At 42.8% G+C, this 72,089-nt stretch overlaps 1 protein-coding gene across 1 annotated transcript; it reads left to right on the top strand.

Moving 5' to 3' along the window:
* Positions 1–34,599: 34,599 nt before the first annotated feature.
* On the top strand, positions 34,600–63,816 carry LOC114907954 (zinc finger protein 551-like). The gene is given in 5 exon segments (XM_029244104.1): positions 34,600–34,844; positions 51,099–51,189; positions 56,883–57,207; positions 59,527–59,653; positions 60,923–63,816. Coding segments are annotated over 3 exon segments (1,581 nt in total). The 5' UTR covers positions 34,600–34,844; positions 51,099–51,189; positions 56,883–57,174; the 3' UTR covers positions 62,344–63,816.
* Positions 63,817–72,089: the final 8,273 nt, after the last annotated feature.

The raw sequence follows: 72,089 nt of genomic DNA, 5'->3' as shown, positions 1-72,089 counted from the left end.
CATTCTCCATGAACATCAGAGAATTCACACTAACAAAAGGCCTTATGAATGCACTGAAAGTGGGGAGTCCTTTAGGGCAAATTCTTATCTCATTGAACACTGTAGAGGTCATACTGGAGAAAAGACTTATAAATGCAGTGAATGTGGGAAGTCTTTTTCGTGTAGGTCCGGCCTCCATTATCATCAGAGAGTTCACACAGGATTGAGGCCATATGAGGGTAGTGAACGTGGGAAATCTTTTCCCCAGAGCTCTGCAGTCCTTCACCATCAGTGTTCACAGAGGTGAAAGGCCTCAAGTGTCTGGTGAATGTGGGTAAATCCTTTACCTCTAGTTCCACCCTTTATTCATATCAGAGAGTTCACAGGAAAAGCCCTATTCGTGCCAAGAATTTGGGAAATCCTTTCCTAAAGAACTTTCCTGGGGCTTCCCTGGTGGTGCAGTGGTTGAGAGTCTGCCTGCCATGCAGGGGACACGGGTTCGTACCCTGGTCAGGGAAGATCCCACATGCCATGGAGATGCTAGGCCCGTGAGCCATGGCCACTGAGCCAATGCGTCCGGAGCCTGTGCTCCGCAACGGGAGAGGCCACAACAGTGAGAGGCCCGTGTACCGCAAAAAAAAAAAAAAAAAAAAAAAAAAGTTCCTCATTATACATGGTAGAATTTACACTGGAGAAAGGCCTTGAACATGCAAAGAAATGTGCAATTTTCTAGTTCAGGGTAATGACGTTGGAAGAAACTGAGGAGCCACCCATCTGAATTCAATCTCATATATCCAGTTTTCCACAGGGGGAGATACCCCTTAAGTTTCAGTTACGTGGGAAGCATGTGTGACTATATTGCCCTTTGTAATCTGTCCAGGGCTTTTCCCAGATTTATGTCACTGCCCATTTCTGTGGCCATTTTACCTCTATCACCTGGCAGGTCCACACCATGGGCATCAGTCACCAGCCCAGTGTGCTCAGGGAAACTGACCTCTGTTCTTCCAAGTGTTGGAGCAAACGAGGAGTAGTGGCCCAGTCCCTTCGGGGTTGGTGTTCCCCTCTCTCTGACTACGTGTACAAAAGCCTGAAGGAATGTTGGCCCCGAGAACGTCATATGAATTCAGCTGACAATGTGCAGAGAAGGACAACATTTTCCAGGGACATGTTCTCAAATGCTCAGTTTTTCCGTCTAGCAAGTCACCAGCCCAAACTGTGTGCCACACATTGTTTTGGTTTGTATAATATGGATGCCTTACTGTTTAAGGCCTACTTTGTTTTTGGAGTTCTTTGTACTGCTAGAGGTTTTTTATAAGGAGATTTGGGCTCCACAGGCATGGGCCTCAGGGAGGATAATATGATGGCAAAAATTGGCTTGCCATTTTTGGTCAAATTTGCATTGGTGCCAATGAAGTTGTAGGAGAGAGGGCAGGGCTTTTTGGTCCTCATTTGAAGCCTGGATGCTGTGAGTTTTAGGAGACTCAGACATCACCCTCAAGAGGAGTAAGATGTGACCATCTCAAGTTCTTGGAGCAGCATGAATTTTTTCCCCTGTTCACAGGCGATATCACAAGAGATGTCAGCACTGTTGAGAGGAATCTCCTCCCTTGGTTTTGCAAAGAGCATGTGCCCTGATGTCCACAATTCCATGGGTGACAGTCACTGGTTGTAAGACTATAGGGGTCAGGGGAAACTGAAACTGATACAGAAACTGGGTTAGTAGGGAGCAGAGGAGACAGCAGCCAGCTCATTGGAATGTGCCCCTTCTAAAAGTGCATCCACCGATGTCTTTGTGACGATGACCTATGTGCAGGATCAGCGTGTACACAAATCTCAGGACCTTCAGGCATGTTTATCTTGTGTAGCTGAGGTCATTGTCAGAGAAGACAATTGGAAAGTTTTGTGGATTTTTGTAACCTCCCTGCAATGTTCGCCTCAAGGCCGTTGCTGCACAGGCAGAAAAAAGAAAAGTAGAGGAAAGTAGTCCAGGGATGTGGCTCTTGTGAGCCAGCCAACATTCCTGTTGACTGAAGTGGAAATGTCCTTTATTACTCGCCAGTGTTTGCTGCCACTGAGGCAAGACTGACACCCAGAGGGCATGACAAAAAGATAGTGGAGTCACTATAGGGCTGTCAAATCTATTTTCCAAAAAAGTGGGGCATACAGATTTTGTTTATCTTAAAGTGTTTTTTTTTAAGTTTTATTTAAGTGTAATTTACATGTAGTAAAGTACACACGTTTAAAGTGAAGTATTTGGTAAATATTGACATACACATGATACCTGTGAAAACATTATCACAGTCATGGTAATGACCATATCTGTCACCATGTATTTGCCTGATGTCCTTTTGCAGTCTCTGTGTCCCTGCCCTTTACAGCCCTCCAAGCCCCCATTGATTTATTTTCCATTATAATAGATACCTTTATGTTTTCTATAATTTATATGATGGAATCCTTAAATGTTTACTCTCTTTTTTCTGGTTTCTTTTATATTTTATAATTATTTTGTTATATGATGTTGTATTTGTTATACAGATGTTATGTGAGTAGTTCATCCCTCTCTTTTATGTTCTTTTTTGGTTCAGTACTCTTATCTTTAGATATACTGCTATTTATCCATTCACTTGTTTATGTACATTTTGGGTATTTCCAGATTTTGACTGTAGAAAATAAACTGGTGCAAACATTTGTGTACAGTTCTTAATATGGATATTTGTTTCATTTATCTTTTGTTCAAAAAATTAGATTGCAGTGTCTGAATCATGAGGTAGGTGACTATTTAGCTTTTGAAGAAACTAACAAATTCTGACTAAATAATTGTGTTTTTTACATTTTTACCAGCACTGTATGAGGGTTCCATTTTCTCCATATCCTAGCGAATACTTGTTTGGTCAGTCGTTTTTAATTTTAACCCTTTTAATAAGTTTGTTACTCTGTCTCACTGTTGTTTTCATTGTATTTCCATAAGAATTCATGATTAGCATTTTTTCGGATGTTTGATCCCTTTTGTCATTTGCTCTCTTTTGTAAAATATCCATTTTTATCTTCTATTTTATGAACTTTGGCTATATTCTTTCTCTTTTTTTTGACAAGTAGGACATTGAAACAACAAAGATGTGTATTGGAGTGTCATCCATTTTCACTTGTTGAATAATGTGACTGTTTTATGGAAGAAAAGCTTTCAGTACTGGAAGGGCATGCCCTGAGTTTTTTCAGTTTTTTTGTTATGCACGGTGTAATGGACACATGTTACCATACACTTTTAAGATTAATTTGCCCTGGGAATTCCCTGATGGTCTAGTGGTTAGGACTCTGCTAGGGCCTGGGTTCAATCCCTGGTCTGGGAACTAAGATCCCACAAGCCACTCAGTGCAGCCAAGGGGAAAAGAAGAAAAATATTAATCTACCCTAATATGTTGTCCATCACTTTCTGAAGTCCAGACAGTGAATAATGACGTTGCTTTGTAGTGTTTGTCCGTTTTCCTGCTCCTTTATGGGGGTTGGTAGGTTGGAGCAGGACTCTTAGACTAAATGACATCAGGATGAACAGTACATTCTTTGAGTCTCCAAAGCCCGATATGGAGGGAGATAGAAGGGCAGGGATCAGACTCTCCAAGCCTGGGTCAGGCAACCTGGGTTTGTAGCCCAGATGTTGGATTCACATCCTGGATCCTGTTGCCTTGACTCACAGATAAATGAGTCGCCTACCTTCTCTCCTCCCCCAACCCTCTGTAAACAGGGATAAGGAGCGTCTTGTTCCCTGGCCTTTAGATGAGCTGCAGAGCCAAGGCTCCCATTCCCCGTGAGGTGGGTACGCCTGTGGTGACACACCGAGCCCAGCCACCCTGCGCTCCTCCTGACTAGCGGCCCAAGCTGATGCCGTGGAGCCACCCTCAGGAGGCCAGTGCTGCAGGGCACTGAGGTCTCACGTGGGTTTCCCACCAGAGAATCTTTAGGTGACTTGTTGGAACTCCTTCAGGTTCAGTTCCTGAGGGATGTACAGGCAATGATGGCATTTAACTTGTTCTTTGTGAGGAGCAATAAAAGGAAGAGAATGGCACTTCCCTGGATGTCCAGTGGTTAAGACTTCGTGCTTCCACTGTAGGGCGCACGGGTTTGATCCCTGGTCAGGGAACTAAGATCCCACCTGCAGTGTGATGCGGCCAAAAAAAAAAGAGACCAAAGAGCCAGACCACTCAATATAAGTAGGTGGCAGTTTTAATGGGCAAGGGAACTTATGAGGCTTGTCTTGGGTCTTATCTTGGCTACAAGATGTGTGGTTTTCCCCATACACCCACAAAATCTTTCTTTTTATTCTTCCTTTCCTTCCTTCCTTCCTTCCTTTTCTTTCATGCATGCTGTGCCAGGTCTTAGTTGTGGCATGCAGGATCTAGTTCCCTGACCAGGGATCGAACCTGACACTGTGCATTGGGAACGCAGAGTCTTAGCCACTGGACCACCAGGGAAGTCCCCACCCACCAAATCTTAAAAGTTAGTATGGACGCCCTAACTGGATTCAGCCACATACACTGTCTAGATAGTCTCAACACCACATTTCTGTCTGAAGGCTGTATCCTTGGAGCAGCTTCTGGAAGTGGAGAAGGCAAGTAAATGCACATTACAAGGACAGCAGAGTGACTGAGGGGCCTCCTGTTGCCCAGGTCCAGCCTGGGGATCACCCAGCAGTCACGTCTTCTCAATGACCTCCTCCGACACTACCCACCACCCCGTGACCGGCTCTGCAATCTCCCGAGCTCCCCTCTTCCGCAGCTTGCCCACATCCGTCGGCCATGGCTTTCTGTTGCATGGAGGTGGCTCATTTGGCAGATACCTGGCTGTGCTGAAGGCAGATACCTAATCAGCAGTAGAGGCACAGGCAAGAAGAAAGAGACTGACAGTGTTTCCAAACTCAGTGTCATGTTTTTCCACCAAGAACTCGTGAAAGTTGGCCTCTGTCATCGTGTGACTTCAATATGACGTTAGCCGACTCCTGGGGTATGAACATGCCACATTCTGTAGTTAATGGTGCACGTGCCTCCTTGAGTGGTAGTAGTAATGTCCATGGCCTTCCTACTTTGGAGGACAGCTTTTCTGTTTAGAGATATTTGAGTTTTCAATAAAGACAGGCTTTTTTGGCTGTCATTTGAGGCTGTCTGGGTGGATTTTCTAAGAGCTGCTATGTGTGCTTAAACACCTTCCAGGCCGATGGAGGCGGATCACACCAGTGGGAAACAGAATGTACCTACCTAGAATTGTGGAGAGGGAGGTTGGCAACTGTTCCTGTGGGGTGGATTCTCCCCTATGCCCAGGGAAAACCCAGGGTACAGCAACCTGCCACCCAGGTGGAAGCCATGGCCAAAGATTAGTGCCACACAACCATCAGGTCCCATTTAGGGCCACCCAGTGAATACTTGGCCAGTGCAACAAGTCAGTGACAAACTAGTTGCTGTACTTCAATATGATGGAGTGACTGCACAGTTCCAGTGATATCCATGCCCTATCCCTGGCCTCATTAGGTTGGTTCTGTTTAGATTTTTCTGTTCCAGCATAGGGCTGTCTGGGTGCTCAGATGTCCATAACCTGGGGTAAGTCACATAAACCCCTCCCATTCTGCACACAGCCACCCATGGCTCTAATAATGTGTTGTTGTTTTAAATGATACTTGCAGTCGGTTTGACAGGCTGCCTGTGTAGTTTGACAGAAAAAGAATACTCTTACCCATTGTTATGGGTCGTGTATGCCAAAGTCCAGGTCTCTGGATCAGTATTGATAATGTCAGATTGTTGACCTGAAACAAATAGACTGTCAGATATTTCTTCAATAAAGATGGGATTAGGGACTTCCCTGGTGGTCCAGTGGTTAAGAATCCGCCTGCCAATGCAGGGGACACAGGTTCGATTCTGGTCGGGGAACTAATATCCCACATGCCACGGGGCAACTAAACCCGCGCACTCTGGAGCCCCCCACACCACAATTAGAGAAGCCCTCATGCTGCAGTGAAGATCCTGCATGCCACAACTGAGACCTGACGCAGCCAAATAACTAAATTAAAAAAAATAAAGATGGGCTTATTTGGGATCAGCAGAGAGTTACAAATCAGGGTCCATAACTATGGCAAGGCACATGCTATTTCCTGCATGGCAAGGGCAGGGGAACACTTTTTTTAAAAAATTATTTTATTTATTTTTGGCTGCATTGTGTCTTTGTTGTTTTGTTGCACATTGTGTGTGGGTTTTCTCTAGTTGCGGCGAGCGGGGGCTACTCTTTATTGCAGTGCGCGGGCTTCTCATTGCAGTGGCTTCTCTTGTTGTGGAGCACGGGCTCTAGGCACACAGGCTTCAGTGGTTGTGGCACCTGGGCTCAGTAGTTGTGGCTTGCGGGCTCTAGAGTGCAGGCTCAGTAGTTGTGGCGCACGGGCTTAGTAGCTCCGCAGCATGTGGGATCTTCTTGGACCAGGGCTCAAACCCGTGTCCCCTGCATTGGCAGGCGGATTCTTAGCCACTGAGCCACGAGGGTAGCCCCGGAACACTTTTATAGACAGGAAAAGGGTGTTGGGAGGGCTGTAGTAAACAAAGAGTCCATGGCTTTTCATTGGCTGAGTCTTTGCCAGGAGAGGAGTCTTTCTTCTTCCTGTTGGACATTGCAGGGCATGACAGCTCCCCTTTCTGGTCTCCAAACTGTATTTAATTAAGGCTTCCGTTTATTGTTTTACATTTACCTGTTTTTTTATAAGTTAAGTTTTTTATTGGAGTATAGCTTCTTTACAATGTTGTGTTCATTTCTGCTGTACAGCAAAGTGAATCAGCCATACATATGCATATAACCACTCTGTTCTAGACTCCATTCCCATATAGGTCATTATAGAGCACCAAATAGAGTTCCCTGTGCTATACAGTAGGTTCTTATTAGTTAACTTTTATATATAGTAGTGTGTACACATCAATCCAAATTTCCCAGTTTATCCTCCCCCACCAGCCCTTTCCCCTTTTGTAACCATAAGTTTGTTTTCTACATCTGTGACTCAATTTCTGTTTTGTAAATAGGTTCATTTGTACCATTTTCTTAGATCCCACATATAAGTGATATCATGATATTTGTCTTTCTCTGTCTGACTTACTGCACTCAGTATGACAATCTCTAGTTCCATCCATGTTGCTTCAAATGGCATTTTTTTCATTCTTTTTTATGGCTGAGTAATATTCCATGGTATATATGTACCACATCTTCTTTATCCATCACCTGTTAGTGATTTAATCTGCTGCTTTAATACTCCATTTTTCCTTTCTACCAACCCTGCTGCTTGCGGGTTACAGGGGAGATAGAATCTCCACTCAATGCCAAGTTCTTTTGCTCAGTCTTGCACATCACGACCTTTGAGATGTGACCCCTGATCACCATCTGTTGGATTAGAGTATGCATGCATATGACTCAGCCCCTCCAATTCCCTGCTAGTGGGCAACTGGTTTCCCTGGCACCAGGAGGCAGCTTGGGTTAAACCCGACACAGTGTCCACACAAACCAAGGTGTATTTAGAACCTTCACTCGCACGGAGGAGGCCAGTGTTATCATTTGCCAGCCACTCCCTTGTCGGCAACTCCATAGACGGCCCCAGACTCCTTTGACAGTTGCCTTGGACGTTGTTTAGAACACTCTGAGAAAGCCCTTCCTTTTTCCTTTCTGTTTCCTCCTGGTTGTCAAGAGAAAGCCTCTGTGTGATGCTGAGTCTCTTATGCACCCCCCTCCCGTTACTAATTTCCCTTTTCAGCAGAGGCAGCAGGCCTAACAAGACCCGTGAGCTCCCTGAGATGGTGGAGCATTATTTTGATTTCATGAGTATTTTCACGGTGAACTTCATTTGTGAGAAGTCAGGCTTGTGTCCCTAATTAACAGAGAAGAAAATATGCTTCCTAGAATACAATCTAAAAAAAAAAGAATACAATCTATTTAAGACGGTGTACATCAGTTTAAAGAGAATAAAATTAGTAACGATTATCACAGTTAAGGTCTCCTTTTCCTTTCAGCTGTCATACTGTAAACAATGACCTTTCTGTGATCTATTTAGTACCACATTAATGCTTTTTGGTGGTGATTTCACTGTTGAAAATGGCGCTTAAGGGTAGTGTTTATGTGCTGTGTGGTGTTCCTAACCTAAGCACAAGGCTGTGATGTGCCTTAGAAAGAAAATAGGTGTTAGATCAGCTTTGTTGAGTCATGAGTTACAGAACTGTTGGCTGTGAGTTCAGTGTTCATATGACAACAATACATAGCAAGGTGTCTTTGGATAGGAACACTCATGAAACAATATTATATATTGATCAGTTGGCAAACAAGCTGTGACCCAAGGTTCTTGGGAACCCAAATTTGTATTTCCTCTAAAAGCAATGGTTTTCGATGCAGAAATCAGTAGTGCAAGCTCTTAATTAGTGCAACAAAAAGACTGCTTTTGAGAACATAACTTCCGTGAATAATGGTGGTTTTATAAAACATAGCTACCATGATAATGAGAAGTAACTGTGCTTTTTCTTTGGCCTCACCACGTGGCGTGCGGGATCTTAGTTCCCCGACCAGCAATCGAACCTGCGCCCCCCGCAGTGAAAGCATGGAGTCCTAACCACTGGACCACCAGGCAAGTCCCTGACTGCACTTTAATACTGTTTTTTTTTTTTTCTTGGCCACACTGCTCAGGTGGTAGGAACCTTAGTTCCCTGACCAGGGATTGAACCTGGGGCCACAGCAGTGAAAGCGTGGAGTCCTAACCACTGGACTGCCAAGGGATTCCTGCTAATACACTTATTTTTAAAGCACAGGTGATTCTCACCATTTCTTATTCCTAATCGTTATATTGTGTTTTACCATTATGTATGTTCCTGAGGTTTTGACTCCCGAATCAGGGAACAAAATACCAAATTGTGTTTCTGCACATCTCTTTCCAATTCCATGTTGTGTGATGTTGTGACAGCTTGAGATGGGCCCTGGAGGGAGTATTTACATGAGGGATATTGACAAACACTACCAACCCGGTCTTGTTCTATTGATGTTTAGACTTTAGAAAGTGATGAACAATATGTTAATAGAGCAGATTACACTAAAGTGTACGATGTCTATGGCTGTTACGTTATGAATAGAACAAAACATTGAGGATATAGTCTTCAGTTCTCAAAAACAATTGTTATTAAAAAAAATTGTTATAGACTTGTGCCCCATGGCCCAATATATAGTTGAAGGTTTAACCCTAATCCAACTGTATCTGGAGTTAGGGCATTCAAAGAAGTAATTAAGGTTAAATGAGATCATTAGGGTGGGGCTCTAACACAACATAATTACCGTTTTTATAATGAAAGGGAAAGACACTAGGGAGGCAGTCACACAGAGAAAAGCCACGTAAGGACACAGCAAGATGGTGGTCATCTGCAAGCCAAGGAGAGAGGCCTCAGGAGAAACCATCCTCTGTGGCGCCTTGAACTCCGTCTTCTAGCTTCCAGACCCAGAGCCAGTTTCCTCTGTGCGTAGATGCACAGAGAGAGCGCTCTCTGCTGTCTCTTCCTCTTCTTATAAGGACACTAGTCCTGTCAGATCAGGGCTTATTTACCCTGAACTACCTCCTTAAAAGCCCTATCGCCAAATATAGTCAAATTGGGCATTAGGCCTTCAAATAAGAATGGTGGCAGGGGAGAGGAGAGAGATAATTCAGTCTATAACACAGTACATACTAAGGTAAAGGCCTTTACCCCATGTGAACATTCTGATGTCTTAGGGGGAATTCCCTGGCCGTCGGTTGTTAGGACTCTGGGCTTCCATTTTAGGGGTCACGGGTTCAATCCCTGGTCAGGGATCTAAGATCCCGCATGCCGTGTGGCACGGTTAAAAGAAAAAAAATTGACGTCTTAGGAAACTGGAGTTGGAAGCAAAGGATTTGCTACAATCCCTGCACTCATAGGGTCTTTCTCCAGTGTGAACCCTAGTGTTTAAAACAGATTTAGGCTCTGTTGGGACTTCCCTGGTGGTCTAGTGGGTAAGACTCCGCGCTGCCCATGCAGGGGGCCGGGTTCAATCCCTGGTCGGGAAACTAGATCCCACATGCATGCCACAACTATTTGGCGCAGCCAAATAAGTAAATATTTTATTTTAATTTTTTAAAATAAATTTATTTATTGATATATGGCCGCGTTGGATCTTTGTTGTTGCGCGTGGGCTTTCTCTAGTTGCAGTGAGCGGGGGCTGCTTTTCGTTGTGGTGTGCAGGCTTCTCATTGTGGTGGCTTCTTTTGTTGCAGAGCATGGGCTCTAGGCACACGGGCTTCAGTAGTTGTGGCATGCGGGCTCAGCAGTTTTGGCTTGCCGGCTCTAGAGCACAGGCTCAGTAGTTGTGGCTCACAGGCTTAGTTGCTCCATGGCATGTGGGATCTTCCAAGACCAGGGCTCGAACCTGTGTCCCCCGCATTGGCAGGCGGATTCCTAACCACTGTGACACCAGGGAAGTCCCTAAATAAATATTTTTTTAAATAATAAAATAAAACAGATTTAGGCTGTATACGCAAGAAGGGCGAATGCCTTTCATATGAATTTCAAACTTTCTGTGCCTCAGAGGGGACAGTTTGATGGTGGAAAATAGGTTCCCAGTTTTGGACAAGAATAGGTTGCTGTTCATGGGCCTCTTGGGAAAGAGGGCTGGGCTTTGTGGTCCTCTTTTGGGGCCTGGATGCCATGAGTTTTAGAAGACTCAGAGGAGGGGTCAGTGTGACAATCTCAAGTGCTTCTGGGAGCAGCATGAATTTCCCCGCTTGTTCACAGGGCCTAACAACACTGATGAGGGGAATGTCTTCTTCAGGTCTTGCCAAGAGCCGTGTCCCCTGACGTCCAGAGTTTAGCAGGTGATGTTCACTGGTTCTACGATCACAGGGTCATGGGCAACCATAATTGGTACATCAACAGGGGAATAATAGGGAGTGAAGGAAACTGCAGCCCGTTAGATATAATGAGGAAGATGTGGGTGAAGGTTTTCAAAAGATACAAATGTCCAGTTAGAAAATAAATAATTCCTGGGCTTGTAATATACAGCCTTGTGGCTAGAGTTAGTAACACTATATGACCCAAATGTAAGACTGGAAACCAGAAAACTCCTAGAAGAGAACATAGGTGGAATACTTTGACATAAATCATAGCAATATTTTTTTTTGGATTTGCTTCTAAAGCAAAGGAAATTTAAAATAAATAAATAAATAAACAAGTGGGGCCTAACTAAACTTAAAAACTTTTGCACGGCAAGGGAAACCATTGACAAAACAAAAAGAAAACCTACTGAATGGAAGAACATATTTGCAAATGATATGACCATTAAGGGGTTAATATCTGAAATATATAAACAGCTCATACATCCATTTCAACATCAAAAAAAGCAAACAGACCGATTAAAAAATGGGCAGAGGACCTGAATATGCATTTTTCCAAAGAAGACATACAGATGGCCAGGAGGCACATGAGAAGATGCTCAACATCACTAATTATTAGACAAATACAAATCAAAACAACAATGAGGTATCACCTCACACAGGTCAGAATGGCCATCATCAAAAAGTCTATAAATAATAAAGGCTAGAGAGGGTGTAGAGAAAAGGGAACCCTCCTATACTGTTGGTGGGAATGCAAATTGGTGCAGTGTGGAGGTTCCTTAAAAAACTAAAAATAGCACTACAAGATGACCCAGTAATTCTACCCGTGGGTATTTATCCAAAAAAAGAAGACACTCATTCAAAAAGATACATGCATCCCTTTGTTCATTGCAGCACTATTTACAATAGCCAAGATATGGAAGCAGCCTAAGTGCCCATCAACAGATGAATGGATAAAGAAGGTGTGGTGCATATATACAATGGAATACTACTCAGCCACAAAAAAGAGTGAAATAATGCCATTTGCAACAATATGGATGGACTTAGAGGGTATTATGCCAAGACAAAGAAAGACAATATGTATGATACCACTTATATGTGGAATCTAAAATATAAAACTCAGGAATTCCATGGCAGTCCGATGGTTGGGACTTGGTGCTTCCAATGCCAGGGGACCCTTCTTCAATCCCTGGTTGGGGACTAAGACCCCACAAGCCATGTTGTGGAGCCAATAAATAAATAAATAAAATATAAAACTCACCCTCCTCTTGTTTTCCAGAGATAATCTCTAGTCCCCATGCAGACAACATCATTGTTCTTACAGGTGAAATGATAATCGCTACTCATCAAGGCAGTGATTGTGGAATCCAAAACCTTAACCTCAGTATTCAGACATCCACTTTCCATATCTGCACATATGTTATCACTGCAGCTACCATTCTGGCAGCAAATGTAAATTTGGGAAGTGACCACTTTTCCCAGGTAAGTGTCACATTCTTGGAAGGATAGATCCTATCTCAGAAAATTAAATAATAAAATGCTGTATCGAAAAACAATTCAGATTTTTGGATTTGGAACATAAATACTGACAAAGAGAGGCAGAAGGGATGTATTCTGAGGGTCCCGGAGGCATGGCCCCACCTCATCCATTTGCTTTAGGGCTGCCTAGTATCTCTCCTCCATGTTTCCTCTCATAACCTGTCTGTACTTTTCTGCCTCTTTTCACTGACTAAACACTGAACCTCATAACATCTATTTATAATAGCTTAATCCCACATGAAGTGAAGAGCAAGACTGTTTTACTTGTAATTTTTTGTGGACATGCAGTGTCTTTTTAGTAATAGTTAGCTGTGCATATTTTAGTCTTTTGGGTGGATGATTTTCAAATGGATCCTTAGGAGAATTTTAGTAACATGTCTGAAGAATGCAAGAGCAAAAACTTCCTGCCCCATTTTGTGAAAGGAAGAATACACCTAAACATGTGAACAAAAGAATGTAAGTTAAAATAGTAAGGTAAGCAGGGATGGAAAGAATCTCTAAATGTTACCATGTATGAAAACATATTTTATATGTGCATAGTATCTTCATTACTATTAATATTATGCTCCCTTCTCTCTAAAAAGATTTCTGGTGACCCTGAATCAATATTGATTTTTAATGTGTCATCTAGAAATCATGAGATGACTTATTCTAACAAACTTTATTATGATCACTCTCACTCCCTAATGGGTATCTTCCTAATCCTTCTTGTGGAAATCAAAATTTTCTCGAGTCCCTTAGAAAATAAAGCACAAATGTCCTAAGGAATCTGTTGTAGCCAATGAATTAATTTATGTTTTATGCATCTCGACTGCAATTTTTTTTATCTCCTAGGGATAATAAGGACAATATTCACTCAGATTAGACCAAATACACAAAGCAACTAATTTCAGGCCTTGAACGGTGGATAGCATAGGGCTGTAACCTTGAGGGCTGTAATGAGAGGTCAGGTGCAGAGAGCCAGTGAATCCTAGCTTTCTCCTCCAGCAGAGGCATCCTCATCACTGGCCTCAGAGGCTGAGTCTCCACTCCTTCCTCCAGAGTTTGATACCCTCTGTGGCACCTGAACTCCAATGTCAGGACAACCTCAGAGACCAGTCCAGGACAGAACACAGCCAGGATGATAGGGCTTTTGTTGCTGCCTCCTGGACTTTATGGTGGGCTAGAAGGCCAAATGCAGCCCCGACTTGCATGACCAGATGGATCTGGATCCCAGGTCTTGGGACAGCTTCCTTATGCCCTGGACTTAATACCAGCAATACCTTGTACTGGGATTTGGCCTGGGGGACCTGGAATGCTGAAGAACTGGCCTAGGATGGTGCCAGGTGTCTCAACAGAGCTTCCCATAGCCTAGAAGAGGGACATTGCAGGGAGCAAGGGGAGATCAGTTCTGGCCTGGTTCCTGCCCTCCTGTAGCAGCCATGGAACATGCGGACAATGAAATGCAAAATAGGGAATTTGAGGTCTACTAAGTGTGGCAACAAGGAGGCATCAAGTGTGAAATGAGGAAGTAGGCTTAGGATGTCTGAGATATATTGCTAAGTGAGAAAAGGAAAGTACAGATCTGTATACAAAATACGTATGACTTTATTTTTCCTGAGCCAACAACTTTTATAGGAAAATATCTGAACACAGACCCACACAGAATGACACACATAAATGCAGACACAATTCTAAAATGATAATACTATAGTGCAAACCTCAGCTATTCCATTTATTTTTGCAATCCTCTTTACTCTGAATGTCCTCTTTAACTCTTCCTCCAACTGGTATTTGGTCAATTTGGTTTTCAAGAATGAAGAAGGATCACAGTTTGGAGACAGACTCTTCAGAGTGACCATTCTTGTCGGGTACTGAGCTTAATTCCATGTCTTCTCAGACATCCCTGCTAAAACACCTCGGAGATCTTAACTTTTTTCACCATTCATGGATGTTTCACCAGAACTATTTCTGCTACCATCTTTTAATCACTACTTAATTGTTATTAATTGCTTTCTATAATTTGCATTTTACAGCTGCTTTTCTGAGATAATTTCAATTCCACGTGGAGGTCAGTCCCAGTAATGACTAGAAAAATCATCATTATTTTCCAGCAAAAAGATGAAATCATCTGTTTAAGATATTCCCAATATTTCAGTTAAACAAAAGTCAGCTGAGTAAATTTGAAGATCTAATTGGCTTTATTAGGTGATTCATGTATTGGGTAGCATTCTATCTAGCAACTAGAAGGATGCTCTAAGGGGCTGCACAAAATGGAAGGTTTTTATAGGCAGAAGTGGAGTGGGGCAAGGATGTTGCCAAAAAGAAAAGGATTATTTTAAGGCTGAAATATCTTTGGTGGGGAAAGGAATGGTACAGGTTTTGTCATGCTCATTGCCTCTTCTTCCTCAGGGGGAAGATAGAGAGGGCCCACAGATTACCTCATTGGTGCTGGCCAAGAAATTCCAAACTGGTTGATTATGATTACATTTTTCAGAAAGGTTGAAATTGCAATTAGGTTAGGTATTAAGTCTAGTTTTGGAATTATGGTCTTTAGCACAAGTGATGTCATTTTGGGCCTGTGGTTTTTCTCTTTAACAAGGTGTTGAGAGCATGTTTTGCTATATGTTCCACATTTGTTTCCTTATTCTCTGTTTGAGATTGATTTCATATTCCTGAAGGAATTGAATATGTGTCAGGATATGGATTAAGAGGTATTCAGTAGATAAGTGTTTCATAATTGGATACAATTATTAATTATAATGGAGGAGAAATGTTTTATGCAGGAATCATTGATGGAGATCCATCTTTCCACTCCTGCTTCAGGCTGGTGAACATCCCTCTTCTATCCTCCATGTTCTGGCCCTATCTAGAGTTGTTTTTCTCTTGTCCCTGACCAAATGTACATGGACTGTCAAAAAATGAATCTAAAGCTTGAGAGTGCATACCTTTGAACTACAAAACAATAATGTTTATTAGCTTCAGCTTCCAGTGGAGTCATTTCGTTTCTTAATTACTGTATGGAATGATACATGCCTTTAGATTTGTGACCACTGAGAGCATCTCAAATGATATTTTTAGATTCTGGGAACATGCTGGGCTGCTTCACTGAGTCTGAAATAATGTCTCCAAATGAAACTGAGTCCCCCTCAAACGGAGTTCCCTTACAAAGTTTATGATTAATCTCTCTATACAAAACCTTATTCCCTTTCTTATCCCCTATAACCTCAATCCTGGGCTAACTGAACACTAATCAACCAGAATCAGATGACTAAAATTGCTGTTGTCAATAACATCACCGTAGGCACTAAAAATGCTCTTATAGATATCATTAACATACAAACTCAGGTTGTTTATCTAGAGCAAGATTAGCTAACAGACCCCGGAGCCATGGACGACGTGGCCAGAGAATTATAAACCAGAGACATCCTGATTCCCATATCCACGATTAAGAAGTGTCACAGCGCTTCCCTTGTGGCGCAGTGGTTGAGAGTCCGCCTGCCAATGCAAGGGACATGGGTTCATGCCCTGGTCCAGGAGGATCCCACATGCCGCGGAGCGGCTGGGCCCGTGAGCCATGGCCGCTGGGCCTGCGCGCCCGGAGCCTGTGCTCCGCAACGGGAGAGGCCACACAGTGAGAGGCCCGCGTACCGCAAAAAAAAAAAAAGAAGTGTCACAAGATAATTAATCCTGGCCTCTTCTTCTTCCCCTTTAAAAAATACCCCTAACTCAGGGGCCTCCCTGGTGGTCCAGTGGTAAAGACTGTGCGCTTCCAATGCAGGTGAGCTAACAATGCAGGGGGTGCAAGTTCGGTCCCTGGTGGGGGAAGTAAAATCCCACATGCCGGGTGGCATGGCCAAAAAAAAAAAGACCAAACAAACAAAAACGCCACCCCTAACTCAAAGACCGCATGGGAGTGGATCTGAGACCTGTCTTCCACTCCATTCCTTGGTGCCCTGCAGTAAATGCTGTTCTTTCCTTAACCACAACCAGGTGGCAGTAGATTGGCTTTGTGAAGCCAGCGGACTAAGTTCCGTTTGGTAACACAAACAGCAGCACTCCCACAGATTTTAGTATGGTCCTTTTATGAAGAACAAAATCTGTCCTTAGAACTGGAGCCACTGTCTTCCTGTTTTCCAGCACCGCTCATTGTGGAGTTTAGCCTTTTCTCCTGAAAAGCCTGGTAGGTTCGTTCATCTATGTGAACTACATTACCCAGAATGCTCAACGGAAAAGGGCAGTATGAGTAACCAATGAGTTCTCAGGAAATAGGCAGTTTCCGTTTGAGGCGCAACTTGTAGGGGCGGGACCTTCGGCCTCCTCCTCAAGGTGACCATTTTACTGCCCATTTTAACTGCTATGGGTCAGTTCCGGAGATCCGTGTTAGAAAAGGGGTGACGGAACCGGGAAGGTCCGAGTAGAGGCATAGTCCCCATTGCACAGAGGCGGGTCTGAGGCTCGGCGACGCCGCCCGTGGGCCCCGCGCCAGGCCCGGGAGAGGGTCCGCCGTGCCCTGGTCCCACTTCTCCCGCAGCTCCCGGCGCCGCTCCGCTCACAGAGTCCGATGGCGGCGGCGGCGGCTCTTAGGCACCAGTCTCAGGTAAACGGTAGTCCTTCGGGCCCTCACCCCATCAGGCACTAAAGCCCCGAATGCTGGGCACCTGCCCATGTGCCCGCAGGCCAGGCCGCGGTGTCCAGGACGGTGAGGCGGTCGTGGGTGGGGCTCTGTTTCCAACAGTGTGATGGCGCGTGGGAGAGAGTGACAGGTGGAGGGACCCGCAGGTGCAAAGACTTGGAGGTCGGATTGAGACGGGAGGATTCGGGAAACCTGGGGTCCATCTGATGTCTGCAGGACACAAAGAAGGTGAAGCGGAGTCATACCCGGACTGTCAGGCTGAGGGTTGTATCTTCATTGTGAGGACCTAAGAAGGCATGGAGAATTTTGAACAAAAGGGGAACAGGATTTACATTAACGTTTTAAATGTTTCCCAGGGCCCTTCAAAGGAAAAACAGATTTGAGGGGAGTGATGAGGACATGGAAGCACTAGGAGGTTGAATCTTTGTTCAAGTCCATACTGCTCGTAAAGGGTGATACAGAGCACCGAGTAACAGGGGTCAGACGACCAACCTGAAGTCGTCTGGCTCCAAGGCCAGGCAAGGAAGAATACAGGGTGGCATGAGCTTCAACGTTTCTAACCCACAGTTACATTCTTATAAGGCCTGTCTCTTCCCACAGAGTCCGAAGGCTGCAGAAGTACTTATGGAAACAAAACAGGTATGGTAGTGGGTGTCTTAGTACCTTACTGGCTCCAACCCTCACTCGGATGCTTTCTGGTTTGTGGTGTCCTGGGACTCTTATGTGCCATTTTCCCAGTCCTTGGGTCTGGGGACCCTAGAGAAACCCCAAGCCCAGGGTTCTAAGTCTATATCAGGGGTGATATGGAGGTGTTCCCATTTCTGGCGACTAGTGTAAACTAGTGTGGAAGGTTAACCCAGGAGCTGCTACCAGGTTATACAAATACTTAGTGTTAAAACTGAGCTGGGAGTGTTAAGGAACCACAGGTCTCCCTTTCTGGTATGAACAAAGGAAAGGAATATAGGATGACTGCCTGAGAAATGGGGCATCTATTTTGGAGGTATTGGGAGGTTTGGATCAGAGGAGGGAGGTGATATTACCAAGGTCTAAAAAGGCTCCATCTGACTGGAAAGTGGAGAACAGACTGTGGGAGTGAGGGAGGAGCAAGGTGGAGGCTACTGACATAGTCTAGGTGAGGTTTACTGGCCCAGGGCTGTGGTTTAGGAGATGTGATTGGAGTCTGGATGCATGTTCTAAAAAGGGGCAACTAGGTTTTATAGTATGGATGATGAGAGAGTGAAACAGAGAACTCAGGGATAACCCCAGGGTGTTTGGTCTTGGCAGCTGTAGGGATGGAAGCTCCAACTGAGATGAGGAAGTTGGTAGTAGGAGTAATAATCACTGGGGGTATCAGGAGCTTTGTTTTAACCATGTTAAGAGTCTGAGGTATTTCAGAGACCAGTAAGTGGAGGCATCAGATTGTCAGCTGGACTCACAAGTTGGGAAATCAAAAGAGGGGTTCAAGTTGGAGACATTCAAAAAGTGGTAGGTACTATGTGGACCCAAGTAAGTGACCTGTGGTCACAGGAGGTATAATCTTCATGTTACGGTCCTAAAGCTGTTCAGGAAGCAGGAAGTGGAGGATAGAGACTGACTACTTATTCTCTTGCTTGAGTACCTGAGTGATGGTTTTGGGTTTCTTAAGTGCAATTGAGGGAGGTATGTGGCCATAAAGGTAGGGTGTATCAGACATGAGAGCCTGGCAAGTGGCCAAGGCTTCCAAGAGAAGAGTAGATATGAGATGGATGTCAAGGCATAGGAGTGTTTGAGGCAAGATGACATGCAGACCAGAGCTATTTCTTATTCACCACACTATGGACTCACCAAGATTCTGTGAGGACTTTGCTGGGGCCTGGAATGTTTCAATTAGCCTGGTGGATATGGTCAGGGCAAGTATGGTCATTTGTGATAATTAATAGGACTGGGGTGGTTGGTAAATGGAACTGGGCTTTGAATGAGGGTTAGATGGACAGAGAAGGCTGTCATAGCCAAGGGACAGCAAGAGCAGCACAGAAATGCAAGAGGGCCATGGGCATCCAACGTCGACAGGTGGTTCTGTGTGGCTTAGTCTTAGGCAAGGAATAGCCATACAGGGAGGGAGGCCTTCATAGAAGGATTAGATGTTTCCACCCCCAGTGGGAGCCATGGGAGGTCTAAGCTAATATTGAATCTTGTTTGAATTTGCCAGGCAACTCTGGGTGCTTTCTGCAAAGTTGTATTTTTAAGGCCTAAAATAAAGGCCCATTATCATATGCTGCCTTGACATCTAATAAAACCTAGAGTGGCTCAAATGGCCTGAGTGTAAGTTCCCCTCTCGAATTGGTGATCTTGGATAGGGTCTCCCATTTTATCAAGGGGACCAGAGCAGTTCCTTCTCTTAAGAAAAACTCAACTCACATTGGCGGAAATTCCCTGATGGTACAGTGGTTAGGACTCAGCACTCTCACTGCCAGGGCATGGGTTCAATCCTTGGCCGGGGACCTAAGATCCTGCAAGCTGTGTGGCAGGCCCCCCCAAAAAGAAAGATCAAATTAGCTTTATTCAACAATTCATGCTTTGGGTAGCATCCCATCTGGCAAATAGAAAGGAGCTCCACTGAGCTGTAGAAAAGGAAAGGTTTTTAAATGTGGAAAGGGTGTGGAAAAGGGAAATTATTAGCAAAGAATGCATTGTCTCAGGCAAGGTTGCCCTCCAGTGGGGAATGAAAGGGGTCTATTGGGCGGATTACCTCACTAGTTCTGACCAGGAAATTCCAGGCTGATTACTTAAAGGTTACTTTCCTGGAGGTTGAAACCGCAGTTAGGTTACGTATTGAATATTAAGTCTTGGTTTGCTTATGTGGGGTTTAGCACAGTGACTCTGTTTTCACCTTCCATCTCCTTTTTAACATTGCTAATCTTTTTTGAAGTGGGTTTCAGTTCTCTACTGGCCTGCAGAGTTATTCAGACAAGCCATTTGCATCATCCTCTAGGAACCAGGTTGTACCCCGACCTCTTGATCCTAAAAAACTTCCACCGCACAACCCCTGGTGGGGTTTTTTCTTTTTTCCAGCGTACAACATTCATGTGGCCCTGTATGGTATGTGATGTCCTCCTCTCCCAGGCTATATCTGTAATTAATAAACTGTTGTTGATCTCATCTGTCCAGTGTCAGGTGTCGTGTCTTCTGCATCGCCATAACCCTAGGACAGGAATTCCAGTGGGGTAAAGAGGAGGTGATTAAAACAAAAATAACATATAGAGAGGCCAGGGAGATGCCTGTGCTCTGGGGCAGTGAGGCGTGGTGGCCATGGGCATGTGGCTGTGGTGTTGAGGGATGTGCAAGTCATGTGAACTTGGAGAGGGAGTGTGTCTGATGGCCCCAGGGCTCTGGTGTTGAGACTTCTGTGTCTTTGGTTGTATTGGGAATAGCTTGACAGGAGTGGGTGGATGCATCTTCCCCAGGCCCACAGCTTAGACATCTGTTTCTCCATCTGCCACTTGTTGCTGATTGTTGGACTTCATGACCAGTGAGCCCATAAGGAGACAACAACACAAGTTGCACCAGGGCCTGGTTTGTCCCCTGAGTTGGGGGGCTTAGGAGAAGGATGGGCATGGGGTAGATGTGTATGGGATGCATTGTGGGTACTCAGAGAAAAGTTGTTTATGGTTTTATCTGTTCACCACCATGAAAAGGCACTGTGACCTTGTAAGATGTGGTTGTGTACTTCTCCTGAGAGAAGTGGAGTCTCCTTTATGAGGTTCAGAGACACCTGTACTGTGATGTGATGCTGGAGAACCTTAAACTTAAAACCTCCCTGGGTAAGGTCCTCACACCCACCTCTGTACTGTGAGGTATTCCCTGCTCTCTCTTTTTTTCCTAGAGACTGATCTGCCCTTCCTACATCAGAACCACAGAAATTGCTTCCTTCCACAAGTCCTTAAGTAGGTGCTGTGGTTGGTTGGGATAAGGTGTGTGCACTGCCCTCTTCTCTCCTTGAAAAGCCGCAACACCTTCCCTGCAGCCTCACAAAGAATGATTCAGGGTCAGGCATCTACTGGTCACTATAATTGATCTTTTTTTGGTTTTTTTTGCGGTATGCGGGTCTCTCACTATCGTGGCCTCTCCCGTTGAGAAGCACAGGCTCTGGACGCGCAGGCCCAGCGGCCATGGCTCACGGGCCCAGCTGCTCTGCGGCATGTGGGGTCCTCCAGGACCAGGGCACCAACCACTGTCCCCTGCATAGGCAGGCGGACTCTCAACCACTGCACCACCAGGGAAGCCCAATAGATCCTATTTTGCTTGCCTTCTCCCTGGCCTGGTAACTGTCCAGATCTAAGGCACCCCTGTACCCCAGATCCTATTTCTTTCCTCTAGCTGACATTTCCTCATGCCTGCTTATGCCAGGAATTGCCATCACTGACGTGGTTACTAATTACGTGGACCATGATCTTTTCTTGCAAGACTCTCCAAAGTTTTCTGTAATAGTTTTCTTTCCTGTGGCCTGTTGTGTGCTGACTTGTTCTGGCCTAGTACTGGCTGCACTTTTGTAATGTCTTTAAATACTTGCATCACGTGGTTGCCATGTATATTTGCTCATCTTGGGAGTAGGTTAGAGAGCCTTCAGTGGTTCACAAATGGCTATTAATCCAGCCACAACAAGATGCGTCAGGAGGCTGCTGGTTTTGAGTGGCACCTTGGGGAGGGCATGACGTCAGGGCTGTGTTCAAATTATAGGAGAAACTCAACTGTGTTTGATTAGTATTTTGTGCCAGTTCTAGTGGCCACACCTCATTTCTGGTGTTCCTTCCCCATTCTTGACACTTCGCTGACTTGTCAACTCTACTTGTCACTTCTACTTTTACCTCCCATGCAGGAGTAATCCTCATCTCTCTGGACTGTTACCTGCTTTTCTTACTGCTCCGTCTGCAGTGTTCTCCAACATTGACCTTTACATATTGTGTCATGGGTGAGGTGTGCATATATCTTTAAATAGTCCTTGAACACAGGCTACTCTATTGCAGTTGGATATTCTTGGTCCTGGACTTACCCTTCTATTTAGTGGTCATGTGTCACCAGCAAATAAGAGTGGTCATGTGTCACCAGCAAATAAGAGCCTGCTGGAAGTTATTTGCAGAGAAACCAGTTGTAGGCCCTGCTGTCCTCCAGATATCCCATCCCACAGTTGTATCCTTCACCTTGTGAGACCTTCCCCATTCTGTGCTCTTTATTCCCTAGTACAGCAAAGTAGCCTGATCCTCAAAATGCATCACCTCCCTTGTCCTGCAAACAATCCCATGGACTTGTCCTGAGTTTGTTAAACACACTCTTGTGTTCTGGTGGCCCCCTCCAGCCACATACTGTGTTATCTACCATCATCTACAAGAATGCATTATAAAAATATACATGGCTCTGCAGTGTGAAGAGGCAACATGAGGTTTGCAGAAGGCAGCTGGAAGAGCAGAAGACAGAAATACAACTGCCCTATAAATTTTAGGTTTCATAACTATCAAAACACACATCCCTTCTTCTGGGTTCCACTAAATAATATGAAGTACAAAGAGAGAGAGAGAGAAAATGACATCTAAGACCTGTCTTGACTTCAGCTCAGTAACATTTCCTCTTCATTTTGCCAGGAGTAAATCCATATGGAGAAGATTCCAAGTCTGGGAAGCCACTCTAGATGGCTTATCATTCTCCTGTGTTCCCTTTTCATGGAAGTTTAGTACAAGGTCACTGCATACATTTAGTAAATTATCTGTGGCCAGGTATGTTCTTGGATCAGAAAGATAGAGAACAAACACATGGGGTAAAGCCAAAGAGAGTAATATAGCAAACAAAGGAGAGAGAAGTGGGAGAGAGAGGAAATGAGCTATGATTTATGGTAGAAATTACACATAAATGTCAGGAAGTGGCACAATTCTGAAAATGAGAGACTGTTAGAGTTATATATATGGTTTTTGAACATGAAAAGCATTAATGTATAATATTTTAAGTCAATTACTTCCTCAAGGTGTAGAGAATTAGAAGCAGTTCATTAGCAAGAATAGGGAGGAAGCTATATAGAGCGAAACTACAATCTATATTCATGAAAATCCAGATTCTTAGACAGATGGGACAGTATAATGTCTTCAACAACGAAAATTAAGAACTGACATAACTGCAAGTCAGGAACTGAAGGAAAGTACATTTTCTAACACAATTGAAGTGAGATGGACTTCAAAGGAGGATAATCAAAATAGAATTCTAATAGAGGTTTATTTTGCTAAGCCAACAAACTCTTCCTGGGCCATGATATTAGGAGAATTGATAGGAGCAGTGTTTGGAAGCAGTGTGAATTCACAAAGAGAAGAAAGTTCATTCAAAAACAGCAGTAATAGGAACGACCTGACACTGCTGTGTTCCATGATGGGGTGTTACTCTCTGAATCCCAGTCCATGTGGGCTGTAAACCTGGCACTCCCCCTTCCATCAGGACAACTGAGGTTCTTTTACTGTACAGAAGACATGGCAGGGCTATGCACTGGGGATCTCAATGTATGTGACTAGAATCCTCTTGCACCTTCTTTCTAGAATCATGAGCTTATATTCTAAATCTCTTCTTAGATTCAGCATACACTTGGATGACAATATTGCACCTTCCTGTCCATGAACATGGAATGTCTCTCCATTTATTTAGTTTTTCTTTGATATCTTTCATCAGAATTTTATAGTTTTTCCCAAATAGCTCTTGTATATGTTTTGTTAGGTTTATACCTGAGTATTTCATTTTGGAGAGGTGCCAATGTAAATGGTAATGTATTTTTAACTTCAAATTCCATTCATTCATTGCTGGTGTATAGGAAAAACCTTGCTATAATTGCTTACTGGATTGAGGATTTGTGTTGTTTTTGATTCAGATTTTATACATAGACATTTGTATCATTTGTTTACAGAGACAGTTTTATTTCTTTCTTCTCAGTCTGTATAGGTTTCTATTTTATTTTCTTGTCTTACTGAATTAGCTAGGACTTCCAGGACAATGCTGAAAAGCAGTGGGTAACAGGACATACTTGCCTTGTTCCTGATCTTAGTGGGGAAGTTTTGAGCTTCTCACAAGTAATTATTATGTTAGCTGTTACACTTTTGTAGATTTTCTTCATCAAATTGAGAAAGTTCCCCTCTATTCCTAGTTTGCTGAGAGTTTTTATCATAAATCATTGTTGGATTTTCTCAAATGTTTTTTCTGCATCTATTGATATGATACTGTGATTTTTCTTCTTTTAGCCTATTGATGTGATGGATTACATTAATTTGTATTTGACTGTTAAACTAGCCTTGCATACCTAGGATAATCCCACTTGGTTGTGGCGTATAATTCTTTTTGCACATTGTTGGATTTGCTTCTGTGCTCATGAGAGATATTGGTCTGTAGTTTTCTTGTAATGTTATTGTCTGGTTTTGGTATTAGAGTAATGCTAGCCTCATAGAATGAGTTAGGAAGTATTTCCTCGGCACATTTCATCTGGAAGAGATTGTAGATAATTGGTATAATATCTTCCTTAAATATTTGGTAGAATTCACCAGTGAACCCATCTGGGCCTGGTGCTTTCTGCTTTTGAAGTTTATTAATTATTGATTCAAAGTCTTCAGTAGAAAGTAAGAATAGACAAACTGAATAGGCCTTTTTATTTTATTTTTTAATTTATTTATTTTTCTCTTTTGGCTGCATCACACAGCATGTAGGATCTTAGTTCCCCAACCAGGGATTGAACCTGTGCCCCTGCATTGGGAACACAGAGTCTTAACCACTGGACCACCAGGGAAGTCCCCAGCCTATATCTTTTAAATAAGTTAATAAATGCCAAAAAATGTATTTGAGAAAATCCAACACCCATGCTCTCCTGTTTTCAATTTCATTAGTTTCTACTCTAATTTTTATTATTTCTTTTTCTGCTTTGGATTTAATTTGGATTTCTTTTTAGAGTTTTCTAGGATGGAAGTTTAGACTAATGATTTTGTATTTTCCTTTTATGCTGTAAATTTTCCTCTAGGCACTGCTTTCACTGCAACCTACAAGTTTTGACAAGCTGTGTTTTCATTTAGTTCCAAATAGTTTGAAATTTCTCCTTGACGCATGTGTTATTTAAAAGTATTTTTTTAAATCTCCATGTATTTTGGGATTTTCCAGCTATCTTTTTCTTTTTGATTTCTACTTGAATTCCATTGTGGTCTGAGAGCAGACATTGTATGATTTCTATTCCTTCACTCCTGACTGCTGGAGTTGTCCATTTCTGGTAGACAGGTGTTGAAGTCTCCCAAATATAATAGTGGATTCATTTATTTCTTTTCATCTGGAACTCTAGGTCCGCTTTCACACTCACAAAGCAGAATTTATCTCCTTCTCATAGTTTCCATCTGACTTCCTCTATATTCAAGCCGCAACAGGAGATTGTCAGTTGCAGTCTTTCCTCTTACACTTCAGATCTGTCTGACTTCCACTTCTGTCTTAGCCAGAACAAGTTCTCTACTTTTAAGAGTGCATGTGATTACATTAGGCCAACCTGAGTAATCTCTATTTTAAAGTCAAACGATTAACAACTTTAATTACATCTGTAAAGTTCTTTTACCATGTAACATAACATATTCATGGGAGTAACCCCAGGAGTCAAAGTTCACAGCCATCAAAACTCTGCCAACCACAGTCTCTTTTCCTAATTCACCTTTGGGTTTTATAGCAGATTTCATACTTTATCTTCTCAATAGTAAGTCTGACATTATTTTATTTATATAAATCTACTCATAATTTATCCACACAACTCAGCCATGAGATAAATATCCACATATAACTGCAACCACCATTGTATGGCACAACTTGACTTAAACTCCAGGTTTTCCATGTTCAACACAATGTGATTAAGCAGCAGTTTGCTTGTAAGTACATCTGATGATCTCTGCTTTTGTTGTTTTGAAATTAAATGTATCATTTTGAGTAAGGTCTTTATTTTGCTTATTTATTTTCATTTTATAGACTAATCTTTTGCTCTTCTCATGATATTAACCTGGGGGCTCACTCTCTGGGTCTGTGAAGAATTGATACTGATGCTGCCTGTGTGTTTAGGTCTTACTCTTGCCCCTCATGACAAGGACCTCATTAGGAAGAGACCTAGCACATAAGCCTAATATCTACCAATGTTCTAAACGACGAATACTTAGGCAATGATCATGATGACACAAAAATGTCTCCTACAGTTCTTGCTGTACAGTTATTAGATTTTCACACAGACACACATACATACACAACAGCTAGGTTTATTAACTGTACAGCATGATAGTTATTTACTATTCATTAAGTGGAAGTGGATTATCATAAAGGTCTTCATTCCTGATGTCTTCATGTTGAGTAGGGTGAGGAGGCGGAGGAAGAGGAGGGATCAGTCTTGCTGTCTTGGAGTGGCAGAGGTGATAGAGGGGGAGGAGGTGGAAGGGGAGGCTGGAGAAGCAGGCACACTCAGTGGAACTTCACAGAAATACATCATTTCTGTCTGACAAATATTGTATGATTTATCATTTCACTTTACATGAGGTCCTGGGAGTCATCAGAAAGTAGAATTGTTGTTGCCAACATCTAGGGATATGAGGAAATAGGAAGTTATTGTTTCATGGGTACAGAGTTTCAGTTTGGAATGATGTAAGAATTCTGGAGATGGATAGTCTTGATGGTCGCGAAGCAATGTTAATGTACTTTCTGTCACCAAATTGTATATTCAAAATTGTTAAAATGGTGCATTTTTTATTATGTATATTTTACCATAATAAAAAATGTAAAAATAATAATTACTCAAAGATGACTTTCTAAAATGTGTGTGTTATTTACTAATGAAGTTCAGGGATTTCCTGATAATACCATTTAGGAAATTTTCAGTGTTTTGGAGTTCTGAGTTTGGAAGTGTTGTGGAAACATAATTATAAATAAAATGTCCTGTTAACCCAGAAAACCTCTGCACATAAATAGAAGAGAAAGAAAACATTTTTTTCTGTTGAATAAGCATTAAAGCAGAATGTGATGTGCATTACAGGCAATCTAGTAAGGAGACTGTTAAGTAAGTAAGAAATCTCACCCTTTTATATAGCCAGGCAATACAATCCGTTACATAGGTGTTTTTGAGATAAATGAGAACTAGTTCTCAAGTTAGAGGATTTTTGACAGTACCAGTTTTCATATAGTTCATGATAAATTTACCATGTAATTGGGGTGGCCATTGGCATCTGCTAAGTGTTTTTATCTAAAAGAAATATAAATTTCTTTTACCTTTATGACAGGAGGTAGTTTTATAAATTAGACCCAGGTACCTGCTGAAGTTAGGCTCCTACTCTTCCACAAAAACTGAAACATAAGGGTACTGTCTTCCGTGATGGTTGAATTTCAAAGAGCTGTCTCTCTCTCAGGTCCTGGAGAAAAAGATTCCCAGATTGTAAAACTGACAAAAGGCATATATAGCCTTTAAAAATATTTTCTTATATAATAATGGGCAAAGGAAAAAAAACAAGTTTTTTCAAGTAAAGGCCCTAAGAGAAAGTGGATGCGGTGATGAATTCTCCTTTTTAGCCTCAGCGGATTTATTTTTCTTTTATAAATTTGTATTTACTGTTACAAAACTCACTGCTAATTTGAACTTTAAGCTGATCCCCAAAAGATTTATTTGCATTTTCTTTTTATTAAAATTTATTTTTTAAAATTTGGGTGTGCATTGGGTCTTTGTTGCTGCACGTGGGCTTTCTCTAGTTGCAGCGAGCAGGGGCTCTAGGGAGCGGCCTTCAGTAGTTGTGGCTCGCGGGCTCTAGAGCGCAGGCTCAGTAGTTGTGACACACAGGCTTAGTGGCTCCGCGGCATGTGGGATCTTCCAGGACCAGGGCTCGAACCTGTGTCCCCTGCATTGACAGGTGGATTCTTAACCACTGTGACACAGCCACCGGGGAAACACCTATTTGAATTTTCTAAGCATATTGGTTGGATGAAGTTCCTTTCAAATGCAGAGGAAAAAGTCCTAGGGATATGCAGGCTTCTGGAGGCTTTTTTTTTTTTTTTTTTTTTTTTTTGCGGTATGCGGACCTCTCACTGTTGTGGCCTCTCTCGTTGCGGAGCACAGGCTCCGGACGCGCAGGCTCAGCGGCCATGGCTCACGGGTCCAGCCGCTCCGCGGCATGTGGGATCTTCCCAGACTGGGGCACGAACCCGTGTCCCCTGCATCGGCAGTAGAGGCTTTTGAAGACTGGAAGAACTGAAGCAAATTCAAGAATTGTGTGTGTCCCCATGTAACCCATTTTCTTTATTCTTGAAACTGCTACCTGGCCAAATGCTCAGTACTGAGAACTACAGTAGTAGTTGTAGTAGGTGAAAGGTGAGAAATTTTTCAGAGGAGACCTAATGGGTCACTTGAGTGTTTATTTATGTAGGAGAAATGATAAGATTCGTTAAAAAATTCAATTAAAATAAATTATTTTTTAAAGATTGTATTTTTTAACCACTTAACTTTAGTTTTAAGTACTAAATGAATATTTTTAATGAAATATAAGTAATTTTTAGCAAAATTTGACAGCCATTAGCACCTAAGAGCAACTTTCAAAGACCTACATTTTCATGTAGTCTTTATTGTCCATATTTAATAATCATTTGTCTTTTATTATGACTAACTTATAAACAATACTTGGTAATTGAAAAATAGTCTTACCTGTGGCTAAATGTGTAATTCTGCAGTTCTGTGGTGTCTGCTTTACTTCAAATTGATTGGAAAATTGTTTTAATCTTTTTATATTTAATCATGTAAAATGCTTTTTAATGTGTGCAGATATGAAGCACATAACTTGTCTAAATATTATTTCAATCTAGAATATTTAGGTAATGTTGTTGTTATTAATGATAAATTTTGCTGAAATAAGTTATATTTATTACCACTAATAAAGCATCATAGTAACATTACCTCTCAGAATGAGTTTTTCTTTTCAACATTAGTTTATATTCCTGTAGTAAATTAAGACGCTGCATGGATTTTTTTTCAATATTTTAATTTGACGGTTTCCTATTATTTACAGACTCAAACTTTTTAGTAATTGCTCAGTGACTTATTAGATGGTCTCTTGAATGTGGTGCCATTACCTTGAAATGTTGAGTCTTTTTTTTCTTTTCACCAACAAATGTTGACTTTGAAATCTGTCCTAATTTAAGATCCTCAAAATTATCTGTTGTTCCCTTACCACATTTTTCAAAAGCATAAATATTATGTGAACTTTTTTATGCCTATTATAGTGCAGTGATCTGTGAGGGGCCTCATCCTCTCCTGTTCCCACAACTTTACATGGTATTTACAGTGAGAAACTTGTGGTCACTTAAATATATGCGAATTAAAAAATCAATGTCAAAACTCATTACTGCAGAGACTGAATATCATCTTTGGTAATGATTCATTCTTCAAAATTGTTTTATGATTCTATATCTTAATAGATGTAAAAGACATCTGAAGAAAATAAAGCAATTTCCTTCACTCTTTGATCTGAACACACTCAATACTTCAGTATAGGAATGAACACAGCTCATAGTGCTTCTAACTCTCCATTCTCTGTTCTTTGCAATCCTTGCACGTGTTTCTTCTTACACTATCTGTCAGTGGGTTCTACATTAGCAACAAAATGAAAATTAAAAACGTTCACCTTCAGAGGATATGGCTAGCGTCCTGATCAGTGTCACTTGGGAAATCTCTCATAACTGTAAGTCAGCTTATTATTACATAACGATAAGGAAATTGGGTTTGGAGACGTATATTTTGTGATGCGTCTGTTAGATTCCAAAACCTAACTCCAATTTGTAAAAGTGTTTAATAAAGTCCTACACTGAGTTTTAGTTTTTGAAACCCTCAGAACCACTTTGGGTTTTTTCAAGTGTGTTGTAGGTTCTGGTTGTGATACAGTAACAGACTGACTTACATCCCTACCATAAACGACTATAAAAGTGGCAAAATACGCGGAGTTCCTGCTTTGAGGAGTGGGATAGCACACAGCACGGGGCTGTGAGCTTGAGGGAAGGACGGCACAGTGGGTGAGGTCGCATCCTCCCATCCTCCTGCCAGGGCACTTTCTAAACCTGCACGGGGAAATGGAGCCCAGAAAGCAGAGGTGTAGGGAGCAGAGCTCAGAGCCCAGGGCTGCAGAGGCAGCTGGAAATTCCGTGGCTGCATCTTTTCAGGGGGCCCTACCCAGGCAGAGGTGTTCTGAAACCTCAGGCCGGACCTCCCGGGGCAGAGACCCTTGCTCTTGAATCAGAGGTCAGGTATGGACAGGTGCCACTAGTCACTGCATCCCAGCTTCCCCCTCCAGAGGCAATGTCCTCACCTCTGGCTCAAAACCTGAGACCCCACTCCCTCCTACTCCAGAAGCTGATTCCCCACATGTAGCACCTAAGCAATGCTGGCCCCTCTCTTGCACACGTGTCCCTGCCATCTCAGGGGCCTGCCCTCTGGTCAGGGGGTGGCCCCTTGGACTCCACATTTGTAACCTCAGCTGGACCTGACTCCTGGGACATAATTATCAGCCTCTAGACCTTCAGGCCATCAATACTTGGCCTGGTTTTTCTGCCCATAGGGAACATCATTGGGATTGGACTGGCACTTGAGGACTCTGGTCACCTCTGAAGAACTTTCTTTGGCCTTGGAGAAGGGCCCATACAGGGACTGAGAAGCGAGAGTAGCCACGAGCCATGAGCTCACAGCAGCTGGCCAGCCATGGTACATGCAGAAGACAAAATGCAAGGCAGTCTTTAAAAGGAGGTAGCTTTAGGTCTACAAGGTTTTGAGAGAAGGAAGTATCAGGAAATATTGGGTGTAAAATGAGAAAGTAGCTTTACATTACATTAGTTCCAGATGTACAGCATAGTGATTCAGGGTGACTTCTGTTATTGCAAGAAACACAGTGACCTGATCCACAGAAACTTCAATGGTGCAATGGAATATTCTTGAAAATGTATCAGAATCACCCGGAAGATTATTAAAACACAGATTCTAGAGCCTGACCAACAAAATGTCTGCTTCACTAGGTTGGGTTTTGAAATGAAAATGAGCGTTTCATGGTGAAGGTCCAGGGATCAGACTTGAAAACCAGGGTTCGTTGAAAAATTACGTTTCCTGGTTCCAGGACTCAATCCACCAGAGAGGAAGTCTGCAGACGCCCAGAGGCGGAGCCAAGGTTTCTCACACATCCCCTGAGTGTCTTTGCAGTGAGCAAGTCCGGCTAATGGCCAACTTGGCTAAAGTCCTAACCAGGCCCTCCACTGCCAAGGAGCCCTGTGAGGCTCCACCCACCAAAGCTATCTAGCCACGTGCTTATTCTGGCTAGAATTTATTCCCAAAATTCCCATATAGTTCTTCCTCATCTCCTTCACGTTTCTGCGCAGTGATTACTCAGCTCTGTAATCTGCATACCACACTCTACCTCTAAGTACATTTACCTTATGTTCTTTCCATTATGCCTCCTACACTGAACATACTATATGACTTAACATTTCTGCTTTCATGATTCCTGTGTCCTCCTGAATATAATATAACCCCTAGAAGGGTAGGAGTCTTTGTCGCTTTTGTATCCCAATGTCTCCCACGCATCTACAATAAGTTCTTGAAGCCAAATATTTACTCATTGATCATTTGCCAGAACAGTGACCAAACGAGACACTTTGGCTTCAGTTTCCCTGTGTATTTTTGCAATTCCATGTACTCTCAATGTCCCCTTTAACTTTTCCTGAACGCTCATATTGCATAATGACTTCAAGCATGAAGACGAATCACATTTTGGAGACAGTGTTCAGAGAGATTGTTCTAGTCACATGTTCAACTTAATTGTACCTCTTCTCAGACATCACTGCTAAAACTTCTCTAAGATTTTCACTTTTTTACCATACACTGATACTTTCTCTGAGACGTTTCTGACACAATCTCTGAGTCACTACATAGTCATTAATAGCTTTCTATAATTTGAATTTTATAACTTTTTCCCAGATAATATCAATTCCTCATGCAGAACAGTCTCTGTAATCACAGGGGAAATGATAACCACTTCCCAACAATGATATGAGATCATGGTTTAAGTTACCCTGTTCATTTTGGGGTTCAGAACATCTTTTTCATACATGCTGTACCTGTGAACACCACACCCATTGTCCCATATCAATACAGCATATCTTTCATTGTTCTATTTTTGAGATTGATGTCAGATTCCCAAAAAGAAGTTAACTATCAAGCTACCCAAAAATTTACTAAATGGATAAAAATATTGCTTACTAAATTGGGCACAATAATTTACTATGCTGTTAGAAGTATTTTCTGAAGTGACTACAGAGATCCACCTGTGTACTCCTGCTTTGAGTAGCCCAGCATCCCTCTACTGTCTTTCCTGTCATGGACCATCTGGAGTGTTTTTTCTCTTCTCCTTGACCAAACATACAGAGACTGTTAAAACTGAGTCTAACACTTCATAGTGCATAGATTTAATTCCAACATGGTAATGTTTATTTTTCATTATTAGTTTATTCTTATTGAAGTATAGTTGTTTTAAAATATTAGTTAGTTCCAGGTGTACAACATAGTGATTCAATATTTTTATAGGGACTTCCCTGGGGCGCAGTGGTTAAGAATCCGCCTGCCAATGCAGGGGACGTGGGTTCAAGACCTGGTCCGGGAAGATCCCACATGCCGTGGAGCAACTAAGCTCGGGTGCAACAACTACTGAGCCTGCACGTTAGAGCCCGCGAGCCACAACTAATGAAGCCCGTGCGCCTAGAACCCGTGCTCTGTAATAAGAGAAGCCACTGCAATGAGAAGCCGGCGCACCGCAATGAAGAGTAGTCCCCACTCTCCGCAACTAGAGAAAGCCTTCACGCAGCAACAAAGACCCAATGCAGCCAAAAATAAATAATTAAAATTAAAAAAATATATATTTTTATAGATTATACTCCATTTAAAGTTATTAAAAACAGTGGCTATACTTCCCTGTGCTATACAATATATCCTCGTTGCTTATCTATTTTATACATAGTGAAACTGAGCAGGACCCTGTTGGGCCTTCCCTGGGGCAGACACCCCCAATCCCCATGTCTCCTGACTTTCCCCCCCACCCCTCCTCCAGTCTTGCTGCACAGCTTGTGGGATCTTAGTTCCCCCGACCAGGGATTGGACCTGGGTCCTCAGGAGTGAGAGCGTGGAGTCCTAATCCCTTGACTGCCAAGGAATTCCCAACCTGACTCTCGTTAATAGAAAAGTTTTAGCCTCCTAAGCCTTTCCCGAATTCCAAAAAGCAAAATCAGAGAAGTGAGAAAATGCAGAAACAAAGGAAAGCAGTCAAGCAAGACAAAATAATAATAGTTTAGCCATAAAACAAAGCCAAGGACCTTTAGTTCCTCCTCAAGGGCTATAGATAATATCTTGAGCCATATCCTTGAATTGTTTTGCAGAAACTAAAACCACCACCAGGTGGAAGAAGTTAACTGCGTGCTGACAGCCAGCACATAGACTCCAGACCAGTTGGAGCAAGAAAACTGATAATTGAGATTCCGAAAATATCACCATTACCTCATCATCAACCAGAGAATTGTGCACAAGCTGATCACACATCCTGCCACCCTCCCTCCTCACACTGTCTTTAAAAACCCTTCTTTGAAAGCCATTGGGGAGTTCAGGTCTTTTGAGCATGAGCTGCCTGTTCTCCTTGCTGGTGCCTGCAATAAGCCCTGTACTTTCCTTCACCACAACCGAGTGTCAATGGATTGGCTTTGCTATGCATCAGATGAACAGCCCAAATTTGGTTTGGTAGCAATAGCAGTTTGTGTCTCTTAATCCCATACCCCTATTTTGCCCATCCCCCATGAAATGTTTATTAGTTTCTGCTACCAGTGGACATATTTTGTGTCTGAATGACTAGGAATGATATGTGCATTTGGATCTCTGTCCTGTGGGAGCTTCTGTAACAATGTTTAGTCTCAGGGAGCATGATGAAGTTCACAGGGTCTGAACTAATACATCAACCTTGGCTGAACGTCTGCAGGCAACACAACATCCCCCAGAAACCCTGAGTTCTACCCCTTAAGAATGGACAAGTCCCTGGGTCTTCCCTGGTGGCACAGTGGTTAAGAATCCACCTGCCAATGCAGGGACCATGGGATCGATCCCTGGTCTGGGAAGATCCCACATGCTGCGGAGCTACTAAGCCCATGCACCACAACTATTGAACCTGCACTCTAGAGCCCGTGCTCGGCAGCAAGAGAAGCCACCGCAATGAGAAGCCCGCGCACCCAAAGGAAGACCCAAAGCAGCCAAAAATAAAAATAAATAAATAAATTTATTTTTTTTAAAAAAAGGACAAGCGCTTTCTAAGTCCTTTGGTCCGCTGACTCCATTTCCCAGAGCCCCTCAGGGGTCTAAGTCCACGCGCAGGTTACCCCAAGTGTGGGAACTACATTACCCAGAATGCTCTGCGTCGACCAGCCGCCTCGTTGAGCCAATGAAGGCTCAGAACAGAGGCGTTTCCGTAAGGGTTGCCTAGCGTGGGCCGGGACTTCCGGCGTCCTCCTCCGGGCGGTCATTTTGGCTGCTCGGGTGTGTTCATACGGACAGAAGTTCTGGAGCGTTTAGTGGGGCTGACGGGACAGGACCGAGAAAGTGACGGGGCAGTCGTTGTTCCCGCTGCACAAAGGCGAGTCTGAGGCTCGGCCGCGGCGCCGCCCGAGATGATCCGCACCAGGGCCGGTTTAAGAACCGCCGGCCCGTTCCTGGCCCCGCTCCGCCCACAGGCCTGGATGGCTGCGGCCGCTCAGAGGGACCCGCCTCAGGTAAACGCTCGTCCTCGGGCCCTCACCCCACCAGACACTAAAGCCCCAAATGCTCTCGTCCCTGCAGCCCAGGCCCCGGTGTCCAGGACGGTGAGGCGCTAGTATATGGACTCCTGTTTCTGACAGTGGTCAACACCTCAGCTTTCCTGTTTAATTTTACTATCGGGGGTGTGATTAGATATGGGAGAGGGTTACAGGCACAGGAACCGGCATGTACAAAGGCTTGGAGTTGCGATTGAGCCGTGAGGATTCGGAAAACCTGGGCTCCGTTGTGCCTGGCGAGGAACAAAGTTTGAGGCGGAGTCGCGCCTGGAATAGCAGGCTGAGGCCTCTGCCTATGTTCTCAGAACGCTGATCGCTGCGGAAAATTTTAAACCAAGGGGGGACACAGACTACATTAGGATTTTAAAAGTTTCCCAAAGGCTGTTCAACGGAGGAACAGACTGAAGGAGGAGGATGAAGTATTAGGGCACCAGGAGGTTGGATCTTCGTTCAAGCACACAGAGCTAGTAAGGTGAGACACTGAGGCACGGAGGTTAGGTATCCAGCCCTAGTTCACCAGGCTCAAGGGCCAGGCGTGGGCACACAGGGCCCTGAACCCACTGAAACCTGACATGGTTATATTCATTCATCTGTAATCTGTCTCTTAAAACATGGCTGTAGAAGCGCTTATGGGGCCTATACCGGTACGTGTAGAGTGTCCCAGTCCCTTACTGATCCCTACCCCCACCCATATATTCTCTGTATTGTGGTGTCGTGGTATTCGTTAAGGACCCAAGCTCAGGATCCCAAGTCTACGAAGGATTATATGGAGGTATTAACATTTCTGGCACCGAATGTAAACGGATGTGGAAAGGTTATCTCAATACCAGGATGTAAAAATGTTTAGAGGTAGAGCTGAGTTGAGATCATTAAGATCTCCTTTCCATCAGGTGGGAAGAAGGAGCAGGAAGACAAGATTCAGGACTGGAATGGCTGCCTAAGAAGTTGAGTATCGGGCTTCCCTGGTGGAGCAGTAGTTGGGAATCTGCCTGCCAATGCAGGAGACAAGGGTTCGAGCCCTGGTCTGGGAAGATCCCACATGCCGCGGAGCAACTAGGCCTGTGAGCCACAACTACTGAGCCTGCGCGTCTGGAGCCTGTGCTCTGCAACAGAAGAGGCTGCAACAGTGAGAGGCCTGCGCACTGCGATGAAGAGTGGCCCCCGTTCGCCGTAACTGGAGAAAGCCCTTGCACAGAAACGAAGACCCAACACAGCCAAAAAAAAATTAATTAATTAATTAATTTTAAAAAAAATAAAAGAAGTTGAGTATCTATTCTGGAGGTGATAGGAAGTTTGGATCAGAGGAGGGGAATGATCTTACCTAAGTTTTTTAAAAATAAATTTATTCATTTATTTATTTTTGGCTGCATTGGGTCTTCATTGCTACGTGCGGGCTTTCTCTGGTTGTGGCGAGCGGTGGTTACTCTTCATTGTGGTGTGCAGGCTTCTCATTGCGGTGGCTTCTCTTTGTTGCGGAGCATGGGGACTAGGCACGTGGGCTCAGTAGTTGTGGCTCGTGGGCTCCAGAGCGCAGGCTCAGTAGTTGTGGCTCACGGGGTTTAGTTGCTCTGCAGCATGTGGGCTCTTCCCGGACCAGGGCTCGAACCCATGTCCCCTGCATTGGCAGGGGGATTCTTTTCTTTTTTTTTTTTTTGGCAGGGGGATTCTTAACCACTGCGCCACCAGGGAAGTCCCTTACCTAGGTCTTAACAGTCTGCATATGGCTGCATAGTGGAGAACAGATTGTGAGACTGAGGGAAGAGGAAGGAAAACCAGGGTGGAGGCTATTATATTAGGCCACTTGAGGGTTCATGGAACAGAGTGGTAGCTTAGAAGTGGCTGGATTCTGAATGTGTTTTTATTAAGGATTAACTAGATTTCTTAATGTGGAAGGAAAGTGTCTTGTTCTGCTTGGGTTGCTATAACAAAATACCGTAAGCTAGATGACATATAAACACCAGGAGTTTATTTCACACAGTTTTGGAGGCTAGAAGTCCAAGATCAGGATGCCTTTATGGTCAGGTTCAGATGAGGGCCTGCTTCCTGGTTCATAGACACCATCTTCTCACTGTGTCCTTACATGGTGGAGAACAGAGAGAGGAGCAAGCTCTCTCGTGACATTTATAAGGGTGCTAATTCCATTCACGTGGGGCCTGCCTTTATGACCTCATCTAATCCTAATTTCCTCCCAAAGTCTCCGGCTCCTAATACCATGAGATTGGGAGGTTTTGTGTCAACTATGAATTTTGGGGGGACATAAACATTCAGTTTTATAATAGTGAGAGAGTGAAACAGAGGATTCAGAGATGAATCCAAGTGGGTTTTTTTCCCTGAAGTATTATATAATTGACTTCTATTAGTTTCAGTTGTACAGCATAGTAATTAGATATTTTTGTACATTACAAAATGATGACAATGATAAGTCTTGTTGCTGTCACCATTCAAAGTTATTACAATATTATTGACTATGTTCCCTACTCTGTACACTACATCCCTGTGACTTACTTATTTTGTACATGGAAGTTTGTTTTGCTGTTACCATGAGGTTTTGATATAGCAGTCTATATATATATATATTGTTTTAAGTTGCTGGTCTCTTAATGTCAAATGCATTTCCAATATCCTGCATTTGTACTTTCTGCTTCTCATGATTGCTGGTTTTGATATCATATTTGTGTGTGGATGATTTCCTACTTTGACTGTATGTTTACCTTTACCGGTGAGCTTTCCCATTTGTAATTTTCTTGTTTCTAGTCCTGGCCTTTTCTTCTAGAGAAGTTCCTTTAGCATTTGTTGTAAAACTGTGTTTGGTGGTGCTGAATTCTCTTAGCTTTTGCTTGTCTGTAAAGCTTTTGACTTCTCCGTTGAATCTGAACGAGAGGCTTGCTGGGTAGAATATTCTTGGTTGTAGGTTTTTCCCTTTTCTTGCCTGCAGAGTCTGCTGGAAAATCAGCTGATAACCTTATGTGGATTCCCTTGTATGTTATTTGTTGCTTTTCCCTTGTTGCTTTTTATTTTTTTGGCTGCAGCTTGCAGGATCTTAGTTCCCCGACCAGGGATTGAACCTGGGCCACAACCATGAAAGAGCTGAGTCCTAACCATTGGACCACCAGGGAATTCCCAAGTTCTGTATATTTTAGTGATGTATTTATGTTATATATGCTCTCAAAAGATGCTGAATTGTACATTAGAAAGAGTACATTTTGCAGTATGTACTACAGAAAATTAAGACAAAGGTCAGAGAGTTATTATTATTATTATTATTTTAAATAGGGTTGTCATGAAAGGACTCTAATAAGACATTAGGCTGGTAACTTGAAAGGATTGTGCAGCAAGCCATGTGGCTATTTGAGAACAAAGAAATTCAGGCAGAGAGATCTGAAATTATAAAGCTCTCTGGTGTTTGCTTAGGTAACATCAAAGTAGTCCCATTTGGTTTTGTTAAAAAACAGAATTCAGCCAAGTAAATTTTAAAGATCTTATTGGCTTAATTCAGTAATTCATGAATTGGGCAGCATCCCATCTAACGAATAGAAAGGAACTCTGAAGAGCTATGAGAAAGTTATACTATAAAAGAGCTTATTGTTTGTGGTAAGGTTACCTTTCTTTAGGCGACAGCAGGCAGGGGTCTATCAGGCAGATTACCTCACTAGTGCTGACCAGGTTAATTCCAGATTGACTGATTTAAGATTCGGTTTCTAGGGGAGGCTGAAACTGTAATTAAGTTAGGTGTTAAGTCTTGGTTTGGTGAGTGAAGCTCAGTTCAAGTGACTCCATTTTGGACTAGTTTTCTCTTTTTTAAAACAATTTTAAATTTTTATTTTTATTTTATTTTTAATATTTATTTGGTTGTGCTGGGTCTTAGTCATGGCAGGCAGCCTCCTTAGTTGTGGCTCACCAGCTCCTTAATTGCGGTATGTGGGCTCCTTAGTTGTGGCAGGCGGGCTCCCTAGTTGCAACTCAGGGGCTCCTTAGTTGCAGCCATGGGGTTCTTAGCTGCAGCATGTGGGCTCCTTAGTTGTGGCATGCAAACTCTTAATTGCAGCATGCCTGTGGGATCTAGTTCCCTGACCAGAGATTGAACCCAGACCCCCTGCATTGGGAGCATGTAGTCTTAACCACTGTGCCACCAGGGAAGTCCCTTTAATTTTTATTTTATATTGGGGTATAGTTGATTAGCAATGTTGTGTTAGTTTCAGTTGTACAGCGAAGTGGCTGAGTTATACATACACATGTATCCATTCTTTTTCAGATTCTTTTCCCATATAGATTATTATAGAATATTGAGTAGAGTTCCCTGTGCTATATAATAGGGCCTTGTTGGTTATCTATTTTAAATATAATAGTGTGTATATGTTAATCCCAAACTCCTAATTTATCCCTCTCTCCCCGCCCCCACCTTTCCCCTTTGGTAACCGTAAGTTTGTTTTCAAAGTATGTTTCTGTTTTGTAAATAAGTTCATTTGTATCATCTTTTTAGATTCCACATTTCAGTGATATCATATGATATTTGTCTTTCTCTGTCTGACTTCACTTAGTATGATAATCTCTGGGTCCATCCATGTTGCTGTAAATGGCATTATTTTGTTCTTTTTTATGGCTGAGTAATATTCCATTATATATTTACCACATTTTCTGTATCCATTCCTCTGTTGTGAACATTTAGGTTGCTTCCATGTCTTGGCCATTGTAAACAGTGCTGCAGTGAACATTGGGGTGCATGCATACATGTATCTTTTCTTCCTTCCTCCCTCCCTCCCTCCCTCCCTCCCTCCCTTCCTCCCTTCCTCCCTTCCTTCCTTTCTTCCTGCCTTCCTCGGCTTTCGTGATCTCACTTCCCCCACCAGGAATTGAACACTTGCCACAGCAGGAATCCTAACAACTAGGCCGCCAGGGAACTTCCCTGCATGTATCTTCTCAAATTATGGTTTTCTCCAGATATATGTTCAGGAGTGGGTTTTTAAACAATTTTAAGGAGAATACGTTTTGTGAAACAGAAGTAGTCTTCTCAAATTTACAATATTTTGATTTGACATCCATAATGCTAGGGCTTTGGGAGATCTTTCTTTTTTCTTTATACACAACCACACTTCAATTTTAGATGGATGCAGTATCATCTCCATGGTATATCATAAGCTGTTTGCAGCAGATGTCATAATTCCTATTTATATTTCTAACTGAAACTCTCCTTATACCACAACCACCAATTAGGGGAGTAGAATTGCATCCTACCCCAGTGACTGTTGGCACAGTTTCACTTACTGCCTGGAGCATATGCTGGCTTAAAGAGAGAAGACTTTCAGAATCACCATCTCGGGTCTCAGACACATTCTCTGCTCTTTAGAGATGTCAGGTCCTGGGTTCGACCATCACTGTTCTAAGATTTCAGTGTTCCCATTGACTAAAAAGACTCCATATGGAGATTTCCTTTTTAGCCTTACCACCTTCACTTAGTTGGGGAACACTTGGAAAATCTAGGACATCTTCCCCTGAACTGTCTTAATAATTATAAATATTTCAGTACTTTCAGGAAAAAGAGCTCAGTCATTATAGATTTGTCATTTAAAACTTCCCAAACCCTGCTCACAGATTTCACTTGAACTCCTGTGCACATATGTTGTCCCCTGGACCAGCAGCCTTTTTCCATCTCCTGTTATTTTCCTCTCCAGATTGCAGTTCTTGGCTCAACATGTTTATTAAACTTTTGGCAAGACCAGTACATCTTAATTGTTAGTTCATTAAGTTCCCCAGGATTACTCCCCTCTATCTTGATATTCTGCCCCTGCCCCCCTCAGAAAGAAAAAAGAAATCACCATTTGAAAACACTTTCTGCCTCCTAACCTAAAACAAATCATTTAACTCTAATGCCAGCTAGGGACCATGCCCCCATGTCTTAACTTCTCTGTGGACTGGTTCTTTATCAAATCTCATGACTGGTGACCTGTTTATTACTGCTCTCTCAGTCTCTTTTTAAACTAACATTATAAACACTTATACCTTTTAAAAATAGTTTTTTCTGGGACTTCACTGGTGACACAGTGGTTAAGACTCTGCTCCCAGTGCAGGGGCCCAGGTTCAATCCCTGGCCAGAGAGCTAGATCCCATAGATTTGCTCAGCTAATGCAATGTTCAGATCCTAACTTTTAAAAAAAAGTTGAGTAAAAGCAGAAAATTAAACCTCAAAATAAAATTTCAGAATTAACATTGAGCAATTAATTCTTAATAATGGAAGTGAAATAATTCACCCACATGCATGCCGCAACTAAGAGTTCGCATGTCACAACTGGGGAGCCCGCCTGTTGCAACTAAGACCCAGCACAACCAAATGAATGAATGAATGAATAATTTAAAAAAATAAAAATCGTTTTTTCTCTCTTAATGATCCAGTACATTTCCTGTTCTACTGTCTCTTTCACCTTTTACAACTGAACTTTTAAAGAGCTTTCTTTTTTCTCTCTTCCGATTACCTCAGCTATGTAGCTCTACTCACTCAGGTTTGGTTTATTAGCCTCACAGCTGCATCGTCATTAACAAACTCCTACGCCCAATGGTAACTTCTGAGATTTTGTTTAAATGTCCTCTCAGAAGCTTTTGCCACAATTGACATTTTTATTCTTAATTTGAATTTGTTGGGTCCTCTTTTTCTCCCATCCCTTTAATATGGGACTGCCCAAGAGCTCAGTCATGTCTAAATTCTCAATCTTCACTCACGTTCTATTGTGATTTCATACAGTGTCATGACTGTAAATGCACTATAAGCCCCAAACTTGCAAGTGTACATGTCCATAACATACCTTACTTTGAAACTCCACAGTTATCTGTATAATAGACCTTTTCTTGGAATTCTAGTAGACATCACGAACTCAACATGTTAAAAAAAAATTTATCCTGAGCATTTTTCCAATCCTTCCTGGTCATAGCTTTCCCTATCTCAGTTGGTGCCAATTCTGTTCTTCCATTTGCTGAGGCAGGCCAAAAATCTAGATATTATCCTTGATGCATTCTTTTTCTGACACTCCATATGCAGTCATAAGAAATCCTATTGGCTCTGCTCTCAAAATTTATCCAGAGTTTGACTACTTTCCATAACCACTTCTGCTACCAGCCTGGTCAGAGCTAACATCCTTTCTTACCTGGATTTCTTCAATAGTAGTCTCTATGCTCCCACCCTTATTCTTCTGCAGTCTTTTCTCAGCTTACCAGACAACACGGCCTTTCAGTGGATGAGATAGAAAATGTCAGTCTTTTGGTCAAAATTCTGTAATGACTACCATTTTCCTAAGAGAAAATTCAAAATCCTTACCAGGACACTTTGGAGCTTCATGTTCCTTTCTGACCTCTCTCTCTGTTTTGTTTGTTTATTTGTTTTTGTTGTTCTTGTTGTTTTGGCTGCACCGCACTGCTTGTGGGATCTCAGTTCCCTGACCAGGGATTGAACCCAGGCCCCCTGAAGTAGAAGTGTGGAGTCCTACCCACTGGACAACCAGGGATTTCCCACTGACCTCCTCTCTTAAACTTTCTGCCTCACTCAACTGATTTCATGTACATGGGCACCTGAGTTTGCCTGGGACATGACATGACCCTGGCTGTTTCTTTTGCTTGGATCATATGCCCAAAATATTCACATGGATTATTCCTTCACCTCTTCAAGTGTTGTCTGAAATATCCAACTGTCAGTGAGATCTTCCCTTACTAACATTTAATATTGCATCCCTTCCACTAATTGGGCTCCTTTTTTCTCCTAAGGTACCTTTATCTTATTACATATTGTATATTTTATTTTTTTAAGTACCTTTTTAAAAATATATTTTATTTAATTTAGTTTGGCTGTGCTGGGTCTTAGTTGCGGCATACAGGATCTTTGTTGAGGCATGCAGACTTCTTAGTTGTGGCATGCAGACTCTTAGTTGCACGCGCAGGCAGGATCTAGTTCCCCGACCAGGGATCAAACCCGAGCCCCCTGCATTGGAAGCATGGAGTCTTACCCACTGCACCACCATGGAAGTCCCTGTTTATTTTAATTATTATCAAATGTCCACCTTTTTTAGCTATCTTGGTTCTCTAATTATGAGTCTAATTTCCTGACATAGCTCACCTACTGAGAATAATGTGACATAATTTAGGTGCTTAACACATATTTATTGAGGCAGCGAATATGGGTTTGACCCCCTTCTTCATATTCATTTCTAAGACTCTGGCAGGTTTTATTTAAATGGTTTTTTCTTTTCCTCTCCCTTCCAGGCTATAATTTTGCAAGGTTTTCCAAAATGAAAACTGAATAATATTTAGGGAAAAAACTCCTCAGATTGGCCTTAAACAGAGCCAGACCTTTTGCACAGATTCCTTCTCTCACTACTCAGACCTCACCTGTCATTTTCACCTGATCTTTTCAGGCATGTCATATTTGGTGGTACCCAGCATTATGTCTTATTTCAGAACAATTTGCACATGCTTCTAATATTTAACCATGATAATACTTCTTGAAAACCTGTAATTTTGGAAGGAACAAAAGTTGTACATGAGGTGCCATACTGCATCTTTATCCATGAATGATATCAGATATTGAGACAGTTTTGGTATATTGGAAGTCCGTAAGCTTCTCCTAATAATAGATATATATTTGCCTGCAAGGTGTTTTAATTGAAACTCTATTAAAAGTTGTTATTTTGATGTCTGAATTTAAAAAAAATTTTTATTTTATATTAGAATATAGTTGATTAACAATGTTGTGTTAGTTTCAGGTATACAGCAAAGTGATTCAGTTATACATATACATGTATCTATTCTTTTTCAAATTCTTTTCCCATTTAGGTTGTTACAGAATATTGAGCAGAGTTCTCTGTGCTATATAGTAGATCCTTGTTGGTTATCTATTTTAAATATAGTAGTGTGTATATGTCAATCCCAAACACCCAGTTTATCACCACCACCACCACCACCCTGGCCACCTTTCCCCTTTAGTAACCATAAGTTAGTTTTCTTAATAGGTGAGTCTGTTTTCTATTTTGTAAGTAAGTTCATTTGTATCTTTTTTTTTTTAGATTCTGCATATGAGTGATATCCTATGATATTTGTCTTTCTCTCTCTGACTAACTTCACTTAGTATGGTAATCTCCAGGTCCATCTGCGTTCTGAAATGGCATTGTTTCATTCTTTTTAATGGCTGAGTAGTATTCTATTGTATATATGTACCACATCTTCTTTATCCATTCCTCTATCAATGGGCATTTAGGTTGCTTCCATGTCTTGGCTGTTGTAAACAGTGCTGCAATGAACATTGGGGTGCATGTATCCTTTCAAACCATGCTTTTCTTCAAATATATGCCCAGGAGTGGAATTGCTGGATCATATGATAACTCTATTTTTAGTTTTTTAAGGAACCTCCATACTGTTCTCCATAGTGGCTGTACCATTCTATTGGGTTGGCCAAAAATTTCATTCTGGTTTTACAGAAAAACCCCAATGAACTTTTTGGCCAACTCAATACATTCCCACCAACAGTGTAGGAGGGTTCAATAACAGTCTGAGTTTGATGACCTGGTGGTAATAGAAGTGAAAACTTGGTGAGAACTGTGAAATAACCCACAGAGTTGGGTCTTCTCTTCCCTACTTGACACCTCTGCCAGTATGGCTGACTAAGGTCAGCCTCTCCTGAGGTTGAAGGGATTCAGTATTTTTAATTTTGCTAAGGAAAAATGATGAGAAAGAATAATATTATTATAATCCAATGTGACATTATCTGAACATGAGAGGTTTTGAGATATGTTATACTCCAGAATAAACGGATAACATAGCAAATGGAAAACAAACTCAACATGACTAATTATTAATATAAAAAAATTTTAAATAATAGTACAGAATATTAAAAAATCCTAGAAACGTGAGGAGGGTAATAGGAAAAAAACCCACAAGAACTAATCAAACAGCTACAAATGGACTGACTCACAGCTGAAATCATTTCGTCTATAATCCTGCTCCATCTCCCTCCAGCAACTGTTTATGCTAAGACAAACTCCGGAAGTCGTATCACTACATCCCTAAATACTTAAGTAAGGGAATTCCCTAGCAGTCCAATGGTTAGGGCCCCACACTTTCTCTGCGGAGGGTGTGGGTTCAATCCCTGGTCAGGGAGCTAAGATCCCGCAAAACATGTGGTGTGGCCCCCCAAAAAAGAAAAAAAAACCCTTAAGCACGTGTATCTAATAGACAAGGACTTTTTTTGTTTAACTTAATTGTAGTATTTTATCATATGTAACTATAAACAATAATTCTTCCATATTATCCAGTACCAAACAGTATTCAAATATTCCTGAATGTTTATATTTTGACAGGTTCGTTTAAAGAAACATGAAATCATTTCTTATCTGTTATTATATTTTACATCTCTTGATTTTATAATCTTCTATGGATAACTCCCTTTTTTAAATTATTTATTTATTTATTTATGGCTGCGTTGGGTCTTCGTTGCTGTGCGCAGGCTTTCTTTTTAGTTGAGGCGAGCAGGGGATATTCTTTGTTGCTCTGTGCAGGCCTCTCATTAAGGTGGCTTCTCTTGTTGCGGAGCACAGGCTCTAGGTGCGCGGGCTTCAGTAGTTGTGGCACATGGGCTCAGTAGTTGTGGTTCGTGGGCTCTAGGTCGCAGGCTCAGTAGTTGTGGCACACGGGCTTAGTTGCTCCACGGCATGTGGGATCTTCCCAGACCAGGGCTCGAACCCATGTCCCCTGAATTGGCAGGCGGATTCTTAACCACTGCACTACCAGGGAAGCCCAATAACTCCCTTTTATACATTAATTTTTTTTGTTTGAAAGAGATCATAATCCATGTAGAATTTTCTGATATTCTGATTTGGCTTACTGCATTCTCATGATGTCTTTTAATGTGACCTCCCATGCTTAATATTTCCTGCAAAAAGGTAGTTATTTTAGAGATGAGATCAGATTCAGAATTATTCATTTTTCTCTTTTGTAGGATTATGATCAATGTAGTCAGTGTGTCAACTGCACCTGAGTCACTCTGTAATCTAAGAGCTTTAGCAGCCATTGATAATTATTGCCTGTACCATCAATGTAGGTCATGGTTCTACCCTCCCTTTTCCTGTATTAGGTGGAACATGTTTTTTACAGACAAGAAAGGTATTGGAGGAGATGTTCAGATAGAAAAAAAATATGCAAAAATATCTGGATTCGGGCTTCCCTGGTGGCGCAGTGGTTGAGAGTCCGCCTGCCAATGCAGGGGACACGGGCTCATGCCCTGGGCCGGGAAGATCCCACATGTCGCGGAGCGGCTAGGCCCATAAGCCATGGCCGCTGGGCCTGCGCGTCCAGAGCCTGTGCTCCTCAACGGGAGAGGCCACAACAGTGAGAGGCCCACGTACCACAAAAAAAAAAAAAAAAAAAAAAACTGGATTCTTTTTATCTCTCCTTTCTCAGTGTGATGATTTGATCCTTTCCATTCTCCAAATTGAGGGTTTTTTTTTTTTAGTAGTAGTAAACGTAAAGGATTTTTACAAATTTATTCTTTAATCCATTGTAGATACAGTTGACCCTTAAACTGTGGGGTTTAGGGGTGTCGACCACCTACACAGTCAAAACTTTGAGTGTAACTTTTGATTCCCCCAAAACGTAATTACTAATAGCCTACTCTTGACCAACACATATTTTCTATGTTATATGTATTTTATACTTAAGGGTAGAGAAAAGAAAATGCTGTTGAGAAAATCATAAGGAAAATAAAATACATTTACAGTATTGCACTGTATTTATGGATGGCCAACAGGTATGTGAAAAGATGCTCAACATTTTTAATCATCAGAGAAATGCAAATCAAAACCATAATGAGATATCCCTTCACACCTGTCAGAATGGCTATCATCAAAAAGACCACAGGATTTCCCTGGTGGCGCAGTGGTTAAGAATCTGCTTGCCAGTGCAGGGGACACAGCTTCCAGCCCTGGTCTGGGAAGATCCCACATGCTGCGGAGCAGCTAAGCTGTGCACCACAACTACTGAGCCTGCACTCTAGAGCCCGTGAGCCACAACTATGGAGCCCATGTACCACAACTACTGAAGCCCGAGCGCCTAGAGCCTGTGCTACACAACAAAGAGAAGCTACCAATGAGAAGCCCGCGCACCTCAATGAAGAGTAGCCCCAGTTTGCTGCAATTAGAGAAAGCTCATGTGCAGCAAGAAAACCCAATGCAGCCAAAAATAAAAATAAATAAAAAATAATAAAAAGACCACAAATAGCAAGGATGTGGAGAAAAGAGAACCCTCCTATGCTGTTAGCGGGAGTGTAAATTGCTGCAGCCACTGTGGAAAAGAATATGGAGGTTCCTCAAAAGAACTAAAACTAGAACTACCATATGATCCAGCAATGCCACCCCTGGCTATTTATCCAAACAAACAAAAAAACCTCACTAATTTGAAAAGATACATGTACCCCAGTGTTCATAGCAGCATTTTTTACAGTAGCCAAGATATAGAAGCAACTTAAGTGTCCATCAAAAATGACTAGATCAAGAAGATGTGGGATATATAAATGTATATATCTTTGATATATGTATTATATATATTATGTGTATATATTTAATAGAATAGAATACTACTCAGCCCTAAAAAGAATGGAGTTTTGCATATGCAACAACATGAATGGACTTGGAATGTATTATGCTTAGTGAAATAATTCAAAGAGAAAGGTAAATACTGTATGATATCACTTATATGTGGAATCTAAAAAAGAAGACAAACTGGTGAAGATAACAAAAAAGAAACAGGGACTTCTCTCGTGGTCCAGTGGTTAAGAACCCGCCTTCCAATGCAGGGGACTCAAGTTTGATCCCTGGTTGGGGAACTAAGATCCCACATGCCACGGGGCAACTAAGCCCGCTCATTGCAACTACTGAGGACTTGAGCCCACGTGCCGCAACTGCTGAGGTATCAAGCCACAAATAGGACTTGATGCAGCCAAAAATTAAATAACTAAAAATATGTTAAAAAGACTCACAGATATAGAGTACAAACTAGTGGTTACTAGTGAGGAGAGCGAAGGGAAGGGGCAAGATAGAAGTAGGGGATTTAGACGTACAAACTACTACGTATAAAATAGGCTACAAGGATATATTGTACATAAGGAATATAGGCAATATTTTATAACTGTAAATGGAGTATAACCTTTAAAAAGAGTGAATCACTATGTTGTACACCTGAAGCTTATTGTAAATCCGCTCTACCTTAATTAAAAATAAGATAATGTGAAAAAGAAATTCATATTTATAGGTATAATAATTCATGTGTTAATAATAAAGCAGCAGTATGATTGCTTCATGATAGCCTAGCCTGTACACTAATGAATGAATGATCATAATATTTTTATGGCATACAGTATTACAGTTCTATTCATACGAGTTACCTGTGATGACAGGTTGATATGCAGTTTCTCCAATTAAGAGAATAGGAGAGAGATACTATATAATAATATAATACTTTGAAAGCAAAGTTATAAAACAGTAAAAAACTAACACATTATTAATTTTATATTAAATATCACTCACCTTATTCCTATGTAAGGATGGGCTATCCACTTCAATACAAGTCTTTTTTTTTTTTTTTTTTTGGCTGCCCCACGCATCATGTGGGATCTTAGTTCCCTGACCAGGGATCGAACCCATGCCCCCTGCAGTGGAAGCGTGGAGTCCTAACCCCTGGACCGCCAGGGGATATCTCAATACAAGTCTTGAACACAGTGTTCTACATGATGAATACTTAGGCAATGATGATGATGACACAAAAATTCTCATACAGTTCTTACCATACAGTTCTTAGATTTTCACACAAAGACACACACGCATACACAACAGATAAGTTTATTAACTGTAAGTCATGATGATTATTTACTGTTCACTAAGTGGAAGTGGGTCATCATAAAGGTCTTCATCCTTGGTGTCTTCATGTTGAGTAGGCTGAGGAGGGGGAGGAAGAGTAGGGATAGGTCTTGCCGTCTCAGGGTGGCAGAGGTGATAGAGGTGGAGGAGGTGGAAGGGGAGGCTGGAGAGGCAGGCACGCTTGGTCGAACTTCACAGAAATACATAATTTCTGTCCGACTTCTTTACTTTTTCATTTCTTTAAAAATGTTTCTGTATGGTACCAATCCTTCTTCCACTGTCTGCCTTAGTTTCAGTGCCTGTATCATACAAGGGTCCATGTTGTAAAAGAAGTCAAAAGCAGTCTTGAATAGTCAGAACCCTTCTGCTAGATTGTCTAATGTCAATTTATTTTCAGGCCCTGATGCTTCTACATCATCTTCCTCGTCGTCTGGCACTGGTTTGGAAGTACTCGTCTCCATCAGGTCGTCTTCGTGAATTCCTCTGGTGTGGTGTTCAGTTAGCTCTTGAATTTCTCCAAGATCCATATCTTGAAACCCTTCACCTTCACACCCTTTTTTTGGTCAGATCCACAATCTCTTTCATGATTTCCTTGATTGGCTTTGTTTTATTTATTTATTTATTTTAACTTATTTATTTTATTTATTTTATTTCTGGCTGTGTTGGGTCTTCATGGCTGCATGCGGGCTTTCTCTAGTTGCAGCGAGTGGGGGTTACTCTTCGTTGCGGTGCGCGGGCTTCTCATTGCGGTGGCTTCTCGTTGCAGAGCATGGGCTCTAGACACATGGGCTTCAGTTGTTGCAGCACGCGGGCTCAGTAGTTGTGGCGTACAGACTTAGTTGCTTTGCGGCATGTGGGATCTTCCTGGACCAGGGCTCGAACCTGTGTCCCCTGCATTGGCAGGCAGATTCTTAACCACTGCGCGACCAGGGAAGCCCAATTGGCTTTGTTTTTTTGTTGTTTGTTTTGTTTTTTTGCGGTACGCGGGCTTCTCACTGTTGTGGCCTCTCCCGCTGCGGAGCACAGGCTCTGGACGCGCAGGCTCAGCGGCCATGGCTCACGTGCTTAGCCGCTCCGCGGCATGTGGGATCTTCCCAGACCGGGGCACGAACCCGTGTCCCCTGCATCGGCAGGCAGACTCCCAACCACTGCGCCACCAGGGAAGCCCTTGGCTTTGTTTTAAATCCTGTGAAGTCATCTGGACACAGTTTTCTTCAGTATGAATTTATTGTTTCAAGCTTTATGGCTTTCACAGCTTTTTCTATAGCAACAATAGCATCTTCAATGGTGTAAACCTTCCCAACTTCCATGATGATTTCTTTATCAGGATTCTCTTCCATAGCATTGATAATCTTTCTATAGAGTACTTTATGTAATGAGGCTTACAGGTTGTTATGATCCCCTGATCTAGAGGCTGAATTAGAGGCATGTGTTTGGGGGTAAGTAGACCACTTTAAGGCCTTTGGTGTTGAACTCATTGGTTTCTGTGTGACCAGGGGCATTGTCCAATTTAAAAGAACTCTGGGGCTTCCCTGATTATAAGGATGCAGCATGATTTATTCAGTCTCCCATTGATAGATACTACGTTGATTAATCTTTGTTATTATGAAACAATCGATACTAAATAGCTTTGTTATTACAAAAGACTTGCTCTTGTTGTTAAATTAAAACAATTTGCTATGTGAGCAAATCAATTTTCTGGTAGATTCAAATAAAATCAGTCTCTAACATACTTTCTAAATTGATGGAGTAGTTTCTACTAACATTACTTTGCATATTATCTTCATTCAGACTGGGTTGGGATCCTTGGAGATTCCTCACTCTTTATAGCTTTGTAACTCAAATTGGGGCATGGGTTGAGACCTCTGTGGGTCAGTTGGTCTTTGCTAGCAAGTTGGTTCTTTCTCTAAAGGGATCATCTACCAATGGCATGTTTTGGATTGAATGATGCTGGAAGTCAACATGTCTTCTGTTTACACAGAAAGGGCATGGAGCTTTCCCCCAGCATGACTTGCTTCCTGAGTAGTTTCTAGGCCATTAACCTTTGCCCCAGTACCTCTTTGGGGATCAAATTCTTAGCTCCATCCACTGAGTACATTGGCTTCTCCTATTTCCTCGACTGTATCCTGAAACTCCTGGTATATATTAACATTCCTGTGAGAGTAGCGAGGAGCAGAAACAGAAGTATGGGGGCGGGGGGAAACATATGCATATCTTCCTGGGATATTCCAGATAGATTGAGAGGAGATATCGTCTGTATCTGTGATATTGATGTAATGTGTTTGAGCCTTGCGGTCTGGGCTAATGACTCTATTGTCTTTGTTCTTTACAGATACAAGCAGTAAGTCCAATACATTCTCAGCAATAGACCTTCTTCTGGACCTTCCTATGAAGCCAGAACCACATGCACCATCCTGATCCTGGTGAGCATGTTTGGCTTTTTTACTTATTCACATCTATTTTGTCCTTTTAGATGGCCCTAGTTGTAAACCCAAGCTGTTGGCTGATGAAAACGTTTCTTCACTTGCGTCTTTGTTTCTCAACTTTTTGTCCCTTTGTGCTGGTTAGCAGTGACAACCCTGTCTCTAAGTTCTGTTTGTGTGCTGGGTAAGGCAAACACCTTTTTTCCAAATACGGCCTCTGGGCTCTAAGTTCCCTCCAGGACATTCAATCGTGTATTTAATAAATTTTTCTTTTTATGTTTTAAGTCTTATAAACTGTGTCAGTTAATCTGTTGGGAATTTTGCATCCACTATTGAATAATAATTGAAATAACTCATAGTAGTTGTAGGATACAAAAGAAACTGTCGAGGAAAGCGGAACCCTTCCAAGGCCGAAGAGTGGGCTCTTGTCTTATACTAGGAAGTGAATTGTGCGAGGAGACACATGTGCTGACAAAGCAAGAGACTTTATTGGGAAGTGACGCCCGGGCAGAGAGCGGCAGGGTGAGGGAGCCCAGGAAGAACTGCTCTGCCACGTGGCTCACAGTCTCAGGTTTTATGGTGACGGGGTTAGCTTTCAGGTTGTCTCTGGCCAGTCATCTCGCTTGGCCCATAGTCTGACTTAGGTTCCTTCCTCGTGGCTCACACATCTCTCAGCCAAGATGGATCCAGTGAGAAGGGCTCTGGGAGGTTGGTCGACTCCTCCCTCTTTTGGCCCCTCCCGGTTAGTTTTCGGGTTAGCTTTCTGCTGCTGCACCTTGTTCCTTATCAAAACCTCCTGTTGTGCGACAGCTCAGGCAAGCGGGCCTGGCCAAGGCAGGTGGTTTTTGTCACCAGTTCCGTAACGAAACTATTGTGTAAATAGTTATTCAAAGATGTTACTCTAAAGTAACGTATGGCTTTTTCAGGTTTTGGGAGTTTGATGGTAGAAATCCAATGCTGATTTGAATTTTTTTTTTTTAAATAACCCCAGTTCTTTAATTATTAAGGGAAGGGCTCTGAATCTGCTCCTTTACCTTTTTTTTTTTAATTGGAGTATAATTAGTTTACAATGTTGTGTTTCTACTGTACAAGTGAGTCAGCTCTATGTATACATATATCCCCTCCCTCCCTCCCTCCTAGGCCCCGCCCATATAGGTCATCACAGAGCACCGAGCTGAGCTCCCTGTGCTATATGAGCTCCCTGTGCTATATGAGCTCCCTGGGCTATACCGCTGGTTCCCACTAGCTATCTGTTTTACACATGGTAGTGTATTCATGTCAAACCTAATCTCTCCCAGTTCATCCCACCGTCCCCTTCCCCTTCTGTGTTCACACACCCATTGTCTATGTCTGCACCTCTATTTGTGCCCTAGAATTATGTTCATCTGTACCATTTTTTTAGATTGCACATACATGCATTGATATACAATATTTGTTTTTCTCTTTCTGATTTCACTCTGTACGACAGACTCTAGGTCCATCCACATCTCTACAAATGACCCACTTTCATTCCTGGTTATGGCTGAGTAATATTCCATTATATATATATATATATATGTGTGTGTGTGTGTGTACCACATCTTCTTTATCCATTCATAGATAAAATGTCAGTGGACACTTAGATTGTTTACATGTCCTGGCTATTGTAAATAGTGCTGTAATGAACATTGGGGTACATGATTCTTTTTGAATTATGGTTTTCTCAGGGTATATGTCCAGTAGTGGGATTGCTGTGTCATATGGTAGTTGTAGTTTTAGTTGTTGTTTTTTTGTGTGTGTGGTATGCGGGCCTCTCACTGTTGTGGCCTCTTCTGCTGCAGAGCACAGGCTCCGGATGTGCAGGCTCAGCAGCCATGGCTCACGGGTCCAGCCACTCTGTGGCACGTGGGATCTTCCTGGACTGGGGCACGAACCCGTGTCCCCTGCATTGGCAGGCGGACTCTCAACCACTGTCCCACCAGGGAAGCCCGTAGTTTTAGTATTTTAAGGGACCTCCATACTCTTCTCCATATAGTGTAGGAGGGTTCCCTTTTCTCCACACCCTCTCTAGCATTTATTGTTTGTAGATTTTTTGATGAGGGCCATTCTGACCACTATGAGGTGATACCTCATCATAGTTTTGACTTGCATTTCTCTAATAATTAGTGATGTTGAGCATCTTTTCATGTATTTGTTGGCCATCTTTGTCTTCTTCGGAGAAATGTCTATTTAGGTCTTCCACCGATTTTTTGATTGGTTTTTTTTTGATATTGAGCTGCTTGAGCTGTTTGTATATTTAGAAGACTAATCCTTTGCCAGTTGCTTCATTTGAAAATATTTTCTCCCATTCTGAAGGTTGTCTTTTTGTCTTGTTTATGGTTCCCTTTGCTGTGCAAAAGGTTTTAAGTTTTATTAGGTCCCATTTATTTATTTTTGTTTTTATTCTCAATACTCTAGGAGGTGGGTCAAACATTTAGGTCTTTAATCCGTTTTGAGTTTATTTTTGTGTATGGTGTTGGGCAGTGTTCTAATTTCATTATTTTACATGTAGCTGTCCAGTTTTCCTAGCAACTCTTATTGAAGAGGCCATCTTTGCTCCATTGTATATTCTGGCCTCCTTTGTCATAGATTAGGTGACCATAGGTGTGTAGGTATATCTCTGAGCTTTCTGTCCTGTTCCATTGATCTATATTTCTGTTTTTGTGCCAGTGCCATACTGCCTTGATTACCGTAGTAGCCCTGTAGTGTAGCCTGAGGTCAGGGAGTCTGATTCATTTTTTGTTCTAATTCTGTGAAAAATGCCATTGGTAATTTGATAGGCTTTGCGTTGAATCTGTAGATTGTTTTGGGTAGTATAGTCATTTTTACAATATTGATTCTTCCAATCCAAGAACATGGTATATCTCCCCATCTGTTTGTGTCATCTTTGATTTCTTTCATCAGTGCCTTATAGTTTTCTGAGTACAGGTCTTTTACCTCCTTAGGTAGGTTTATTCCTAGGTCTTTTATTCTTTTCGTTGCAATGGTAAATGGGAGTGTTTCCAAAATTTCTATTTCTGTGCATTAATTTTGCATCCTGCTACCTTACCAGATTCATTGATTAGCTCTAGTAGTTTTCTGGTGGCATCTTTAGGATTCTCTATGTACAGTATCATGTCATCTGCAAACAGTGACAGTTTTACTTCTGCTTTTCCAATTTGTATTTTATTTCTTTTTCTTCTCTGATTTCTGTGGCTAGGACTTCCAAAACTATGTTGAATAATAGTGGCAAGAGTGGACATCCTTGTCTTTTTCCTGATCTTAGAGGAAATGCTTTCAGCTTTTCACCATTGAGAATGATGTTTGCTGTGGGTTTGTCATATATGATTGTTATTATGTTGAGGTAGTTTCCCTCTATGCCCATTTTCTGGAGAGTTTTTATCATAAATGAGTTTTGAATTTTGTCAAAAGCTTTTTTTGCATCTATTGAGATGATCATATGGTTTTTATTCTTTAATTTGTTAATATGGTGTATCACATTGATTTGTGTATATTGAGGAATCCTTGCATCCCTGGGATAAATTCCACTTGATCATGGTGTATGATCCTTTTAATGTGTTGTTGGGTTCTGTTTACTAGTATTTTGTTTACGATTTTTGCATCACTGTTCATCAGTGATATTGGTCTGTAATTTTCTTTTTTTGTGATACCTTTGTCTGGTTTTGGTGTCAGGGTGATGGTGGCCTCGTAGAATGAGCCTGGGGAAGAGTTTGAAACGGATAGGTGTTAACTCTTCTCTAAATGTTTGTTGGAATTCACCTGTGCAACCACCTGGTCCTGGACTTTTGTTTGTTGGAAGATTTTTAATTACAGTTTCAGTTTCATTACTTGTGATTGGTCTGTTTATATTTTCTAATTCTTCGTGGTTCAGTCTTGGAAAGCTGTATGTTTCCAAGAATTTGTCCGTTTCTTCCAAGTTGTCCATTTTATTGGCATAGAGTTGCTTGTAGTAGTCTCTTATGATCCTTTGTATTTTTGCGGTGTCAGTTGTAATTTCTCCTTTTCATTTCTTTTAAAAAAATATTTATTTTTGGCACACAGCCTTCTCTCTAGTTGTGACATGCTGGCTTGAGTGTGTGGCTCAGTAGTTGCAGCGTGCGGGCTTAGTTACCCCACAGCATGTGGGATCCTAGTTCCCCAACCAGGGATCGAACCAGCATCCCCTGCATTGCAAGACAGTTTCTTTATTTTAAAAAAATTACTTAATTTATTTTTTTGGCTGCATTGTGTCTTTGTTGTTGTGTTCAGGCTTTTCTCTAGTTGCAGCAAACAGGGACTACTCTTTTTTGTGGTGCTTGGGCTCTAGGCGCACAGACTTCAGTAGTTGTGACCTGTGGGCTTAGTTGCTCCGTGGCATGTGGGATCTTCCTTGACCAGGGATCGAATCCCTGTCACCTGCATTGGCAGGCACATTCTCAACAACTGTGCCACCAGGGAATCCCGTTTGCTCTTTAGTTCTTCTAGGTCCTTGTTAAACATTTCTTCTATTTTCTCAATTCGTGATTTTGGATCATCTTTACTATCATTATTCTGAATTCTTTTTCACATAGGTTGCCTATTTCATCTTCATTTATTTGGTCTTGTAGGTTTTTACCTTGCTCCTTCGTCTGTGACATATATTTTTTTGTCATTTCTTTCTTTCTTTCTTTTTTTTTTTTTGATGAGTGGGGCTGTGTTCCTGTCTTGCTGGTTGTTTGGCCTGAGGTATCCAGCACTAGAGTTTGTAGGCTGTTGAGTAGAGCCAGGTCTTGGGGAGCTCAGGTCTGACTCTTCATTCCTCCAAAGGATGTTCTTGGAAGATGTCTTTCTGCATGTGTTGATTCTTATCTGCCTCCAGCTCAAGATAATCCCTATGCCAATGTGGCATATTTTGGTCCCCTGCCTTTGTATCTGATAAATTCAGCAGAAACACTCTTTCTCATAGTAAGAGTTGCTTCTTTGCAGGGAGAGTCTTATCATCTCATCAACTGAGGATCTGAATGTTTTCTCTGTGGGGTTTATCTAATGTATTCAGTCTTCAGAGGCTCTGTGTAAGCACTTAGTGGCTTACCTAGATGGTCCTTTGAATAGGGCTCCATTACGTGAAAAATAAAACCTGTTGTTTCCCCAAGAAAATTATGAGCTTTGTAATGTTTTCTAAATCAAGATCCCAAAAGTTTTCCTTGGTGCAGTTATTGTATTTTTTCAAGAATTCACATATTTTGGAAATGTTCTTAGTGCTTATGAAGTCACACAATTGTTTGTGAACGCACACGCACTTGTAGGGAGTGCTTGTCCCTTGTCAGTTTACATGGTATTTTTAGTTAGAACTTCTTAGCATCTTTCATACCAAATGATTTATATACATGTAGATTAACAAGTCACTGTCACTAAATCATTCTCACAGAAAGGGGGTGTGATCTTTGGCAGCTCAATTCAAGAGTGAATACCTCAAGGGAGTTCCCTGGTGGTCCAATGGTTAGGACTCTGTGCTTTCAATGCCAAGGGCGGGGTTCCAGCCGTGGTTGGGGAACTAAGATCCCAAAAGCTGCAAGCCATGGCCAAAAAAGTAAATACCTCAAGATATCCTTAAAGATTTTATATCTTCATCTATTTAAACTCATTAAGTAGATAAAATATACAGAGGAGTTTTATTAACTGTTTTAATTCAGTGTTTTATTTACTCTTTAATTCAGTGTTTTATTCACTGCTGTGAGAACTACATTGACCAGAGGACCCTGAGCCAACAAATTCACGTCAGTGTGGAGCCAATGAAGGTCCAGGACTGGGGCATTTCCATGTGTGCCATCGTGTCAAGGCGGGATTTCCGGCATTCTCCTAGTGGCAGTCTGTTTCCTACTCAGAGGTTCCACAGCTCTGTGTCTGGTCCGAGGTGACCAAATTAAAGAGGAGACACGACCAAGAGGAATTGTCCTTGCTGTACAGAGTCGGATCTGAAGCACTGGGTTGCTCCACCCACAGACTCCGATGGCGGCGGCAGTGCTGAGGGACACGCCTCAGGTAAACGCTCGTCCTCCAGGCCCTCACCACCCTCACTCCACAAGACACTAAAGCCCCGAGTGTGGGGCGCTTGCTCCTGTGCCCGCAGCCCAGACCCCAGTGTCCAGGATGGTGAGGCGGCCATGGGTGGGGGCCTGGGGCCCTGTTTCTGACAGACAGTGTGATGGTGCGTGGGAGAGGGTCACAGGTGGAGGGATCAGCAGGTGTATAGGTTTGGAGGTCGGAGGATTCGGGAAACCTATTTCTTTAGGGAACAGAGCATTGAGATTGAGTGGCCCCTGGATTGGCAGGCTCAGGGGGTTGTTTCTTCATTCTGAAGGCCCTGGGAACCATGGGGAATTTCAACAAAGAAGACAAATGAAGTTTTCCAAGAGGATTTTTAAAGGAAGAACAGACTGGAGAGGTTTGACGACAGTGAAGCACAGGGAGACGGAGTCCTTGTGCAGGTCACATAGCCGCTAAGAGTCAGCACTGAGGACTGAACCCCAGAGTTTAGACAGCCTGAGGTCTCTTTGCTCCAGTGGTGAGCAGAGCTATAATGGAGACCAGAGCCCACTGAGCTCCAGCATGGTTGCCTGCCTCCACTGACCTCTGCCCAGTGGTTCCCATAACAGTTGAAGTGCTTTTAGAATCTACACAAGTAAGTGGGGGGGGGTGTCCCAGGGTCTCACTGATCATGACCCTATGCATGTGGTATCTGGGGTTGTGGTATCATGGGACCCTTCACCTGCCATTCTCCCAGCTCTTAGTCTGGGACCCTGGAGAAACGTCAACCGAGGCTGGAGGTTATATGGAGGTGTTCACAATTCCAGAAATTAGTAAAGTCGTCAAGGGCATAGGTACCAGTATGTGCCAGATGCTTGAAGGTGAGGCCAAGCTGGGAATATTCAGGGAAATGTAAGTCTTCTTCTGATGAGAACAGAGTAGGGAGGCAGGACTCAGGCCTGGAATGTCTCCCTGAGAAGTGGGTGTTGATTTTGGAGGTGGTAGGAGCAGTGGGGGAGATTGGGTCATAAGATGGAGGTGAACTTACACATGCCTTAACCTGTTCCATCTAGCTGCAGAAAAGAAAGGTCTAGAAATTTGAGACAGAATTCAGCATTAGACACACATGGGTGGTGACTGCTTGGTGGATTGGGTGGGGCATTCTGTCACGTTTAGGAAGGGGAATTCTTGTTCTGGTGGTAGTATTATTAACAAATCAGAAGAAGAGAGTAGGTGTCAATTCTGGGTGTCTTCCTTGGGCACCAGGTTGGAAGAAGTGGTCTCTCAGACATAGGTAAAATGTTTTAAGAGAGGTAGCCATTGAGGGAGGAGAGGATAATCTAGCAGCCACAGTTTCCAAGGGAAGAGTGGACATGAGGTGAATGCAGAGGCCTAGGAGTAACTGAGGCAGGATGACCCTGAGGATGGGGCTGCTGCTTATTCACCATTCTTGACTCACCAGAATTTTGTGGTGACCTTTTGTGGATCCTCCAAGGCTGGTTGATGAGCTTAGGGATGAATAGGACACCTGTGAGTTACTCGGCCTCATGTTACACGTGGAATTATGACCCCCCTAAAGTCTTATGTTGAAGTTTTAATCCCCAGTAACTCAGCATGTGACTGTGTTTGGAGATAGGGTTTTTTATTAATATGAACCCTCATCCAACATGTCCAGTGTCCTTGTAATAACAGGAAATTTGTTCTCAGACACAGAAGAAAGACCAAGTTAAGTCACAGGGAAATGACAGCCATCAATAAGCCAAGGATTGAGGCTGTAAACGCAACCAACCCTGCCAACACTTGAACTGTCAGAAAATGAATTTTTGTTGTTTAAGCTAGCCACTATGTGGTACTTTGTTGTGGTAGCCTTGGCGGGAGGTGGGGTCCTGCAGAGGTCTGTAGTAGCAGGGCACTCTCAATGCTGTATGATGAGTAACGGGGAGACAAATGGAATCCCTGTGGCTGTGGGGATGCACTTATGGCATGCACAGATGCAAGAGGTGCTAAGAAAGATGTGCACACAGAGTGGGAGCATGAGCTTATGATTCTACATCTTTGGTATTAGGGACTTAAGAGTGCAGGTTGAGTCTACATTTGGTTGTACCTGGCAGGTATGCTCTGGGGTATCCCAGGGATATGGCCTGGCTGGGGGCTGGTGGGGCCCTGCAGGCAGGACCATGAGGAGAGAGTGACATTAGTGGCACCAGGGTCTGGTGTCGCCTCCGAGTTGGAGAGCTTGGGAGGAGGGTAAGCATGGGGTAGATGTGTGAATGATGGGTTGTGGGTCCTTGGGAGAGAGGCTTTTTGTGATTTCATCTCTCCCCATCATGGCAGGGTAGTGTGACCTTTGAAGACGTGGTAGTGTACTTCTCCTGGGAGGAGTGGGGGCTCCTTGATGAGGCTCAGAGATGCCTGTACCACGATGTCATGCTGGAGAACTTTGCACTTGTGACCTCACTGGGTAAGGCCCTCACACCCATCCCAGTACCTTGGGCTAGACTCTGATCTTCTCACAATTGAACAGTAGGTTCTGTCTCCTTTCTCAGTTCCCTGGCTGGGTGCTGTGGTCGACAGGGCTGGGCTGAGCGACTTCCCTCTTCTTGAAACTACAGCCACTGGTGTGCTGCCCCAGTGAGCCTGATGGATCACACCTTACTTGCCCTCTCCCTGGCTGGGTAACTTGTCCAGATCCATGGCTCCTGCCCAGGTTTTTCTGTCTCCTTTCTGTTGACATTCTTCCTGTCTGTGCCAGCAGTTGCCATTGATAATACGTTGACTACCTTTGGGGACGATGGCCTTTTTTTTTTGGCCATGCCCCATGGCTTGTGGGATCTTAGTTCCCCAACCAGGGATTGAACCTGGACCCTTGGCAGTGAAAGTGCAGAATCCTAACCCCTGGACTGTGAGGGAATTCCCATGGGCTATTCTTATAATATGCAGAATTACTCTGGGCCAATGCTAGTCCATCACCTATCCTGTCATTGCCTTAGGACACAGGTCCCAGGCAGTTGTTCAACTGGGGTTCAGAAAGAAGAGTGCTGGGATGGACATGACTCCAGCCATGGCGAGATGGGTTCAGAGCAGGTCTCTCTTTGGTGAATGGCAGCTGATGGAGGGCATGACATCAAGACTGTATTCAGATCATATGGAACCTGTCCTGTGTCCACCAGTGTGTTGGTGGTGATGCCAGTAACCACACCTCATTTCTACCTTTCCTTCCTTACTGTGGACACTTCTATAACTTCTGATTCTTCTCTGGGTCCCTGGCTGTCCCCACCTTTCTACTTTCATGTGTCACCTTTACTCTTCCCCCTACAATGTTCCCCAAGATTAGGTCCCACATAATGTATTGCAAGGCATGCACATATCATTAAATAGACTGTGAATACCATGTAGTCAGTTGCAACCATATCTTCCTGGGCCTGGATACTTGAACATAGCACTCAAATATCAGCAGCAGCCAAGGCCCTCCTGAAGGGTGTTGGCAGAGAAGTGAATTGGAGATGTTTCTTCCTGTGCTGCATGCCACCCTGACAGCCTCCATCTTGCAAGGGCTCCCTACTTCTTAGGGCTTTCAGAGTCCCAGTACTGCAAAGCAGCTCTTTCATCAACCTCATATTGAAAACAATCCAATGGCCTCATTCTTTGGTGTGTCTGACACATTTGTGTTGGGGCTGCCCCACCACCACCAAAGACAACATGCATTTCACCAGCATTTCTGTGCTTTCAGGTTGTTGGTATGGAATGGAGGATGAGGAAGCATTTTCTGTGCAGAGTGTTTCTGTAGAACAAATGTCACTGGGCAAGACTCCAACTCCAGATCCATCCATTCAGAAGACTCACCCCTGTGAGAAGTGTGTCATGGCTGGGAGAGACATTTTGTATCTGCCTGATTACCAAGGATTGCATCCTGGGCAGAAATCATACCCCTGTGAGGCATGTGGAAAACAATTTTGGTTGAGTCCAAACAGTCACCAGCACCAGAAGCACAATGATGAGAAGCCATTCAAAAGGGACATAGATAGGGCCTCATTTGTGACGAACTACAGGTTCCATGTTTCAGGGAAGACCTTCACCTGCGAAGAAGTCGGGAGGGACTTCCTGGCTATGTTGAATCTTCTTCAGCACCAGGCCACTCTCAAAGGGGCAAAGCCACAGAGCAGCTTCAGGTGTGGGGAGTCCTTTCATAGCGGAAAAAGTCATTACAAGTATAGTGAGTATGAGAAATTGTTCAGCTATGAATACACACTTTTTCAGGATGAGCAACTTCACACTAGAGAAAGTTACTATGACTGTGAGAAACCCTTTAACCAAAGCTCCATCCTTATTAATTGCCAGAGACCTGACACAGGAGCAAGGTCTTATGAGTGCAGTGAATGTGGGAAATCCTTTAGCCAAAGCTACAGACTCATTCAACACCACAGAAGTCACACTGCAGCAAGGCCTTATAAGTGCAATGAATGTGGGAAAGCCTTCAGCTACAAATTAAGACTTGTGCAGCACCTACAAATTCACACTAAGGTGAGGCCTTATGAGTGTGGCGAATGTGGGAAGTCCTTTAGCTACAGCTCCACTCTCATTAAACACCAGAGAGTTCACACTGGAGCAAGGCCTTATAAGTGTGGTGAGTGTGGGAATTCCTTTAGCCAAAGCTCCAACCTCATTCAGCACCAGAAGATCCACAGTGGAGCGAGGCCTTATAAATGTAGTGAATGTGGAAAATCCTTCAGCTACAAATGCAAACTTGTGCAGCACCTGCGAATTCACACTGGAGAAAGGCCTTATGAGTGTGGGGAATGTGGGAAATCCTTTAGCCACAGCTCCACTCTTAATCAACACCAGAGAATTCACACTGGAGCCAGACCATATAAGTGTGACGAGTGTGAGAAATCCTTTAGCCAAAAGTCCAACCTCATTCAGCACCGGAGAGTACACACAGGAGAAAAGCCTTATGAGTGTGGGGAATGTGGGAAGTCCTTTAGTCAAAGCTCCCACATCATTCAACACAGAAAACTTCACACCAGATAACCTCATGAATGCAGTGACTGGGAGAAAATCAGTTACAGCCAATGGTCTGTAATTAAACAAGTTCACAGCCTGGATAAAATTTGTGCAGCAAAGTTGGGAAAACCTTCATCTAAAGGTCTCTGAGACCTACGGGTTTTCAGTGTACTAGAACTAGAGTGTTTTTGTGAGGGAGCCATCTGCTTGACGTTGAACATTATACAGCTGAGCATCCAGAGTGGGAAGGTTCCCCAGGAGTTCTAGGTTTGTGGAAAGCTTTTAGGATCCTCTTTGCATATTCTACTGCTGGCTCTGTTGCCTGAATTATGTTCCTTCCAGTTTCTGTGGCAGAAGCCTCACCTCTACCACTTAGTAGTTTCCAGGTTCCAGTAGTATGTATGTCCCTTGCAGTGATCAGGGAAGGCAGATGTCTCTGTCCCATTCTCTACAGAACAGTAAGGAGGAGTAATTTTCAAGGGAGGAAGCACCTCTAGTGCCTCTGTGAGAAGTATAAATCAGTTCTCTTTTCCCAAGGATATCACATAATGCTGAGCACTACTGTGGGGAAGCTGTTCCCCAGGTACTGCAAAGGAATCACGTGCCTTCACGTCTAGAGTTGGGTTTTCTGGTGTTGGTTGTAAGACAGGGGTGAGGCTGGAACCTAAATTCACACACAGTGGATGTGATTCATATGCACTGGAGGAGGCTGTGGCGGTGAGAGAGGTGTGCCTCTTTTAAACGTGCCTCCACAAATATTCAGTGACTGTGGCTACATTGTGTTGGATGAGGTGTACATGCCATAGCTGTGTTCTTCCTGTAGCTGCAGTCATTGTCAGAGCATATAAAGCTTTGTATATTTGTGTAGCCTCCGGGCTGCTCACTCTAAGGATACTGCTGCATGGAGAAGAAAATGAAAATAGACAGAAGGGAGATCTTGAAGCCCAGAGATACAGTTTTTGTGACCTAGCAGCTGTTCCTGCCAACTCAGAAATGATCTTTATGAATACTTTCTGCCCTGTTGGAGGGCTGCATCCCAAGCTTTCTAAACATCTGGTTATGAAAAAAAATGAATTAGATTTCTATTTAAACAAATTCTTACAAAGGTTTATTGACATATAATTGATTTAAATTGTACAGTGTGGTTAGTTTTGACATAGTGTAAAAACCATGAAACCATTAAAAATAATGCTGATGGTTATCATATCTGTAATTCATAGTTACTTCCCTTGTATTTTTGGCCACACCACACACTTGTGGGATCAAGCCTGGGTCGTGGCAGTGAAAGCCCAGAATCCTAACCCCTCGGCTACCAGAGAATACACTTTTAAAATCTCTTTCTGCCCTCACAACTACTGATTTACTCTTTCACAGTAAATTAGTTTGTTTCATAGAATTTTGTTTACTTTTTAAAAATTGTTTTCCCTCCATGCTGCATAATTATTTTCTGATTCATAAATCTTTGCTTATGTAAATACTTCATTCTTTTTATAGCTGAGTACTATATCCTGTCTAGATGAACCACAATTTGTTTACCCACTTTTCTGTTTAATGGCCATTTTGGCTTGTTTCCAATTTTCGGCTGTTACAATAAAGCCTTATGTATATACACAATGGAATGGCACAGGCGATGAAGCCTCTTTGTTTTGTTCATGTTAGGGGTAACGTTGCATCTCGCCACACTATATTACTGAATTATGTAACACATAAACCTCTTCAGAGTCCATTTCTAAGATGTAAGCCTTTCATAGGTCCAATATCTATCAGTGCTCAGACATCCCACTTTAAAGCTTTTGTGTTTCATAAACTCTCTTAACCTATAGGTAGGTAACTATTACATCTCTGAAGTTCCCCAATCATTCCACTAGAGTTTGCAACATGTTTGCAACATTCTATATGTTGTTTGTTGGGTCTCTCAAACTATTTAACATGCTGACCACCCCGCCAATTTGAAGAGATTAGGGTGGGCAAGTTGAAGTGTCTTGATGGTGCACATCTGTGGCATTGTTTTTACTACCAGAGCTCCACACAGCCAGGAAACTTTTCAGGTACTGTATGTGCAAGAGTGTGGGGAACTATCCTTCCTACACCCTAATTCCCAACCCTTCTGGTGTAAATTTGCAAAGGAAGGGTGAAACCGTGGAACACCCCCATCCTTCCGTGGACCCTAACAAAGGCAGCATGCTCCCTGCACCCACAACCTCACTGTCGCATGCCCCCAGGGTGCCCCTCCAGGCTCTGTGAATTATGTTCCTCAAGCTTGATAGTTTCGAAGTTTTTCCTACCACCTCTTGCAGTTCTCTTATCATGATCATAGGTAGGAAGCACTTCAAAAAACTAAGATAACTGCGAGGGGTGGCCCAGCCACAGTGTTGGTTGGCCCTGGTGTCGGTATAAGTGTCTTTTCCAGGTGAGCCTTGGGCATTCCCAGCTGAGTCACTACTGCCACTAGGATGGGAACCAGAACATACTAGCCTCAAAAGTGACTTGAAAGGAGTGAAAAAACCTGTCACTTCACGTGGTACTAAAAAGTATACCCCCTCAGAGAGCACTCCACAACTATAAGCAGAAAAAAATCACAATCTGTATGTAATTTTTTGTAAAGCACAGTAAGTGCACCAAGGGAAATATTTGAACCCTGACTTTTGCAAGACTTTAACTGTAGTGGTAAAGTGGAATAGAATCCGACATAAAAACATAGGAAACTTCTTATGGAATATTTCTATTATTGTCACATTAACAGTATTTTTAATCACCCTAGAATGTTTTCTTTAAAACACTCTTCCTCCTATTAGGTATAAATCCACTTCACTTGGGAAACTTGGAATTTTGATAAATAAACATTTGTTAAAAGAAATATCCCTAAGCAAATCACAATATCTTTGGCAGGATATATAATAAAATCGATGACAAAGTTTAACTTCAACTCCATCCAGTGATATCTTTGAATGAGGAGGAAGGGGAATTGGGAAAGTACAAGGGGGAAAAACGTACGTTTTTATATGTTTGCTTTAAAAAGTGCCCTGGGGATTTGATAGATGGATTTAGTCAGCCAGGATTAGCTAGGGGAAAACATCTAATCCCTGAAAACTACTTGGTGTCAGGGAAGAGTCATCAAAAGATGCTGAGACCTGAGAAGTAACCCCACACATGGCTGTGTTGAATTTCCTTCAGCCCTCAAAGTTTCTTAGCTTTCACAGTAGAAACTTGGAAGGGAGAATAAGAAAAAAGCCAGCTTCATGAAACTGGCCCAAAATGGGGGAAATACACATCAAAACATTTATATTTGTCGCTTTTGAACACACCTACTTAAAAATCCCTACTGTGTGTGCCACACATTATTGTAAAAAAAATTTTTAATTATGAAAATTAATAAAATTGTTAATAGGATAAAAGTTTCTAAGGAGAAAGGCTGACTTAGAGTAACAAGTGCAGGGGATTGGGCTCTAAATTAAACTTTGGGGGGGTTGGAAAAAAGCCTCATGTGTAGGGCTTCCCTGGTGACATAGTGGTTGAGAATCTGCCTGCCAATGCAGGGGACACAGGTTCAATCCCTGGTCCGGGAAGATCCCACATGCCAGGGAGCAACTAAGCCCGTGTGCCTCAACTACTGAGCCTGTGAGCCACAACTACTGCACCCACATGCCACAACTACTGAAGCCTGTGCGCCTAACAGCCCCTGCTCCACAGTGAGAGAAGCTACGGCAATGAGAAGCCTGTGCAATGCAAGGAAGAGTAGCCCACGCTTGCCATAACTAGAGAAAGCCCACGCAAAGCAACAAAGACCCAACACACAGCCAAAAAATAAATAAATTTATTATTTTTTAAAAAGCCTCATGGGTAAAGGATGTTCCAAACCCACATTTGATGAAGATGAGGGCATGAGATTTGGGGGGGTGGGAGGAAACACCATAGTAACATGCCTGAGGCCAGAATATACTTTCAGCTGTTCAAGGAAAAGAAGGCCAGTGCAGAGGTCAGAGATGTCACTGGGCCACAGATAAGACACTGTTCCACTGCAAGGATTCAGATTTCGAAGAAAAGAGTTATATTTTTGGCTGGGGTCATCGTACTTTGACTTTGAGAGCACATCCTGTCAAAGGGAAGCACACAATAGGGAGCCCAGCTCACGAACCGTTAAACGCAGTAAGGGGCGAATTGCCAAGGAGAAGAGAGGGATGCCCCCTTACCCAGAGGTGGTGGAATAGGCCCTGTGGCAGCACCGCCAGCCGCGCACCCGGGAGTTACGCCCCACAGCAACGGATCGTCAAACAACGCTCAGAGAGGCATAGCCCCAGGAGGAAGCCGGGTCCACAAGTGAGTTCAAGCTGTGAGTGACCACCAGAACCCGCAATTCACGTGAATTTTCTCAGTTAGGAGCGTTGTTCATAACTTCACCAGCAGAGGGACCCCGCCGCCAAGAGTCAGACAAACTTCGTTGGCGGGGAACCCCCACCCCCGCCCAACCCCAGAGGCTGCGGGTCAGGAGGTGCGAGGAGACCTCTGAGGAATCATAGGGTTTGAAGCCAGGGTGTGCAGCACGACCTTAGGAACCAGCCAAACAGCCCACCGTCGCCCACGAGTTCCCACCTCCCCCGCGACGCAGAGCGCACACTGCCCGCCGGCCACAGTGTCCTGGCTGCGGGAGGGAGAGGTGGGGCGGTGTCCACCTACCGGAACCTCACGCGAGCCCACTGCCTAGACCGTGGGGCCCTCCGTGGGCCTGCCCGCACAGCCTAGTCTGGCCCGGTTCCCACCTCCAGACCCGGGAGACCCGCTCCAGCTCCCCTCAGCAGCCGGAGCAGCCCCGGCGGAGGCTGGTCGTTCTGGCCGGGCGGCCGCGGCCTCTTCCCCGTTAGTCTGCAGGTACAATCTCCGGAGGAAGCACGAGGCGCGCCCGGCCGGCAGAACCGGGACGATCCCGCCAGTCCCGCCGGCCTCCCGGAACTCGTCTGCAGGCACCGCGGCCGAATCCCATCCCCTGAAGATGTTGCCCGAGCTCCGGAAGGGAAGGGACAATATAAACGTGGCTGCCAAATGGCGCCCGACAACCGGCGCCAAAGTCAGCGGGGCGGATTCGTATCCCGGACCGACGAGGGCGCACCGCCGGCCCCCCGGGGTGCTGGAACTAGTCCAGGCCTACCTCGGAGCGCATCTCTCAGCCTGGGACCGTCACTCGGGCTGCCCAGAATGGCACCAGCGAGTTCCCAGGAGGACTTAGAAAAATTCTGCAGCAGGCAGTGTACACCGAAAACCATACAAAGATTCATGGAGAACAACGGGTGAAATTTTTTTTTTTTCCTTTTTTTGGCTGAGCCGTGTGGCTTTGCGATCTTAGTTCCCGGATCAGGGGGATGAGCCCACGTCCTTGGCAATAAAAGTGCCGAGTCCTAATCACAGGACTGCCAGGGACTGCCCGAATATTTTAATTCTATCATTTTGAGCAGAGGTCTTTCTAAAGCAAAAAAAAAAAAAAAAAAGCTCAGAAGACATGAAGGAAATAATTTATAACTTGACCACATAGAAGTTTAAACAAAATCTGTCTCTGCATTGACCATAACAAAGTTCAAAGACAAAAAATGGATGTGGGGAACACTGGTGCTAATGTACATCGAGTGATAAGAATACTGATTTCATCATTACTTATCATAAAAAACAGGGGAGGATTAATAGCCTTTTACTAAATAAACTTCCAGCATATCTGTACAATGCAACAGTATGAAAGAGAGAGACTGTGTGTGTTTGAAATGAGGTTAATGTTGATGGTGAACTGTTCCATGAAATTTTTTTTTAAGGTGTAGAATTTCCTTTGGTTTGGTTTTGTGTGTGTGTGTGTTTTAAGTACATGTATTTCTATTTTAAAAGATAGATGGACAGGCAAAGGAACTAGAACCGCTACAGCAATTTCAAAATCCAAGAATAAAGTTGCCCATAATTTAAAGCTTACTTATAGAGCTGATAGAGACCATGTGATGTTTGCAGTTAGACACGTTGATCAATGGAACAAAGCAGAGATTCAAACAAATATGCCTAAGCCCAAGTGATTTTTGGCAAATGTGCAAAAGCAATTCACTGGAGAAAAAATGGCTTCTCTATGATATGGGCAATCGGACATCCACAACAAAAGCAAGCATGCAAGCAAACAAAAAAACCTTAACCTAAACACCTTAACTTCACACCTCCTACAAACAAATTCAAAATGGATCACTCACGTTAATGTAAAATTTAACACTAGAACACACTTCAGAGGAAAATATTCCAAGAAAAAAAAATGGGTATCTAGGGTCGGGCAAAGAGATTTTAAAATCTGACACCAGAAGTGTGATCCATAAAAAGAAATAGAGACATTGGAAATTTTCAAAATTAAAAACCTAGGCTGTGAAACACCTGAAGAGGATGAAAGGACCAAGGACTGAAGCAGGGCGAAAACATAAGCAAACCACACATCAGATATGAATATGAAAGAACTCTCAAAACTATTATCTTTTTAAAAAATATCCAAATACAAAATAGACAAAACACAGAACAGGCATTTCACCCAAGAGGAAGAGATATGATTGGATGGCAAATAAGCACGTAAAAAGATATGAGGCATTTCCTGGGAATGCAAGTGAAAATCATAGCGAGATACCTGGACACATCCATCAGAACGCCTTAAACAACATACAGAACGGTAATAAAATGCTGATGAGGTAGAGGAGAAACCCAGTCATTCACCCATACTGGTGGTAATGTAAAATGGTACAGTCACTGTGGAAAACACTGTGGTGGCTTCCAAACACACAAATAACAAAAAACAAAAAGCTTTGCAAGTACTGTACAATCCAGAAACTCAACCCCCAGTCAAATAAAAATAGATTGTCGAGTAAAAGATTGACTCAGCAGGTCTAGAATGTTCAGAACCAGCACATTCCAAAGAAACGTCGGGCCTTGCCTGGCTCCTGGGAAGCCCTTGGAATGCCTGATGAATGTCCTTATTTAGTTAGGGACTTGGATAGTTGAGACTAACAGTGTGATTTATGGCAGGGGCCTTGGGCCACGCGGTATCAGTTTGAGCTCCAGGAAGTCAGCTTTATGGGGTCCTGTGAGTCCTTCTAGGGAGCAAAGCATCAAATCGGAGGGTGGTCTGGAGGACGCCACCTATTCCCCCGCCGGACAACACTTTTGTTCACGAAAAATCCTAGACTTGAATGGTCTCAGCCCCTCTGTTCATCAGAGCCCCAAACTGGAAACAACACGGATTCCTTCAAGGAGTGACTGGTTACAGAAATGGTTGGTGGCAGGAGTAGTTGTGGAAATAGAAGTGTTTGGATATACATAGCGAAGGAAGATTGGACAGGACTGGACAATGGGTTGTATGACATGGGGACATACAGGATGAGGAAACGCTTCTGGAGTTTGGAAAAGACTCACTACGTGAACAGTGGTAAAATCCATTCAGACAGGGGGAAGTCTGGGGCGTGGCCAGGGTAAAGAAGAAGCAGAACAAGATTTTAGGGTTGGACCACTTTTAATATGTCATTTCTGTGAGGTATCCTAGTCAGAAAACCAACTAGGTGGTTGTACATCTAATTCTGGAAAGAGTTGAAATATGGGGTTTATAAGCATAGTTCTTAATGCCTTAGAAATGGACTAGACCACTCAGAGGTTATTTATTTTTTTAATCATATCGGTAATAGACTGTAGAGCCCAACGTGGAGCAACAGATGTGCTTCAAGTTAACACCCATGCAGAGGAGCCTATGCTGGTAAACAGTGCTGTGGAGGAGCATCAAGGAAGGTAGTAGTGAAATGAGAAACCTCTGGTTGTCAGGAGCCAGAGATAACAGCATTCCAAGAAACCAAGATAAGTGAGCCACTTACCTGAACTGCTTTGAAGGAAACCAGGACATGTCACCCCAAAATATCACCCACTGTTTAGCACATCAATTATTTTGAATTCCAGGCACTTATGACACAGCAGATGCAGGAAGGATGCTCTGACACTACTTTTTCTTCCTGAGAGCAGATCAAACTCTCATGTGAAAGGTACCCTCCCTGTACCAGGAGGAAGACATTCTTAATCACCAGAGGCAGGAAATGTGAGTGGGAGAATTGGGGACTGAGCAGTTTGTACCAACAAAACCTGACTAATCTCATGCCTATCTTCCTAGTCCACTTCTTCACTGTAAACTTCCCACAGCCCAGACCCCTTTGTCTTGTCAATTCTTCACAAATTGATAGTCTAAAAGATATAAAAGCTTCCTGTTCTTGTCACATCTTTGGGTCTTCGATCTCTCATGAAATCTCCCATGTACATGTAAACATTTAATAAAATGTGTGTGCTCTTCTATTAATCTGTCTTTTGTCAGTTTCAACCTTAGGCCCAGTCAGAGACCCTAAAAAGAGGGAAGAGGAGAATTTTCCCTTCCCTACAGCTGTTAGAATGTCCAGTAAGGTGGTAAATGGAAAGTGAGCATTAGATGTTCACCAAAGAAGTCACTGGTGTCCATGGCAAAAGAGAGCAGTATTTGGAGCCATCTGGTGGGAAACTGTGTATACAGTGAAATAAAGAGCAGATGTCAGGTGAAGATATTGAAAGGTTATATGTTAAACAGGCAAGTGTTCAAAAAAGTTCAACTCTTTATTGTTTGTTTTTTTAAAGAGCAGTTTGGGTTCAGAGCAAAACTGGAGTACAGTTTATTCCAATATGCCCCCTCCTCTGCCATCGCTGATTCCCACCAACCCCACAAATAAGACAGAGAGAGAGAGTGACCTCAGAGCCTTCCCCTTCTTTACTATCCTATCAACATTCCACATCAGTGTGTTGACTCTACATGCATTAGGGTTCACTCTTGATGTACATTTTGTGGGTTTTGACCAATCTATCTCACCATTATAGTATCATAGAGAATAACTTCCCTCTTAGAAATCCTGTGCTCTCCCTATTCACCCCCACCCCCAACCGCCAACCCCCTACAACGCCTCGCAACACACTGATCTCTCTACCCTCTCCAAACTTTTGCCTTTTCTGTAATGTCATACATAGTTGGAGCCATAAGGTATGTAGCCTCTTCAAATTGCCTTCTTTCAGTGAGTAATATGCATTTAAGGTTCCCCTTCTGTCGCCTCACAGTTCCATAGCTCGCTCACTTCTTTTTAGCACCAAATAATTCCTTTGCATGAATGTATCCATCTGTGTCCGTTCAACTCCTGAGTGACATCTCGGTTGCCTCCCAGTCCTGGTAGCTATGAAAAAAGCCACCGTTAATGTCCATGTGCAGGTTTCTGCTGTTTTTGGCGGCGGCGGGTGTGTGTGTATATATGTATATATATATATGTATATATATATATATATATATTTAAGTGTCTGTAGCTCAAAACAAGACTAGTTCCTCTTACATTTATGTCTTTTACCTCATGTTTGGCTTTTGACAGAAAGAGGGACATTTTTCTGAAACGATGGGGCTGGGGAGGCTGAAGTATAAGATGGGTGCAGGCCCATGCATATTCCTTTCTTATGTGGTGGGAAGATGACTCTTGCTGTTTGAGATCTAATTTCTCCGTGAACGATCAGGGAAGATACCAGGCGTAAAAAGGGAAAGTGAAGCTTAGAAAAACATGGAGAAGATTAGTTATAGATGCCGGGGTCTCCAGCACATGAACCTAAGATTTCTGGATGTGTACGGCAGATTTGGTGTGTAGGACTTTGAATTTGCAGTGTTATCATCTAGCCACTTTTGGCTGTCACACACCACCTCGTCACAACTAGAAAGAAGGAAGATGGATAAACATGATTGAACCCCACAAATGGCACCCCTGAATCAAGACGGGTGCTCTCTTTGGGCAAATTGTGACTCTAAGTTGTGATCCCAGGCTTTTTTTATTTTACTTTCTGTTTTGTTTTTGGGCCGCGCA

The sequence above is a fragment of the Monodon monoceros genome, unplaced genomic scaffold (assembly GCF_005190385.1).
Source record: "Monodon monoceros isolate NGI ecotype Baffin Bay Population unplaced genomic scaffold, NGI_Narwhal_1 Super_Scaffold_10, whole genome shotgun sequence".
Lineage (NCBI taxonomy): Eukaryota > Metazoa > Chordata > Mammalia > Artiodactyla > Monodontidae > Monodon > Monodon monoceros.
This window is presented reverse-complemented; position numbering and strand designations above follow the sequence as displayed.